Source organism: Tachyglossus aculeatus, chromosome X4 (assembly GCF_015852505.1).
Source record: "Tachyglossus aculeatus isolate mTacAcu1 chromosome X4, mTacAcu1.pri, whole genome shotgun sequence".
Classification (NCBI taxonomy): Eukaryota; Metazoa; Chordata; class Mammalia; order Monotremata; family Tachyglossidae; genus Tachyglossus; species Tachyglossus aculeatus.
In genome coordinates, this window is record NC_052098.1 from 59,420,634 (window position 1) to 59,481,379 (window position 60,746).

The following is a 60,746-nucleotide window of genomic DNA, read 5'->3' on the forward strand; positions in this document are numbered from 1 at the left end:
AGGTAACTGAGCCACAGAGAAGCGAAGTGGCTTGTCCAAGGACACACAGCAGACAAGCGGCGGAGCCGGGATTAGAACCCATGACCTTCTGACTCCTACACCTGTGCTCTATCTAGATGGGAATGGAGTAGAGTGAAAAGAGTTTGAAGTCCACTCTCTGTACCCCACTAGCCAGTAGCAGGGGAAATCCATAAGTTTCCAGAAAGCCCCCTTTCTGGATCCGGCCAGTGGAAGGGCAAATTAAAAAGAGATATGGCTTACTCTAATTTTACCCTCCTGCTGCCTGGGTAGTTTAGCTGCTGTCATTTAGGGCGACTCTCACTTCCACTGTTCAAATTATTGGCAGTTTAAAGGAGCTCATAATGGAGATGTTGGTTGCAGAGAGTGAAAAAATGGAACAGCCAAAGGCAATCAGCTAAAACAAATGTAGGATAGATGAACGTCACACTCTACTACGTTAACCATGCTTCTCGAGAAGCCTTCCCTTTTCCGGGTTAAGCCAGTGCAGGGACATGGGAGTTGGAAAAAAAAAAAAGGAGATATGGAGTAGTGGGGGTGAGGGAAGGGTGCTTACCTGCTTGCTGCCTTCTGGGTGCCTTATTCTGAGTCTGTCAGCAAGATAGCCCACCGTCCTAGGATCCACATATGGACTCCCTTAGACTAAGCCCTGTGTGGAACAGGTACTGTATTAGATCTGATTATCCTGATTCGATCGGAGTGCTTAGCACGGTGCTTGGTACATAGGAAGTACCTAACAAGCACCACATTTAGGACTCAAGCACGTGCTCTTCTTCCACTCCACCTCTGCTGCTAATTAGGTTATAAGTCAATTCCCATGAACTACAAAATTTCCAACAAGACTCCCGTCCTGCCTTCCCCAAACTGGAAGCCCACAGAGAATGATCTGGTGGCCCAAATATAGTCAAGTGCCAGTAATTAGGCAGAAATTTTGCAAAAACTCCCACAAAGCTGTCAAGAATTTTGGTGGCTTTTTTTTTTTTTGTCCAATTCACCATGTCATTGCACCTGAGTGGAAACAGCCATCAATCAATATCCACTATTACAAAGACATCATGGGGAATGAAGCAGAATTGCTTGTGGCAATCTCCTTGCTTCGGTCAGTGATTTGGCCAATGGATTCCACAGGGGCCGGCACACCAGTCCAGGCGTGACAGCATGAGATAATCAGACGTTTCTTGGCTGTTTGAATCCGATTTGTTTGTTCTGATGACCTCTCCATTTTCCCCAAGGATGCCTGGAGGTAGTGAAGAGTCCTGAGCAGTTACAATCCACTAGGTCGTAAGCTCCTTGTGGGCAAGACTCCTGTCTACCTCCTGGGTAGTTTGGTCACTCTCCCAAGTGCTTAGTACAGTGCTCTGCACACGGTACGTGCTCAATAAACACCACTGATTGATTGTCATTGATTTATTGATTGATTGAATGCTTTCTTGTTTCTAAAAAGTAATAGACTGTGCCTGAAACCTGTTTGGAACAGTGCAAATCAATCCTAAGACCCTCCCTAATGAAACAGAAGCAACAAAGTGAAAAAGGTACTAAGTGTTTTGACTGTACTTTCAGGCTGGCTCATTTAATTTCGTAGTTTCTCCACCGTGACACTTTTCCATTAACAATTTTAGCAGTCATCCCTGAACTTCGGAGCACTATATTTTTCTTTGCATTCTAAAGCCTCTTGAATTTTAACAGGATTCCAGCAAGAGGAGGCAAGCTGCATTCCCCTGTTGTGTGTGAATGTGCTATGAACGCTAAAATGAAATTCCCTGTGGGAAGGTATTACTGTTGGGCAGAACTGTTGATTTCCAACTGCAACTTTCCCCCGATAAATTTCTGCCTTTCTCACCTTCATTTAGTTAAAAAAAAAACAACAGCAACAACCAAAAACCTTCAAAACTGTCTTAGGGATGTTTAAAAGTGTAGAGATCTGGTTGCCTGGTTAACCTCCTATTCATCTTGATTTTTACCCTATGCACATATGTACACTTACAGGATTTCTATACTGCTGTCCTCTGACTTTGAGGATGTTGCTGATAGTATTACTCTATATTTAACAGGTGTAAACATATGAACAACCATCCTGGTGGCTCTGTTTGTCATCGAGTTAGTGACAGCAGTCACTACCTCGAGGGCTTGTGAGTGATTTGCAACTTTTATTCCTGTCAAATAATCGGGTATGAACAAAGCATTAGCCATCCAGTCTCTTGGCTGTCTGCTTTCTGTCTAGAGTAATAGGTCAGATCCCCCTTGCCCAATCCTCCCACTTTAAATGATTCCTAATGCTGGTTGCTAAGTGTGATATAGCTGCAACCAGGCCTAAGGTCGCCACATGACCATTAATGAGGTTCTGAAGAGTAGTAAGCATTGTATCACTGTCAACATCAGTCCTCCACAAAGTAAAGGGTCACTTTATCTGTCTCTCTGTTAATCATTCAGAGAGCTGCTTGTTACTTTCCTAGTCATTTCACCAAATGTATTTTTCCATCCTTATTAAGGGCAACAATAATAATAATAATAATAATAATAATAATGGCATATTTTGGGCCAAGCACTGGGGTAGATTCGAGATCATCACATCAAATGCAGTCCCTGCCCCTCACGGGGCTCACATTCTGAGGGAGAGGGAAGACAGTTATTTAATCCCCATTTTACAGATGAGGGAACTGAGGCATAGAAAAGTGAAGTGACTTGTCCAAGGTTGCACAGACAGCAGGAAAGTGGTGGAGCCAGGATTCGAACCCAGGTCTTCTGACTCGCAGGCCGGTGCTCTTTCCATTAGTGCACATTGCTTCTCATAATAAGATCCTTACAATCTTAATTGCAATAAAAAGCTATTAAATTCACCAGTCCTCAGTGTCAGCCCATGGCACATTTGCCAGCTCTTTCTCTCTCTCTTTTTTTGTGGTATTTGTTAAACATTTACTGTGTACCAGGCACTGTACTAAGCTCTGGGGAAGATGTGAGGTTGGACACAGTCCACGTCCCACATGGGGCTCACAGTCTTTATCCCCATTTTACAGATGAGATAATTGAGGCACAGAGAAGATAAATGGCTTGCCTGAGGTCACACAGCAGACAAGTGGCAGAGCAGGGATCAGAACCCAGTGACCTTTTGCCACACTTGCCACATTGCTTGGCACAGCTCTGCTAACAGGGTAAAGAAAGAGCTTTTGTGGATTCTCAATAAATATTTATCAGCTTCTCAAATATCATTTCTTAGCAGTCAAAGAGGAACGTAGAAAGAGGGCAAATCAGTGAAGCAGGCTGGAATCCATTCAAGGAGGATTTCGAAAATGAGGGTGTTTTTTTCAACTGGTAAATCTGAGGCTGTTTACATCTGTCAACATTGCTATCAAAGAAACTGTCTTTGTACTGCAGCTGGGGGCAGAGTAAGGTTCAGTGTTTTCTCTCTCTCATGAGTAATGGTTAATAGAAAAATGTCCCCTCTTGCCTCCAACCTACAGTCCACTCCTTTCCCCTTCTTGGAATATCCTTCTCCCTCAGCTTTGCCCAAATAAATCTCTACCCACCTCCCTTATTAAAAAGCCACCATCTCCATAATGAGCAGTCCCTTCAAATCTGGGAGACCTGTGGGGATTATGAACCAAAAAGTCCCTCATTCATTCAATCGTATTTATTGAGCACTTACTACATGCAGAGCGCTGTACTAAGGGCTTGGACAGTACAGTTCGGCAACAAATAGAGACAATCCCTACCCAACAATGGGCCTCATCCTTCTCCTCTCCTCCCCCGACCCTTCCAAAAGTTATTCATTTTCCATGCTATTCTCTTCCTTTACCAAGTTAATTCTTTAACTTTCAGTTCCCCTCCTCCTGCGAAGATGTTCAGAGGATTTTCCAGCATTTTTCCCTCTTGTGGAAAATCTCTTGTTTATGTGAAGCTGCAAGCGGGGGCTGTTAGTAAAATAAAGGTTTCTCTGGCTCCCCTAGACAGTGGAGGGACACCATCAGTGTGCAAAAGACCACTCTCTCCCCACCCCATGATGGGCATTTCTCAATGTACTGCTCCCCTTGCCACCTACTTGCTCATCGCACCCCATCCCCCAGTGGAAACACGACTGGTAGAATGGCCAAAGATGCAATATTACATGATGGTCTGACTTGAAGCCGACTGACTCCTAGTCAGATTTCAATATGGCCCTAGGTCCTTGGATGTCTATTTTAAAATTTTCCAGGCAGAGCCTCCTCCCTCCACCATAGCTCCTCCCACTGAGTTCTGTGGCTCAGGCACCATACCATGCTCCGTTTTGACCTGGGAGAGGAATGCAAACTCTGAGGAGCAAGTGGGAGGGTCAAGGAATGCTCCGGGCTCAGGCTGATTCGGGCCAAATGGGGTGGACGGGCACAAAATGGCAGCCACGTGACAGCATCGCATCAGACTGCGTGCTGGTAAAATGAGTGTGTGAGTTCACGAGTACCTTGGAGTCTGTTTGGTACCATTGCTGGCCTCCCTGATTACCGGCACAAGCCACCAGCTCCATAATTAATTCCACTATGTGGGTTCTCTGGCCTGAAGTCTCAGGACGGAGGCTCATTCATCATTCCTGACAGAAGACTCCGCAGTGACAATTTAGCCATGTTATTTACCTCACAGAATTTGTATTTTAACAGGATTTCTCATTCATTTCCATCACCTCTCCCAAAATGGAAAATGTGACGTCTTTGGTTATCCCCCCACGGGTGTGTATTTATCGAGCACCTCGCTTTCGGGGAAGGAAAACACTTCCTTGACTTGGCCTCCTCCGCCTTCCCAATATCCACTTTGAAGCTGGGAGAACCAAAGCAGAGAAGTTTCTAACTTGCCAAAGGGAAGTCAGCAAGCTGGGCCTAGAATTCTTATCCCATTTTGACTGCCCGCATCAACCTCCTCACTGACCTCCCTGCCTCCAGCCTCTTCCCCCCTCCAGTTCATGCTTCATTCACTGTGCTGCCTGGATCATTTTTTTTTCTACGTCATTCTGCCACACATCTCTCCATTTCTCAAAAACTTCCAATGGCTACCCATTTCTCTCCACATTGAGTGGAAATTTCAGACCGTTGACATTAAGGCACTCAACGAGCTCTCTTCGGACTACTTATCCTCTCTCCTTCCTCCACTACCCAGCACTGCTCACAAGCCTTGTTCCTCTCAAGCTAACAGATTCACCGTGACCCCGTCTCTTACAGACCACAGCTCTTCCCATCTCCTCTAGACTTACCGTTCATCAGGCACTTACTGGGGTAGTTGCCGAGGTAGTAGCCTCGGTAACATCGTGATCTTAACCACCCCCATTAGCCAGCTTTTTGGGGGGCACTGTGCTGGGGTCACTTGGGTCACTTGAGAGGAACAAAGAGTATTAATATATTCCCTGTGTTTGTGTTGTTTGCCACGCATTGAAATGAATCAAATTAATTTGACCTCCCTGTTTATTTTGGTGCTTTGGGCAAAACAATTATATCAGGACGTTAGTACTGCCACAGAATATTTAAAAAGAATTCTCCGCTGTGCAGAAAGAATTGCTTAAATAGACCCTGAAAGAAAGCATTGCTATTATCAGTAATGAGGAAAAACAGTCAAATGGTCAGGCCCTTTCTCTCCCTGCATAAGCACCAAGGTTGGCTGTCATCAAGGCATATGTAACTAAGGTTCATTCATCCTTTCAATTCAATCATATTTTTTGAGCACTTACTGTGTGCAGAGCACTGTACTAAGCACTTGGGAAAGTATAATACAACAATAAACAGGGCATTCCCTACCCACAACGAGCTTACAGTCTGGAGGGGGCGGGGCGGAGAGACAGACACCAATACAAATAAAAAATTACAGACATGCACATAAGTGCTGTGGGGCTGGGATGGGGGAAGAGCAAAGGGAGCAAGTCAGGGTGATGCAGAAGGGAGTGGGAGATGAGGAAAAGTGGGGCTTAGTCTGGGAAGGCCTCTCGGAAGAGACGTGCCTTCAATAAGGCTTTGAAGGGGGTGGGAGAGCAATTGTTGGATTTGAGGAGGGAGGACATTCCAGGCCAGAATCAGGATGTGGGCTAGGGGTCGGCCGGATTGAGGCAGAGTGAGAAGGTTAGCACGAGGTAAGCAGCCCTTACATTGGGGCAGAATTGTCCATCCCTCTGTGCAGTGTGGTGCCAGCTACTAAGAAGGGAGGATTGGCTTCTAGGTGCCCTTTGGGCTCTTGTGTATGGCTGTGACATGAGGGCCACAAGATGGTGGATCACTGAAGGTAACAGAACTGAATATTTATGACCTTATAAGCCCCTGCTCCCCAGCAGTTTATCCCAGTGATTTTTATGCCTTGCAACTAGGGCAGTCAGTCAATCGTACTTATCGAGTGCTTACTCTGTGCAGAGCACTGTACTAAGCACTCGGGAGAGTACGATATAACAATATAATGGACACATTCCCTGCCCACAATGAGATTATAGTCTAGAGGGGTCATATCAGGAGTCCTAGATAAAGAATGCCACCTCTCAGGGTCGCACCTGGAGAGTTTCCAGTACTCCACCAATCTCGGCTACGGGAGAGAGAGTCAAGCAGAGGCCTACCCATTCCATTCCTAGCTTGGGCAGTGGCTAGCGAGTGGAAGGCCATCTGCTACAAGTCAAAACTCACCCGGACTGGGCAGCAGCGGCAGGGGAGAGAGTCGAGGGCGGAGACTCGAGTTTACTGCACGGAAGGCAGCAATGGTAAACCACTTCCGAATTTTTACCAAGAAAACTCTATGGATACGCTACCGGAACGATTGCAGATGGAGAGCGGGACATTCTGGGAGAGATGTGTCCGTGGTGTCACTATGGGTCAGAAACGATTCGACGGCATAAGACGAGATGCAGAATGCAGCCTATAATCTTTACTTCTAAAGACTTAATCTGTCTAAAATCCAAACCCTTATATAAACAAAAAACTGTCCTTTCATCTTTTTCCAGAGTATCGATGGGATTCCCAGGAAAAGAAAATGCTGTAGATTCAAGAAACGTGAGTGTCTATAGAATCTTTGGATCTCAAAAGTTTTTGCACCAACTAACTCTCACAGCCCTTGCAAGATCCATTTTCTAAAAAAGGAGAATGAAAAACTAAAATATTTTCTCTAGGTAAAGTGCAATAGGAGTTAATTCTCTTAAATTTACTAGGGTATCTTCGGATTGAAACTGGAGCTAGCGCAAGTCATAGGTCATGGCATCTTAAACTTTCAGATTAGAGGTACTAGCTGTGTAAACTAGGATTAACATTTTAATCACAAATACAAATGTCCAGCCAAAGCCATTAAAGGAGACAGTCAGGATTAGAACAGATATTTCATCATTTTCAGTCAAATAGAACAATGGTGAAGCCAGAGCTCCCAATTCCCCAGGTAATATAGCAAACATGATTGCTACATATTCTACATTAGGTGACGGCACCTTTCCCAGTATAAATGACTAAACTGAGCAGAAAGCACTATGGAACTCTCCCGGTTGTCCGAATCTATTACTTACTGTGTGTGGATCTTACTTCACAAGGCTTAACTTTTTTATGGTATTTGTTAAGCACTTACTATGTGCTGGGCACTGTACAAAGCACCGGCGTAAATAAAATCTTATCTGGTTAGACACAGTCCCTGTCCCACATGGGGCTCACAGTCATTCCCCATTTTACAAATGAGGTAACTGAGGCACAGGGAAGTGAAGTGACTTGACCAAGGTCACACAGCAGGCAAGCGGCCAAGCCGAGATTAGAACCCAGGCCCGGGTTCTATCCACTAGACCATGCCGCTTCTCAACTTGGGACAATGGAACTGAATCCTTGCTTGCGGACTTTATTCAGGGTAACGTGCCCCACAGCTCCAAAACAAGTTCCAACAGCGAGATACATACATCCATAATATGCAAACACAAAGGATAATCTGTATCTTTGCATATATATAAGTATATATATATAATGCAAGCACTTAGTACAGTGCTCTACACACAGTAAGCACTCAATAAATACGATTGAATGAATAGAATGAATATATGTGTATATCACTGTCCATCATATTTGAAAAAGACACACAAAAAGCTTGTTCCTTGTGTTGCTTAAGGTTTGTGGTGCTTGGATGCAAGCCAGTAGTATTTATTGGACACCTATTGTGTGTAGGGCACTGTTCTAGACACCTGGGAGAGTATAATAGAGTTGGAAGAAAGAATCCCTGCCATCAAGGAGCTTATAATCTAGCTCGGGAGACAGACACGAAACATCTCCCCTTGTGGATGAGCAAATGCTTAAATAGTAGTGTATGTAAAGCGAAGTGTACAGATGTGTGCTTGCGAGGGCTTAATGTGCTGAAGTGGCAGTTGGGAGGATAGGACCTGGGGGAAAAAAACTAATCAGGGAAAGTCTCCTGGAGAAAGAGAGATTTCAGAAGAGCTGTAAAGGTGGGAAGAGCAGTTTGAATGGGGAGAGAGATGGAGGAGACAAAGTGCCAAACCTGAAACAGAAATAAAACGGTTTGATCCGTTTTGGTCATCGCCTTCCTCTGACCACTTGCTCATTCTATTCCCATGGCCTGGAATTCCCTCCCTCTCTCTATCCCACCCCAAATCTGTTGGACCTCAGCCCTCCCCATTTTGAAAGCCCTCCTAAAATAGCACCTCCTCCAGGAAGCCTTCCCCAATTATCTCCCAGTACCTGAGTCAAATCAACCCCTCCCCTAACACTCATGTATTTCTACATGCAAATATTTTCTATGCCCATCACCCTCTTTAGGTCGAAGCTCTTTTTGAGTAGGGAAGATGTGTTTTCCGCTTTATTTGCCTACGTCCTTCATTCCAAAGCGCCGAGTGGCATCCAGTGGGCATCCAGTAAATTCATTCAATCATATTTATTGAGCGTTTACTGTGTGCAAAGCACTGTTCACTACTCCAACTATTGCAGTGCTTGCACTCCTGCAGGATCTTGGATCTGGTCTTTGACCTAACTGCAGCGTATCTCTTCCATTCCTTCTCTCATGTGAGGTAAATGAACTCACCTGGGCAGCAGGCTTCTTTCCATCTGCTAAATTACCTCTTCTAGTGGACAAAAATGCCTACCAGAATTTGGGCTGCTATCTATCATTCTACCCAAAACACCAAAGGTGAGGCTTCAATAATCCCTGTTACTCTGGTAACAGTCATCGACTTCATGAGGATAGATATTTTTCTTTCCTTTTCACCTTATTTCCCCTGAATTGTCCTAGGACCAGGCCCCTATTCTGCCTACTCAGTGGAGGAATTCATCAAACAGCAGGATCGCCGTTCATAAATATAAAGCCGCGTTAGCTTCGCGGAACCCATGTTGCTAGTCTGAGAATGAAACTAAAATACTAGCCCGCCGAAAAACACTGACAATTATTTTGAAATAATTCTGAGTTCCAACCAGACCACTTACGGGCTATGTAGTGGTGGAAAAGAGACTTTTGAAAAATTCTTAAACAGAAACTAGAGTTTAATCATTGTAGAAAACTATACCTTAAGGGTATCAATTCCAAAATACAGCCAGAGATTAGAAGGGATTTGTGAGTTTGTGTTTATTCCCAGTTTAGGTGCTTTCCATAAATTAATTATAGAGGCAATGCCCAAACAAGTGAGAAATACGCTGGGCAATTCTCAAAGTGTTAGTCATTTTCCCGCACAGATATTAATGCCATCTGCTTTCTTTTCCCCCCTTTCTTTACATGTTCTTTTGCTAACAATACTTATTTTCTTCCTCAGCATATGTGTGTTCTCTGTTTTCCCATGAAGGAGGGGAGAGGTAGTTGTTAACATATGCTCATTCCTTCCTTCACCCGCTTCCTTCATCCTTCTCCCCTCCAAAATGTCCTTTTTAGGGAAAATGAAGTGTGAAATACAGAGCTGTCTCAGTAGCTGGCTCCATTCCGAGCTAAACTGAATTTCTCGGACAAAGGATGTTACTTGTCATCAAGAAAACAAATGGACTAATGTTTAGTTGCAACTAATCGAAACCAAAATTTAGGCAGGGTCAATGGTACTGATTGAGCACTTAACTATGGTCATGGGTTCTAATTCCGGCTCCGTCACTTGTCTGTTGTGTGACCTTGGGCAAGTCACTTCAGTTCACTGCACCTCAGTTACCTCATCTGTAAAATGGGAATTGAGACTGTGAGCCCCACATGGGACAGGGACTGTGTCCAACCTGATTTGCTCGTATCCCCCCCAGCGCTAAGTACAGTGCCTGGTACATTTACCTCATCTGTAAAATGGGGATTAAGATTGTGAGCCCCACGTGGGACAACCTGATCACCTTGTATCCCCCCAGCGCTTAGAACAGTGCTTTGCACATAGTAAGCGCTTAACAAATACCATTATTATTATTATTACATAGTCAGTGCTTAACAAACACCACAGTTATTATTATTACGATGCTGTGCAGAGCACTATGCTAAACTCTTGGGAGAACACCATATGACAGAATTATCAGGCACATTCCCTGCCCATAAAACGCTTACAGTCTAGAGGTTGGGCCACAGCACTCTGTTTAGAGATCTGAAAAGTGAACTTGCTCTTAGCTTTTGTGGTTATTATCCTATGAAGGATAGCTTCTGGGTGTCAAAAACAGAAAAATCATGCTATTGGAAATGTCAGAAAGAGAATGAATGTCAGAAAAAGAGTGATGATGGCATAGTCATAATAAGTCCATACAGTCACTGAGATCAAATTTTCATTTTGATTATGGGAGTGGACAACCAGTCCAGTTTAGGGAAGTGAGGTGTGGTTTCTCAGAGACAGAGCTTTCAGATAATGATCATATCCAAACTGCCATGGGTCCAGTGGGCGAACTAAAAGACCAGAAGAATCTAAAGGGGTTTTGGAAGAAGCACAAGAAGGGATGGTGTGGTGGTAGTGGTGATGGTGGAGGTAGAGGCATTGAGTGGGTACAGGGCTGCAACTGAGGGAAGACTCTCACCATTGCCCCCAAGAAATTGGCCCCCTTGCCCATATCTATAGAGTACCCATTTCAGAGAAGTTCAGAATACTGTAACGGGACATAACTGCTGCATTCCAGGATGTAGTTGTGGGGCATGGTTTCCCAAATTGGGGACCAAAACCCCCCAGGGAATCATGGGGGAGTTCAGAGGTGGAAGTTGAGAAACTTCAGGGAAACTGCAGAGTTTCAGATGGCTGCCCGTGGCGACAGTGGACTTTTTGAACATGATGAGCTGGCTTCCTCCAAATTTGGGGCCTTCCCCCTGCCCCTCCCCCCTCCCAGATGGGGCCCCTGGTAGAAATAGCGGGCAGAAGCAGCAGCAGTTCTAGCAACTGCATTGGAGTTACGTGTGAATGTGGAGTTCTGGCTGTGTTGGAAACTCCCATTACTGTGCAGTCCAAGATGATTCTTTTATTATGTTATTTATTAAGCACTTACTATGTGCCAGGCACTGTACTAAGCACCAGCTAATCAGGTTGGATACGGTCCATGTCCCATGTGGGGCTCACAGTCTTAATCCCCGTTTTGCAGTCGAGATAACTGAGGCTCAGAGAAGTGAAGTGACCTCCCCCAAGTCACACAGCAGACAAGCAGTGGAGCCGGGATTAGAGCCCAGATCCTTCTGACTCCCGGGCCCACTTGGCCACACTGCTTCTCCATCTAGAGGTTATCACGGTGGTGGCTGAGGAGGAGGAGGAAGAAGAGGCTGAAGATGGGGTTCTTTTGGTTGGCAGGACAGCACCCTATAATTTATTACTGTCCCACCTATTGCAGGATCTCTGGTTAGTCTTCCCTTTCAGAACCCTGTGATCTTTCCCAACTTTATGTTTCCCTGCTTAATCTGAGAAGAATCCTGCTAGTGAGCAAACAGCATGGCGTAGTGGAAAGAACACAAGCCTGGGAGTCAGGAGAGCTGGGTTCTAATCCGAACTCCGCCACATGACTGTTGTGTGATGTTGGACAAATCATTTAACTTCTCTGGGCCCCGGTTTCCTTGTCTGTAAAATGGGAATGGAATTCCTGTCCTTCCTCCCCCATAGACTGTGAGCCCCATATGGGGCAGGGACTTTGCTCTGATTATCTTATATCTTAGTACAGTGCCTGGCACATAGTAAGCACTGAATAAATATCACATTATTATTATTATGCTGCCTGGACAAACTCTGCCCCTAATAATGACTGACTGGCTCAAGTTGGATGTTGTCCTGACTAGTAGAAAGGAAAGAAAGGTGAAGGCCACACCAATCCTGGATATTTTACTAGATTCATTTCTCGTTATGGATTTCCCAAACACCCTTTTATTATTCTCAAAAGCAAGGGTGTGACCTCCATGATAGAGAAGCTGGTCATTTTCATCCTATGCTGTTGCGAAGATGATCGTATTTTGAAAAGCATGAGGCGGGACAGGGATTGGGGCTTCAATTTTGTCAGGGCCTGTGGTCTGAAGTTAGCAGGGAGAAAAAGCTAGGAAAGGGAGGCAGACTGCAAGATGGGAAAAGAGGCAGGCAGGCGTGATTGGGAGTCAGAGGTCATGGGTTCTAATCCCAGCTCTGCCACTTGTCAACTGCTTGACTTGGGGCAAGTCACTTAATTTCTCTGTGCCTGTTACCTCATCTGTAAAATGGGGATTAAGACTGTAAGCCCCACGTGGGACAACCTGACAAACTTGTATCTATGCCAGTGCTTAGAACAGTGCTTGGCACATAGTAAGCGCTTAACAAATACCATAATTATTGTTGTTATTATTATTATTATTATTTCCCCTTGGTTTCCCAGTCAGGTTGAGTTCTGGATTTTCTTCGGTAGAAAAGAGAGCTTCTTAAAACTGCTGCAGCGAATGTGAACCCGTTGTTGAGTAGGGATTGCCTCTATCTGAACTGTACTTTCCAAGTGCTTAGTACAGTGCTCTGCACACAGTAATCACTCAATAAATATGATTGAATAAATAAATATGATTGAATAAATAAATACGATTGAATGAATGACTGCGGCCACCACGTTTCCAGTGGTCTTCCCAAATGTCCTTGAGCCTCCTACATTCAGCACCCTTTTCCTCCACAAGCCATTTAGGAGCATTATGGGCCTTCTCGCCCAATTCAGTGAAGAGTCAGTCTCATCCTAGTTATCTTGAGGGAGGAACTCTATTGACCATTCATTTTACTCCCTCCCCCGAAGCCCCCCACCCCCAACATCAAAGTCCTTGAGCTATACAAACTGTCTGGTTGAAAGAGCTAAGGGGATGAGGACAAAATCTCCTGGTGGAAAAAAAAGAAGGCCTGGCCTTGCTGTCCATTGGTCAGAGAGACCTTATCATAGATCCTCCCTCTGACTGTTTGTTCAGGCCCAGTGAGGGAGTTCCCCCCAAATCCCATTCAATCCAAAGTCCTCTCTTCCAGCTTTTTAATACGGTTGGTTGGCGATGAATCCTCTCTGTTTCCCCAGGGTATTGACAAGGATCCTGGTGCCAGATTTTCACCTCCGGCAAGTAGCGAGGACCATGAAGGAGACCGGGAAGCAGTTACCCCGAGTGTACGTGACCAGAAGGATCCCGCCAGATGGGATGGCAATACTGAAGCGTTCAGGACTGTAAGTGCCTCTCTGTAGTGTGTGACAAAGTGAAAAGGAGGGCTAACCTGCGGGAGGCATGTTAATGTTTGTTCGTCAGGTCAGACTGTTGGGTTAGCTACCGTGACACCGCAAGAGCCAGAGTTACGGAGGTCAATAGTTCACTGGAAAGAATTCCTCAAGGTTCCAGGTTTTCAAGCCTTGTTCTTCAGCTATTCCCCCTTCTGGGTGTATTGGGGGGCGGGGGGGGGGGGGGGGGGGGGGGGGTCTCTGCTGAATAGTTTCTGTGATGGGATCTGTGTAGCAAAGTGAAGTGGAGAATGGAGGCATCTATGGGAAATTGGGCTGGAGGGGTGAAACACAGCCACGAGTGAGGAAAATGGGGAGCCGAGGGAGCTATGTTGTTTATTTAGCCTAAATGCATGAGCTAATTGATCAGTTCATCCCTGCACCTTTGCCTGAGATCCCAGCAAAGTCCAAAGTCTTCCGATTTTCTCCACTTCTCCTGGAGAAGGAATTAAAAACTACAGCTGGCTAGAGTCACTTGCAGGTGAACTGAGAGTTCTGATGCTGCCTCTTCACACAGAGAAACCACTTTTGCCAGGCAGAATGAAATGGATTAGCTTAGAACTAAATACCAACTCTATCATACTGTACTCTCCCAAGCACTTAGTACAGTGCTCTGCACCCAGTAACCGCTCAACAAATACAACTGATTGATTGATTGACTGATAAAGAGCTACAAACCAAACTCATGAAGTGAAGTTCCACTTGCGTGCTTCATCAAAGAACCAGGATGTGAAGAACTGGCAAACACAGAGGGAAACATTTAAATAGCATCTGCTGAGAAGCAGCGTGTCTTGGTGGAAAGAGCCCGGGCTTGGGAGTCAGGGGTCATGGGTTCTAATCCCAACTCCGCCACTTACCAGCTATGTGACTTTGGGCAAGTCACTTCCCTTCTCTGGGCCTCAGTTACCTCATCTGTAAAATGGGGATTCAAAGGGTGAGCCCCACCTGGGACGACCCGATTACCTTGTGTCTACCACAGCACTTAGAACAGTGCTCGGCACATAGTGAGTGCTTGGGCAAGTCACTTAACCTCTCTGTGCCTCAGTTACGTCATCTGTAAAATGGGGATTAAGACTGTGAGCCCCCTGTGGGACAACCTGGCCACCTTGTTACCTCCCCAGCGCTTAGAACAGTGCTTTGCACATAGTAAGCGCTTAATAAATGCCATTATTATTATTAGTATTAACAAACACCATCATTATTATTATTATTATTATTGTCATCTGTTCTGGCCCTCTTCTAGACAGAAGCAAAGCTAGTGTAGAACCCAAGGAAGGAGGAGGAACTGAGCAAAAGCAGTGCAGAAGTGCTGCCGGAGTAAATGCTAGCTACAGGACTCTAGAACACCCTCTTCCGTGAGACGTCTCTTCCCCCAGAAACACTGGCCACACAAATATGCAGGAGGAGGGGCGTATTTAGCTACTGAAGTGATGCTGCCTCATGTCTGAACCTGCTCTCCCTACCACTTAAACTGTGAGCTTGGTATGGGACAGGACAGCCTTTCGATAATCTTGTATCAATCTCAGTGCTTGGCATGGGGCTTGACGTAGAGTAAGCTCTTAGCAAATAGCATAGGTAACTAGGAGAATTTCTCTCACCGTGCTCAGAAAGGGTGTCAGGCTAGTACCCTCCTGGTATTTATTGAGCGCCTACTATGTGCAGAGTACTGTTTGAGAGGGTACAATACAACAGAATAAGCAGACATGTTCCCTGCCCCTAATAAGCTCACAGTCTAGACACGACACGACAAGAAAGATTTGATCTGATCAATCCCGCAGTCATTCTCCACCAGTCTAACTGGCAATAATGCAGATTGTTCACCCCTCTCCTCCCTTAAGCAGCAAACAGATGGTCTTAAAGTCACCTAAAGATGCCTTAGACGCCCTTTGATTAATAATAAAGATGGCACTTAGTATATTTCTTAGGTGCTGATTGCTGGGGTAAATTCAGGATAATCAAGAGAAGCAGTGCGGTCTAGTGAAAAGATCCCAGGCCTGGGTTCTAATCCCAGCTCTGCCACTTGTCTGCTGTATGACCTTGGGCAAGTCATTAACTTTTCCGTGCCTCAGTTCCCTCATCTGCAAAATGGGGATTGACTCCTACGCCCTCCTACTTAGGCTGTGAGTCCCATGTGGGACAGAGACTGTTTCCAACCTGATTATCTTTTCTCTGCCCCAGCCCCAGTTGAGTATAGTGCTTGGTGCATACAAAGTGCTTGACGAGTACCATTAAAAAAACAAAACAACTCAGATCATTCAATTGTATTTATTGTGTGCAGAGCACTGTACTAAACACTAAGATCAGATACAAGAAGGGACTCTCTTCCCCTCACCCATCTTTCCCCGCTTACCACCCCATTCTCAGACCACATGGTTCCTTCCCACACCCTATGGGGCTGAGTTTGGCCAAGACTGTGTACAAGCAGTGTCCACAGGCAGAAATTCATGAGCATGAGGTTCGGAAGTCGAGACATCATTTGTTCTCTCTCTCTCCTTTCTCCCTCTCCCTCTTCCTCCTCCACTCAGGGGAAAAGTTTTGGCTTATGCAGGAGACAGTCCTATAGTGGGAGGATTCAGAGAGCCCCAGTCTTTCCTGGATGTCAGAGCTGCCAGAGCTGGGCTCGGTGGAAGGAGAGGAGTGTTAAGGAATGGACAACTGGTTATTTAATAATTACGGTACTTGTTAAGTGCTTATTATGTGCCAAGCACTGTTCTAAGTGCTGGAGTAGATACAAGTCAATCAGGTTGGACACAATCCCTGTCCCACATGGGGCTCACACTCTTAATCCCCATTTTTACAGATGAGGTAACTGAGGTCCAGAGAAGTGAAATGACTTGCCCAAGGAGACATGTGGCAGAGCTGGGATTAGAACCCAGGTCCTTCTGTCTCCCAGGCCCATGCCCTATCCACTAAGCCACACTGCTTCTCTGCCTTTGGGAAGCAGCATGCAGCATGACCTCTGGACCGTAAGCTCTTTGTGGGCAGGGGATGTGTCTGCCAACTCTATTGTGTTGTACTCTCCCACGCGCATAGCACAGTGCTCTTCCCAGATTAAACATTCAATAAATACCATTGATTGACTGATTGATCGATTGACCGAATGGATTGAACATGTGACTGGAAGTCAGGACACCCAGTTTTGAGTCCCTACTCTACCACTGACCCGCTGGATGATCTTGGGCCTGTCACTTAACCTCTCTAGACCTCAGTTTCCTCATCAGTAAAATAGGGATATGATACCAGCTTTCCCTTCCTCAGACCGTGAGCCCTCTGTGAGAGAGGGACTGGGTCTGATCTGATTATCCTACATATACCCCAGCACTTGGCTTACGGTAAATGCTTGGTCAACACCATTTGGAAAATTATCATTGTTATTATTAATAAAACTGCCTCCCCACCCCAGGCCGAGCCCAGGACACACTAAATCACCCTATCCAGTACTGGTAGCCCCTCGAAATTGGTGGCCCAATTCACCTTCTCTTAAAATTGACACTGACTAGTGCCCTCTTGATTCCAGAGGAACATTGAGACCAAGATCCAATTCTCCTCCAAAAGAAGTGCTTGTTTTTGCTTTAACTGGTCTAAAAGAGCCAGAGTGTGAAGTAATTTTTAAGTGGTGGGAAGCAGCATGGCCTAGTGGATAAAGCATGGGCCTAGGAGCCGAAGGACCTGGGTTCTAATTCTTGCTCCACCATTATCTGCTATGTGACTTTGGGCAATTCACTTCACTTCTCTGTGCCTCAGTTACTTCATCTGTAAAATGGGGACTAAGCCTGTGAGGCCCATGAGGGACATGGACTGTGTCCAACCTGATTATCTGTGTCTACCCCAGCAGTTAGTAATTGTAGCTGGCACATAGTTACGCGCTTAACAAATACCATTAAAAAAAGTGGTAAGCATCCAATTCTGGAGAATCATTTAATCAGTCAGGGCTATTTACTGAGCTCTTACTGAGTGTAGAACATTGTACTAAGTACTTGGGAGAGTATGCCAGAAGCAAAACATATATTCCATGCCCAGAAAAGTTTTACAATGTAATGAGCAAGAGAGGCAGACAAAAAATTATTTACAAATAGTGAGAGCAGGAGGAAGAATCCAGATACAACAGCTAGGAGCTCAAATGTGTCAGAACATATCCCTCATTAAATAATTGATTGAGCCATTGAATATATCTATATATGCCATTTCTGAGAGTGGGTTATAGATATATAAGTGCAAAGGGTGGCTGTTTTGCTGACATGACTTGGGGTGTTGGCAATTAATGAGAAAAGATGTCTCGGTAGAGGTGGGATTTTAAGTGGGCTCTGAAGTTGTAGAAAGCTGTAGCCAGATGGATTTAGTGTGGGGGGAGAGGGCAGACAGAGCAGGGAGAAGTGGTCTGAGGCCAGAGAAACAGTGTCAGCGAGGGGTCAGAGGTGGGAGAGTCCATTAGAAAGTGAGCTTGGGAGGAGAAGTGTAGGAAAAACAAAGATTAAAAATGCAGAGGCTATCACATGATTTCTGCTCTTCCAGAATGATGCTTCTCCTGAGAGTGACTGATGGTGTAAGATGACGAGGTGGTTTTCTGGTGTGGCTAATAATAATAATAATATAATGATGGCATTTGTTTAGCGCTTACTATGTGCCAAGCACTGTTCTAAGCCCTGGGGGGGGGGGGGGATACAAGGTGATCAGGTTGTCCACGTGGGGCTCACAGTCTTAATCCCCATTTTACAGATGAGGTAACTGAGGCTCAGAGAAGTTAATGACTTGCCCAAGGTCACACAGCAGACATGTGGTGGAGCCGGGACTAGAACCTCTGACTGCCAAGCCTAAGTGAAGCTTTGATTGAGGTGGCCCAGATCATTTTAACTGTGGACTACTTAAAACTGGGAGCCAGGACTCCTTGAGTTCGATAGGGGAATTAATACAGTTACAGTAAACTGTCTCTTCTTGTAGATTTATTACTAAGAGTTCCTTCTTGCTAACTTTGGTAGGAAAGTTTGCATAATTCATTCCATTTCCAAGTTTCACTGATACTTGGAGTTGAAAAGTTGTATCTGTGTTTCGTGTGCTACCCATGCAACTCTGAGCCAAAGGTGCGCCATGGTTTCTGCCTCAGCAGCTCAGCCTTTGGTTTTGCTAACTGGCTGGTGGGAAATCTAAACCCTACAGAATCATCATCACCACCAAATCATTTTTACCAAGCACCTTCATTACCAAGTACAGGCTAGAGAGGAGAGGCACCGTCTACTGCTTAGAAACTGATAAACTAATCCCCAGGGACACACTACTCTAAAGATAGGAATAACGCAGCTGTTGAATGCTAAGGCAAGATGGACAGCCACTTGCAGTTCTTTTCTTTATTTACTGTAGTTGTTGAGAGTTTACTATGTGCCAGGAAGTGTACTAAGCGCTAGGGTAGATACAAGCTAATCAGGTTGGACACAGTCCATGTCCTACATGGGGCTCACAGCCTTAATCCCTACTTTACAGGTGAGGGAACTGAGGCACAGAGAAGTGAAGCGACTTGCCCTAGTTCACACAGCAGACCAGTGGCAGAGCTGGGATTAGAACCCAAGTTCTTTGACTCCTAGGCTCATACTCTTTCCACTAGGCCATGCTTGCTTCTCTTCCTCTGAAAGCATTTTTTTATGGGGGCTTTTCCCCTCAGACAACTTACTTGAAAGCACATAAGTCATCTACTGGTCTTTGGCTTGCCACACACCTGGTTCATCTACATATTCTCCTGCCATCACTTACATTAATTGGAAACACCACCCCCAAAAGAGAGAATCTTCCTTCTGACTTGAAGGGGTGGGGGAAGAACATGGAGGGGCGGAGTCACCCTGTGTTCCCAGATGGCGAAAAACCGTCCCCACTCTACTCTTGCATTGTTGCCCCTTGGAACATAATTGTGTAACAATTTTGGCTGCTCCCAACTGAATTACAAAAACCCCAGTTATGCCTTGAGAGGGATTAAACTAAAATGCTATGCTAAAGATTCCCAATGGAAGCAATGCGTTTTTCTTTCCCTCTCTCTCCCCCTCCCCCCAACTCATGGAAGGAGACTTTAGCAGTCTGACTAAAATAATCTTATAGTAATAGTCTACCAGCCTAAACACATACTGTATGTTTGCACTCCAGTGAGCACAGGCTTTCATCTGGCTAATAGACTTCTGAATGCCACAAAATCTGAAACAATGGTGCCAACTTTCCGATCCATATGCAAAATCTCTTGCAGGGCAAGAGGAAAAAAAAATGTGCTGCTGTGTATTAAAAACGGGTACGGATGCCAGGATAATGCAAAAATGAGATTGACACTGGGCCTAAGAGTTAGCTCACAGTTGAAAGATCCCAAGAGGCTGGGCGATTTAGTTGGCCAAGCAACACAATAGCTCTTAAACCTGAAATGTCCGAGAACTGATCCCAACTCAGAACCACCACTCGGGATGGCGTTGGATAAATCAGTCCCTTCCTGCATGGCCCGGATTCCCCATTTGGAGATCGAGATGGCAGGACAGCAACAATATAAAAAGAAACCATGCATTTACGTTCAAGCACTCTGCAGACATAAAGATGTGGATAATAATAAACAGGTTATGGTAGCATCCTCTATTATAATATAGTGGTCAACCCTGGGTCTTGCTTTCTTGTCAGCTATTGCTGTGGCTCAGGAATCTGGGATCCTAGAAGAAGTAAGTGTCTATTTGATACTGCTGGGGTTCCAGAGACATGGAACCTAGAAAAGCTGCACCGGTAGAGAATTTGGATGCTCAGTACAGGGAAGTCCTTGAGTTACAACGAGCCGCACTTCCGACGTCTCTGAACTTACACCCTATTTCAGGTTTACGGCATCGGGCTCGACTAAACGACTCCGGGCTCGTAAGGTAAGTATTGTGGAATCCCACCCCCTTCTTCCAACCAATTTTCTTCTTCGCCCGCCCTCTACTTCCCTCCCTGGCTCCCCATCACCTACCACCCCACCCTGCTTCTGCTCAGTGTCACCCCTGAGGGCAGCAGTTGGATCTGGGCTCCCTTTTTTCTCTCCTCCCCACCTCTCCCCCTCTCTTTCCCAAGGCAGCAGCCGGTGGGGGTTGCTCTACAGCCCTCTCCTCCCTCCACCACTGCCGGTCCCCTCCACAACCCCAGAGTCCAGCCCCAGAGGATGGGGCTCGCAGCGTGAGGAAGGAGCTGGTGGGTAGTAACAATAACTGGAGTTGTCAGATATAGACAAGACTCCAGTCATGAGCCCTTCAGAAAGCACCTCAAAAGCCCCTGGAAACCTCACCCAACGAGACCCACCCCTGAGCCTATTTTTGGTAAACCAAAATGAGAATGTGCTTTAGATCCTTTGTAGGTAGGGCTAACGCCCATTATGTGGTGTAGTTTTGTCTTATGCCGTCGAGTAGTTTCCGACCCATAGTGACCCCACAGACACATCTCTCCCAGAATCCCCGCTCTCCATCTGCAATCGTTCTGATAGTGCATCCGTAGAGTTTTCTTGGTAGAATTATGGAAGTGGTTTACCATTGCCACCTTCCGTAATGTAAACTCAAGTCTCCACCCTCGACTCTCTCCCATGCTGCTGCTGCCCAGCATGGGTGAGTTTTGACTTGTAGCAGATCGCCTTCCACTCGCTAGCCACTGCCCAAGCTAGGAATGGAATGGGTAGGCCTCTGCTTGACTCTCCCTCCCGCAGCTAATACTGGTAGAGGACTGGAAACTCTCCAGGTGCGACCCCGAGAGGGGTGTGAGGTGCAGTATTGTAATGTATTTCTTTTTGTACTGTATTTTTTATGATATTTAGGTCAATAAGGTTACAACTTCCAATAATAAAGGTAGCTATATTTCTCATCTAAAATTGGCTGAGTCCACAACTCTGGGTAATATGGCTAAGAATAGCATATTCAACATTGCTTCAGGAATCAAACGCCCCTATAGAGCATTGTACCGATGGGAAAATTTGTTTGGACTTCTGGTGCTTCAACTTACGACACAATTTCCAAAACCAATTGGGTTGTAAGTCTGAGAACTCGTCTGTACTGACATGTGACTAGTGAGACAAAAATCTAAGCCAGGGAATGGGAGCAAGTTTCCCCCTGATGGACTCCGAGCCAGAGGGTGAAGGGAGCCCTGAGAGGGGAGACAAGAGAGTTTCCATCCTTCGGACCCATCCTCACCACTGCTAGAGATCAGCTCAGACTATATTTGAAAAATCCTCATAATCTGACAGATGGAAGGGCTCACTCTGTAAAGAAAGGCTACCAAGAGACACTAGTTTCTTGAAGCAGTGTGGCTTAGTGGAAAGAGCACGGTCTCGGGAGTCAGAAGTCGTGGGTTCTAATCCCGGCTCCACCGCTTGTCAGCTGTGTGACTTTGGGCAAGTCACTTAACTTCTCTGTGCCTCAGTTCCCTCATATGTAAAATGGGGATTAAGGCTGTGAGCCCCATGTGGGACAACCTGATTACCTTGTATCCCCCCCAGCGCTTAGAACAGTGCTTGGCACATAGTAAGTGCTTAACAAATACCATCATTATTAGTAGTAGTAGTAGTAATAAGAAGAAGAAGAATTAATGAGAAGCAGTGTGGCTCAGTGGAAAGATCCCGGGCTTTGGAGTCAGAGGTCATGGGTTCAAATCCCGGCTCTGCCAATTGTCAGCTGTGTGACTTTGGGCATGTCACTTAACTTCTCTGTGCCTCAGTTTCTTCATCTGTAAAATGGGGATTATGACTGTGAGCCCCACGTGGGACAACCTGATCACCTTGTAACCTCCCCAGCGCTTAGAACAGTGCTCTGCACATAGTAAGCGCTTAACAAATACCATCATTAATTAAGAATTGCGATATTTGTTGTTGTTGTTATTATTATTATTATAATTGTTATATGCCAAGCACTGTACTAAGCACTGGGGTAGATGCAAGATAATTTATCTTCCACCCCCTTCACTCCACAGAAACTGCCCTCTCTAAGGTAATGACCTTCTTCTCACCAAATCCAACAGCCTCTACTCCATCTTAATTCTCCTAGATCTCTCAGCCACCTTTGACACTGTAGACCACTCCCTTCTCCTACCAACAGTTCTTAATTAACTGGACTGTCTGCCCTTGTACAAGATGTGTTTGGGGTACAATTTAGCATTTATCAGTTTAGGTGGGTTAACGCTGAGAAATCTGCAGATTATAAACCTCTTAAGTGGGCTGGTCCTTTTTTTTTGTCATAAGTCAAATGCCATACCAGGAACATCTTCTTGTAAAATCCAATAATGAATACCTGCAATGGATCTCGCGTCCTGTGCTTTGTAACTGCTGGCTGAACTGGGCTCCATTCATTAACATAGTGTCTGTCTTCAAACAACAAGGGAGAAAAATGATCTAAAGGACAAAACCCAAGTGGAAGGTCTATTTTAAAAGAAATAAAAAGGGACGCTTAGCATGTCAGAGAAGAATTTAGGGGGTAACCTGTGTCCAGGCTGGAAGTTGCTGACACAGAGGAATAAGAAATGGTGAGTGTTCAAATATTACATGAATCAGTGGCTGTTATATTGGTTGACTCCTTGTCGGTATAATAATGATAAAAGGTTGAATTAAGAAAGTGTCTTCATCCCTAGATGGTCAAAAATGCCTCACACACACAGGCATACCCCATGACACAACTGGTTTATAGTCTTAAAAAATGTGGCTAGTGGTGAATGGCTATTCCGTGGGGTACATTGACCCCAAGATTTATATGATTCAGAACCAGCCCCATTGTTACAGTCGATCCTTACAGGTAAGTACAAATTAGACTGTAAAAATCTCTCCTCCCCACCTCATCCTGTTCCCTTCCTCGTTCCTGGTAGTTTTCCAGTCTCTCTTCCAAGCCCCTAATTCAGGGACCCCACCCTCTGTTTCCCCATTCCTACTCCATGGCCCAGTATTTTTGAAACCGCTTTGAATTTTGAATCAGAGGAACAGCTGTTGCTACTGAAATGCCTATCTCTATGGCTCCCCACTCCACCCACCTTTTCTCTTGTTGGTGGGTTAGCTCCTCCTCCCTGCCAAAGTCAAATGGGCAGGATTGAGGACAGGATGGACTGAAACAAGATGGAATTAGGGGGGAAGGGGTGGCAGTGGCAGCAGCAGCATCTTGGGAATTGACTGCCGCCACCTCCTGCATCCCATCCCATGAGAAGCAGTGTGGCTCAATGGAAAGAGCACGGGCTTGGGAGTCAGAGGTCTCAGAGGTCATGGGTTCCAATCCCGGCTATGCCACTGGTCAGCTGTATGACTTTGGGCAAGTCACTTCACTTCTCTATGCCTCAGTTCCCTCATCTGGAAAATGGGGATTAAGACTGTGAGCCCCACATGGGACAACCTGATTACCTTGTATCCCCCCCACCCCAGCGCTTAGAACAGTGCTTGACACATAGTAAGCACTTAACAAATACCACCATTATTATTATTAATATTATTATTATCTTGGTCTGGCCCTGGCCCTGTGATTTTGGTCAGGGCAGGGAGGTGGGCTACAAACTGGGAAGTGGGGGCAACAGCTCTTGCTATGAAGTTCAAACAAAAGAAAATAATCATCCTGGGTTGGGTATCTAGGAGGGCAAGTTTCAGGGTGCTGGAGTGGGAGGGCGGAAAAGCCTCCGGGACTGAGGAAGATGGGTGAGTGGAAGAGGCGCGGGGAGGAAATTGTTTAACTGCAGTGATGAGGCACAGTGTTAGGGTGGGATGTGCCTGTGTTGAGGTAAATCAGCAAATAGAGCAGGACATATCCCCCAGGTTGCACGTGGCGTGGTTGAAGACTGAAAGCTTGTTGTGGGCAGGGAATGTTCTGTTGATTGCTATATTAATAATAATAATGATAACGGCATTTGTCAAGCACTTACTATGTACTGGGAACTGTACTAAGCACTGGGGTGGATACGAGCAAATGGGGTTGGACACAGTTCCTATCCCACGTGGGGCTCACAGCCTCAATCCCCATTTTACAGATGAGGGGACTAAGTCTTCTAGACTATGAGCCCACTGTTGGGCAGGGACCGTCTCTATATGTTGCTGACTTGTACTTCCCAAACGCTTAGTTCAGTGCTCTGCACACAGTAAGCGCTCAAGAAATACGATTGATTGATTGATTGACCCAGAGAAGTGAAGTGACTTGCGCAAGGTCACACAGCAGACAGGTGGCGGAGCCGGGATTAGAACTCATGACCTTCTGATTCCCAGGCCAGTGCTCCATCCACTATGGCATGCTAATACAGTGCTCTGCACACAGTAAGCACTCGATAAATATGATTAGCTGACCGCCTGACACCCAAGACATAGCTGTATGCTGATATTCACTATCAATCCATCATTTGAACTTGCTGAGCACTCTGCTAAGCACCTGGGGAAAGGAAAAGACATGGTCTCTGCCCTCGGAAGTTTGCATTCTAATGGGGGAGTCGGGAGGCAGACGTCATTTACGAACAGAGGGAACAGAAGCGTTAATGAGGAAGAACAAGAAAAGGCAGGAGCGCAGGTATCTCAGGATGGAATAGCTGAAAAAATAATTAAATGTGCAATTGATCATAAACAGGTGTAAAAGTAATGAAGAAGGATTTTTAAGTACATAAGTGCTAAGGTAGGATTTTGGTTTGATATGATTTAGGATGTGAGGAATTGGTTTTGGAGGAGGTGTGACTCCCCACACTCAGAGGAAGGGAGGAGAGAAACTCGGCACACAATCAATAAATATGATTGATTAATTGATTGATAGAAGAGGAAGAAAATCATGCTAGGAAACTCCTTCCCTGAGGGAAAGGTAATTGGATTAAGTATCAGGGATTTATAAGGTATCTGTAGCTGAAACCCAGGCAATCATGGGAATGGGGGTGGGGGAGAGAAGAGAAAGAGTCGGGGTGGAACTCCTCAGTCCTTTTGTGTCAGAAGGTTTGAGGGCTGTGATCCTGGAGGGTCAGCATACTCAGTGGGTCGCGGGACGTGACCCTGGAGGGACGAAGAGAGACACATTTTTCATGTAGGTGTCCAGAGGTTAGGATATGTTAGGAGTGAGGTTCCTAAAGGAGGTGGAGAGAAACAATGGTGAATATCAGCAGCTGATCTACCCTGGCATCTAAAGGCCCATGGGAAGGACTCAGAGGAGGTGAAAGCTGGAATCTGGGAAACCCCAAGAGAAGCGGGGAAAGAACCAGGAGAAGGTTTGCCCCAGGACAACCACGGGAAAGTAGAAAAGTGTCCTAGGGAAAGGGGGAAAGTGCTAGAGGAGCTCCTATGAATCGATGCCTTCTCATGGCAGGAGAGTTTGCATGTGCCGATGAAGCTTAGAGCCATGCCATCAGTCTAAGCTGAAGCAGCAAAGTCGATTCACCAATGCAGGTGAAAGTCAAAGGTGATTGGTCAAGTGATCAATGTTCTGGTCAAAGACAATGGCAGAGACTCAAGTTTTTACTGCATCGAAGAAGGCAATGGTAAACATCTTCTGTATCTTCACCAAGAAAACTCTATGGATACACATACCAGAACAACTCTATGAGAGAAAATGGGACTTTTTGAAGAGGGCGTGTCCATGGAGACGCTACGATTCAGAAACAACTCGAAGTCAGAAAGGGAAAGGTGTTTTGGATAGGAATTTGATTGTATTTGTTACCTGACTCATTAATAATACTTTCAATTCAGCTGTTAGAGACCCAAGTGAGAACTCTAACCTTTGCGTCTGAGTGCTGGAGGGACTTGTTTGTCTGGGAGGGAATCCTTTCTTCCCCAAGCTACCTGCAGCCAAATTTAGGTGGGAGAATGGCTGGCTAGACTCCAATCAAATGCTCCCCTTGCAGGGTTAGTGCCTAGTGAACAGTTAAGCCTCAATTCTGCCCGTCCCTGAAAGGGAAAAAGTGGAGGACTTTAGGACAGAATCCCACCCCTTGGGGATGCTAATTTCTATTTTTAAAACACCCTGATTTACAGGAACTGCCACGGGGCTGAAGTGGCTTAAACCAGGCCCAGGAAAGTTTTCACAGCAGGTGGTAGTGTTCTAAATGAGGCAATGGAGAGTGGAAAGATAAAAACAGTATGACCGGTGTTCCTCTCCCACCCAAAATTGTAATCTCTAAATTTCAGTTTACTTGAACTATGAACAGTTCTCACTACCCAACTTTTCATCTAGATAGTTACAAAAGCGAAGGATCTAAGAAACAAAGAAAATTCATCTAAATGATATTATTCTGGAATTTCCGATCTGATTTCTCATCCCCTTTCTGCTTTTGAGACTTCGTTGCCTTGCAGTTTGATTAGAGAGGCCGCGTGGCTTACAGGAAAGGGCCCGGGCTTGGGAATCAGAGGACGTGGGTTCTAATCCCGGCTTCTCCGCTTGTCTGCTGTGTGACCTTGGGCAAGCCACCTAACTTCTCTGTGGCTCAGTTACCTCATCTGTAAAATGGGGATTCAGACTGTGAGCCCCACGTGGGACACCTGATTACTTTGTATCTACCCCAGCGCATAGAACAGTGCTTGGCACATAGTAAGGGCTTAACAAATACCATAGTTAGTATCATTATTACTCGATAGGTATCGAAGGCACTTTGGCAGTCTGAGAGAAAAAAAGGAACAAAATATCAATGCACAATGTAAATAGAGATCAGCTAGTCAATAAACCAGCATTCATTCGGAACCCATAGCCCCAGAAGAGATGGTTGAGGTATGTCACGGAGAATAGGTGCAATCCCTGTTCTCTATCTTGTCAGGGAAATAAAATAGACAAGCATGCAATCAACCTAAAAATGTACTAATCAAAACAGTAATTGCAAAACTACATTGAAAGGGAAGGAATGGGTCATGGGTTGAAGCCGGCAGGCTGAAGACTAGATGGGGTTAATCTGGAAATGTTTCCTGGTGAAGGCGAACCTTGAGCTGTGATTAAAGGAGAAGGAGACAGTACGGTGGCCAGAATAATAATAATAATGGCATTTATTAAGTGCTTACTATGTCCAAAGCACTGTTCTAAGCGCTGGGGAGGTTACAAGGTGATCAGATTTTCCCACGGTGGGCTCACAGTCTTAATCCCTATTTTACAGATGAGGTAACTGAGGCCCAGAGAAGTTAAGTGACTTGCCCAAAGTCACACAGCTGACAAGTGGCAGAGCCGGGCTTTGAACCCGTGACCTGTGACTCCAAAGCCCGTGCTCTTTCCACTGAGCCACGCTGCTTCTACGCTGCAGAAAACACCAAGGTCCCTCGACGGCAGGAACGCTTATTCTCTGAAAGACAGCTGATGTGCTGAGAACCGTCCTTCACGTTACCCTCTCCCTCTTAAAGGCCCTCAATGATGTATTCCCATTCTTTCCCACTGCAGCTGTGCCATTGAGCAGTGGGATTCTGACGAGCCGGTGCCACGCTCTGAGCTTCTTAAGAAAGTTGTTGGCGTCCAAGCGCTCTACTGCCTCTTGACTGAGAAGATAGATGAAGAAATTCTGAAAGCAGCAGGTACGGGTGGCAGTCTAAATTCAGGCAGGGTTTGAAAGGGTTCTTTTCACTTTTAGGCCTTTCAGTGGGCTACTGTACAAGATGGAAAAGGGAGATGGGTGCCTCTGATTAAATCTGCAGAAAGACTAGGCTGAACCCCAGGTTGGCTAGTCATTTTTGCCACAGACCCGGGCCACCTACCTTCCCTGGAGTGGGCCGGTGTTGCTAGGGTTACAACCACTCAGGAAGCCCCTGTAGCCCTTTGGAAGCTCCCCTGCAACTTGCTGACACCCCTCAGTTTGCCTATGGGGGAGACCCGCTTTGTCCCAGGCTTCTCTTTCCACATTTTGCCATAGCAACAGGAGAGTTTAAGACTTTCTCCCACACCATCACCAATAGAGCTGAAGAAGAGCTAGTCACCATCCTCTCTCAGTATGATAAGCCTTTTTTTTCATGTTTTTTGTTACGTGCTTACTAAGTGTCAGGCACTGTATTAAGCACTGGGGTGGGTACAAGATAAATAGATTGGACACGATCCATGTCCCACATGGGGCTCACAGTCTTAATCCCCGTTTTACAAATGAGGGAATTGAGACACAGAAAAGTGAAGTGATTTACCCGAGGTCACACAGCAGACAAGTGGCGGAGCCGGGATAAGACCCGTGTCCCACCCCTGCCCCGAAGGCCGTGCTCTTTTCACACTGCTTTCTCTCTATATCACAACCCTTCATAACAATAGGACTGTATCAATAGGACATATCTCTACACTGTAAGCCCATGGCGGGCAAGAAATGTGTCTGGTTATTGTTATATTATACTCTTCCAAGCGCTTAGTACAGTGCTCTGCGCACAGTAAGCGCTCAATAAATACGACTGAATGAATGGACAGGGCAGAGACTTTTCTCGAGTCTACGAAAATTAGGCCTGGCTGGCTGAAATGGTTGCTTTCACACCCGAAATGGTTTCTTCTGAGATCAGAAGCCATCGGGAGCTGGATCCACATGGCCAGACAGCCACTGCAGTAATTGGACTTCACTGCTCTGCTTGCCACTGCTTAAATACGGAGATGATGGTGAGGGTAGGTGGAATGAATAGCTACGTTGTCTAAACACATGCCATCTTTTGCAGTGGGTTTGACTTCGGGAAAGAAGGAATGACAGTGCAATAAACACGACCTTCTCCTACAATCACCACACCTGAAGATCATTCATTTCCCACCCCCTTCCAGGCAAAGCCTGGCTAGCATCTTTGGTCTGCGGCCCAGACAGCCCTTCTGACAATGACCCACGATTGAGTTGGGGGGGCCATCCATCTGTCCTACCACCCACTGGGCAAGGAGCTAGGTTCGGAAACTCATTTAAGCCAGCCAGGGCCGGCAGGAGCTGGAATGGCCCCAAGTCGTCTGCTACAGTTGTGTTAAGAGGAATCGCTTCTTTTGTTTCTTCTGGGTACCGAACCAGGACCGAGCCTGAAAGTGGTCAGCACCATGTCTGTCGGCTACGATCATCTTTCTCTGGACGAATTAAAGAAAAGGTAAAGTGAGATGTCCTTTCACATTAGGCTGTTAATTCAGGGCTCAGCCCCTGGACCGAGGCTGGTTTCGAGCTACTTAAGATGTCTGTGGTCCACAAAGCACGCCCTTCAACCTAGGCTGTAAGCTCACTGTGGGCAGGGAACGTATCTGCCGACTCTGTTATAATGTACTCTCCCAAGCGCTTAGTACGGTGCTCTGCACGTAGTAAGTGCTCAGTAAATATCATCGACGATGATGACTTTGCTGCTCTGTTGACAAAATCAGGATTGAGTGGCCCTCTTTGACACCTCGCACAAAGAGCGTTTGGCCTTTCTCAGCATTGAGGAAAAGCAGAGATTTGCTCAAATGTTCAACAGTTAGAAATGAGTACCCTGTCAGGGGGAATGGAATGGATCTTCTGAGTATTTTTCCTTACTACTACTACTAATGATGGCATTATTAAGTGCTTACTATGTGCAAAGCACTGTTCTAAGCTCTGGGGAGGTTACAAGGTGATCAGGTTGTCCCACGGGGGGCTTGCGGTCTTAATCCCCATTTTCCAGATGAGGTAACTGAGGCCCAGAGAAGTGAAGTGACTTGCCCAAAGTCACACAGCTGACAATTGGCGGAGCCGGGATTTGAACCCATGACCTCTGACTCCACAGCCTGTGCTCTTTCCACTGAGCCACACTGCTTCTAAGATTTCCCCTGACACGCCTCAGAGGGGGGTCTAGGCTGAGTGCCGCCTCTGAGAGTCAAAAGATCAATCAATCGATCTCATTTATTGAGCGCTCAGCATGTGCAGAGCACTGTACCAAGCGCGTGGCTCAGTGGAAAGATCACGGGCTGAGGAGTCAAAGGTTATGGGTTCAAATCCCGGCTCCGCCAATTGTCAGCTGTGTGACTTTGGGCAAGTCAGTTAACTTCTCTGTGCCTCAGTTACCTCATCTGTAAAATGGAGATTAAGACTGTGAGCCCCCCGTGGGACAATCTGATCACCTTGTAACTTCCCCAGCGCTTGAAACAATGCCTTGCACATAGTAAGCGCTTAATAAATGCCATTATTATTATCATTATTATTATTATTACATTTTAACAATATAACATGGCGCTTGAAGCCCAGAATTCAAAGTGGGATGGACAGAGGACCCTTTGGGAAGGGGGGTGAGGGTGGGAGGAAGGCGGGGTAGCAGCAGCAGCAGCATTTCCTCCAGCTGCTGTGGAACCCGAGCCCTATGGGCGAGTCTCCCCCCTGAGCAATAACTCACAGCAGCTCCCTCCCTTCACTGTATGACCTCCACCAGAGAAAGTAATAGATGATTTTGTAACACTTATTTAATTGAACTGAAAAATACACCAGGAGCCATTTCAGAATCGAGCACGGTGCCATTCCTAGGGATGGCTTGCTAGATGGGATACAGGAAGGAAAGGCTGCCATCTCCCCTATGCTTAGTGAAAAATGACAGGGTCTATTTTGGGGAAAACTAAGAAAAGTATTCCATAAGCTTCGGAGGTTCCGCGACGGGCTCTTGGAAATCAGAAGAAGGGAAGTGTGCCTCTTTAATGGGGCTGAGCAATGATCTATTTGGCTTTTCCAACATCACTCCGGGGCAGTCTGCCTCAGAGGGTGACGCCCCCAAAATGGGAACCGTTTTCTTCTACAGAGGCATCAGAGTGGGTTACACCCCAGATGTGCTCACCGAGGCAGTGGCTGAGCTGACGGTGGCCCTGTTGCTGGCAACATCCCGCCGCCTGATCGAAGCTGTGGATGAAGCTAAGAAGTAAGTGTGTTTCCCACCTCCAGTCAACTGTCTCCTCCTCTAAGCTGCGTTCGCCCCTTTGGCATGGTGCAGCTAAGCCCCAGAGCATGCCACAGCAAAGGGCCATCGTGCTTTGCATTGTTATTTTCGGTGCATTTGCCTTTGCGGATGGTACAGCAAAAATCAGGAATGCTTTGCCAAGTCACAGTCGGCTTCAGTCCAAATCCCCAATATTAGATTACTTTTCCCCAAATAAATCCTTAACATATGTACTATAAACCCATACACGAGCCCGCCCTGCCCTGAAATTCTAACCTGCCATCTTAGGTTCCTTTTCTTCCTTGGTAAAATGGCCTCAAAATGTCAGATTTCCTACTTCTTCCCTTGGCCCAGGAAGAGGCCCCCAAATCCTTGAATAATACCTTTTCTAGATTTTACTAGGAAGGTAAAATGGGAATGGTTGACTTTCATGGCCGTTTGTAATCAGAGTGACTAATTAAGTTGCAGATGGGGAGAGTAAAAATAATAATAATAATAATAATAATAATAATTGTGGTATTAAGCGCATACTGGGTGCCAGGCACTGTACTAAGCGCTGCAGTGGATACAAGCAAATCAGGTTAGACACAGTCCCTGTCCCCCGTGGGGCTCACGGTCTCGATCCCCATTTTACAGATGAGGGAACTGAGGCCCAGCGAAGTGAAGTGACTTGCCCAAGATCACGCAGCAGATAAATGGTGGAGCGGACTGTCGGAATTGGAAGGGGGGGGAGTTCCAAGCAGGGGAATGGGTGTGAGAGATTCTCTCTCACTTTCACAGGTGAATGTGAATGGTAACTTGTGATTGGAGAAATCACTTCCCACAGATAGTGATCGATGAGGAGTGGAGCTTGATCACATTCACAGCTGGTTTGTAGTCCTCAGCAAGGGTAGGAATGGCTTTTCACAGACCTACCATTCACTGCTTCTCTCAATCAATGGGAACAGTCACTAATGAATGTTAGCAATCAGGGCTCCTACTTTCCCGGTGGCGCGCGATAATGATTCTAGGCCTCAGGAGACCGAACTCTTCCCTAGCCTCTATATTGTCTCTGAGAAGCTGGGGAAATTAATGTCTGTAAGAGGCAAAGAGCTTTTTCAAATTAAGTTGCTTTGAGCATTCAAAAGGTTTTTGACTCTTGAAACTGTAGAGGGAAATTTGACATTGTGGAAATGCAGTTAGTGCATTAGCGTAGTGCTCTGTAATAATAATAATAATAACGATGGTATTTTGTTAAGCACTTACTATGTGCGAAGCACTGTTCTAAGCGCTGGGGTAGATACAAGATTATCAGGTTGTCCCACGTGGGGTTCACAATCATAGTCCCCATTTTACAGATGAGGTAACTAAGGCACAGAGAGGTTAAGTGACTTGCCCAGAGTCACACAGCTAACAATTGGTGGAGCCGGGATTTGAACCCACAACCTCTGACTCCAAAGCCCGGGCTCTTTCCACTGAGCCTCGCTGCTTCTCTGGACCAAGTAAGCACTCAGTACTGTGAAATGATAGAGCTCAATCACTCTGCCCCTTCCTAACTTACCTTACCTTACCGCTCTGATTTCCTCCGACAGCCCACCCGGCACACTTCGCTCCTCTAATGCCAACCTACTCACTGTACCTCAATCTCATCTCTCTCGCCTCCAACTCCTCACCCACGTCCTCCCGGAGTGCCCTCCCCCTTCACATCTGATAGATGATCTCTCTGTGCATCTTCAAATAATAATAATAATAATGCTGGTATTTGTTAAGCGCTTACTATGTGCAAAGCACTGTTCTATGTGCTGGGGAGGTTACGAGGTTATCAGGTTGTCCCACTGGGGCCTCACAGTTTTAATCCCCATTTTACAGATGAGGGAACTGAGGCACAGAGAAGTTAAGTGACTTGCCCAAAGTCACACAGCTGACAGTCGACGGAGCCAGGATTTGAACCCATGACCTCTGATTCCAAAACCCGGGCTCTTTCCACTGAGCCATGCTGCTTTATTTTTTTTTTAATGGCATTTGTTAAGCACTTATGATGTGCCAGCCACTGTACTAAGGCCTGGGGTAGATTCAAGCTAATCAGTTTGGGCAAACTCCATGTCCTACATGAGGACACAGCCTTAATTCCCGTTTTACAGATGTGGGTACAGAGTCACAGAAAAGCTAAGTGACTTGCCCAAGGTCACGCATCTCCTCCAAGAGGTCTTCCCTGACTAATCCCTCATTTCTTCTTCTCCCGCTCCCTTCCGTATCACCCTCGTACTTGGATTTGTGCCCCTTATTCACCTCTCCTTTGGCCCCATAGCATTTAGGCACATACCCAAAATTTATTGATTGATATTAATGTCTGTCTCCCCCTCTAGACTGTAAGGTCATTGTGGGCAGGAAACATGTCTTCCAACTAATCACTTGTCTCCCACCATTAATCTCATGCTCTCATCATCATCATCAATCGTATTTATTGAGCGCTTACTGTGTGCAGAGCACTGTACTAAGCGCTTGGGAAGTACTCTCCCTCTGACCTGGTGCCCCCTCCCACTACACACCTGTCATTCCACACCTTTCCCTATCTTCAAGGCTCTACTAAAATCACGTCTCCTCCAGGAGGTCTTCCTGATTAATCTCTAATCTCTTTAAATTATATCACCCCTACTGCCACGTCGGCACTTCTGTCACTGCCACTTCTGTAATAGACGTTACATAAACACCAGCTCATCCACGCATCGCCTCTTCCCATTTCTCCCTAGCCATAAATTTCTTTAGTGTGTATCTTCCCTGCTTGATCTTAAACTCAACTGGGAAGCAGGGTGGCCTAGTGAAAGAACACAAGCCTGGAAGTCAAAGGACCTGGATTCTACTCCCAGCTCCGCCCATTTGTCTGCTACATGACCTTGGGCAATTCCCTTGACTTCTCCGTGCCTCAGTTGCCTCATCTATAAAATGGAGATTAAATTCTACACCCTCCTATTTAGGCTGCGAGCCTCATGAGGGACAGGGACTGTGTCCAAGCCGATTATCTTGTATCTACTCCAGAGCTTAATACAGTGCTTGACACGTAGTAAGCACTTAATAAGTATTATAATTATTATTACCCCTTTGAAGCCAGGGATCATGTCTACTTGTCTATAGCATACGCTCCCAAGTGTTTAGTACAGTGCTCTGTATGCAGCACATGTTCAATAAATGCTTACTGATTGATAGATTGATTAATTGATTGTTTCTGTCCTTGTTTGCAAGTGGTGGTTGGGGCACCTGGAAGCCACTCTGGATGTGCGGATATGGTCTTACGCAGAGCACTGTGGGAATCCTAGGACTTGGACGAATAGGTAAGAGAGGAAATCTCCGAGAAATGTTTCTATCCATCCATTCTGAGCATCTCTTGTGCAGGCCTGGTACTTGGAATGGGTGGTCGCGACCAAAATCAACAGTGCGTTTGAGCCTTTTTTACTGTACTGCAAGGATTTCTGTTTTTTATTTTAAAAAAGTGTGCTTAGTTTGGGTAAATGCCTATTTGCAGATGTTTCCCAAAAATCAAACCGTGTGCCTGTGTTGAGTAAAAACCTAACGGGGACAGCTGCGGGATGAGCAAGTGGAAAGTGCACAGACCTGGGAATCAGAGGACCTGGTTTCTAATCCTGGCTCTGCCACTTGTCTCCTGTGTAACCTTGGGCAAGTCAATAAACTTCTCTGTGCTTGAGTTGCCTCAGCTGTACAATGGGGATTAAGGCAGTGAGCCCCATGTGGGACATGGATTGTGTCCAACCTGATCATCTTTTATTTACCCAAGCGCTTTTTTAATGGTATTAGTTAAGCGCTTACTATGTGCCAGACACTGTACTAAGCTCTGGGGTAGAAACTAGCTGATCAGGTTGGACACGATCCATGTTCCACAGTGGGGCTCACAATCTTAATCCCCATTTTTCAGGTGAGGTAACCAAGGCCCGGGGAAGTTAAGTGACTTGCTCAACTTCACACAGCAGACACACGGCAGAGCTGGGATTAGAACCCAGATCTTTCTGCTTCCCAGATCAGTGCTCTATCCACTAGGCCATGCTGCTTCTCTGGTACATAGTAAGCACTTAATAAATACCACAAAAAGGTGTACATGATGCTCACATATGCTATCTTTACCACCCCGCACCAAGGACAGTGTGAAGTTTGCATAGGCTCAGCTCTTCTCTTCCCCGTATTTTTACCTCACCAAAACAACTGGAGAAGCAGCATGGTGTAGTGGATAGCGCCCGGGCTTGGGAGTCAGAAGGTGATGGGTTCTAATTCCAGCTCTGCCACTTGTCTGCTGTGTGACCTTGGGCAAGTCACTCCACCTCTCTGTGCCTCAGTTCCCTCATCTGTAAAATGGGGATTGAGACTGTGAGCCCCATGTGGGACAACCTGATTACCTTGTATCTACCCCAGTGCTTAGAGCAGTGTTTGGCACATAGTAAGCGCTTAACAAATACCATCATTATTATGATGATGATGATGATTTCCATAGTTTATTTATATTAATGCCTGTCCCCCCTTCTAGACTTTAAGTTTCTTGTGGGCACGAAAGGTGTCTACTGTCTCTATGGTACTGTATTCTTCCAAGTGCTTAATACAGTGCTCTGCACATGTTAAGCTCTCAATAAATAATAATAATAATGGCATTTGTTAAGAGCTTACTATGTGCCAAGCACTGTTCTAAGGGCTGGACACTGATTGATCAATATGTTGCACTTGGGAGAGTACAATACAACAATAAACAGTCACATTCTCTGCCCACAATGAGCTCAGAGTCTAGAGAGGGGGAGACAGACACCAACGCAAATAAATAAAATTACAGATAAATACGTAAGTGCTGTGGGCCTGGAAGCCGGGGGAAGAGCAGAGGGAGCAAGTCATGGCGATGCAGAAGAGAGTGGGAGATGGGGGAAAATGCAGCTTTGTCTGGGAAAGCTTCTTGGAGGAGATGGGCCCTTCATAAGGCTTTGAAGAGCGGGAGAGTAATTGTCTGTCGGATTTGAGCAGGGAGGGCATTCAAGGCCAGAGGCAGGATGTGGGCGAGGGGTCGGCAGCGAGACAGGAGAAATCGAGGCACAGTGAGAAGGTTAGCACTAGAGGAAAGAATTGTGCGGGATGGGTTGTAGAGGAGAGAAGTGAGGTAGGAGGGGGCAATGGTGAGGAGTTTTTGCTTCATGTGGAGGTAAATGGGCAACCACTAGAGTTTTCTGAGGAGCAGGGTGACATGTCCTGATCATTTTTTGTAAAGAAATGATCTGGGCAGCAGAGAGAAGTATGGATGGGAGTGGGGAGAGACAGGAAGCTGGGAGGTCAGCAAGGAGGCTGATGCAGTAATCCAGGCGGGATGAGTTAATAAATATAATATTAATAATAATATTATTAATGTTAATATGATAGGAGTTTGGATGGAGAGGAAAGGGCAGATTTTAGCGATGTTGTGAAGGTGGAACCAGTGATTTGCCCAAGGTCACACAGTAGATAAGTATCAGAGCCAGGATTAGAACCCACATTCTTCTGACTCCTAGGCCAGCACTCTATCCTCTAGGCCACGCTGCTTCTCGAGTTAAGTATAGTCTGTGTCTGTGAAGACTAACATTTATTTCATACTTCTGATTCTTGGACAAAAGTGCTTTAAAGGAAGTCAAAGCCTTCTCTTCAACTATCAGTGGAGATATAGCTCTGAATTGGAAAGGAAAAAGAAGTTAGACGACATCCTCGTATCTTTGATCAGTCAGTAAGTCGTATTTATTGAGTGCTTACTGTGCGCAGAGCACTGTAGTAAACGCTTGGGAGAGTACAATACAATAACAATATAATAACAGAGAAGCAGCGCGGCTCAGTGGAAACAGCACGGGCTTTGGAGTCAGAGGTCATGGGTTTGAATCCCGACTCTGCCAGTTGTCAGCTGTGTGACTTTGGGTGAGTCACTTAACTTCTCTGTGCCTCAGTTCCTTCTTCTGTAAAATGGGGATGAAGACTGTGAGCCCCCCGTGGGACAACCTGATCACCTTGTAACCTCCCCAGTGCTTAGAACAGTGCTTTGCACGTAGTAAGAGCTTAACAAATGCCATCATCATTATTATTATTATTATAACAAAGACACTTTCCCTGCCCACAAGGAGTGAACGGTCTAGACGAAGAAGAGTGTCTATTTGATGCCTTTATTACTGAAGGACCTACCTTAGTTATTTTAATTTCTTACCCACAACACACCGGACAGGTAGGGTTCAGGTATTATTATTATTATCCCCAGTTTACACCTGGGGAAACTGAGGCATGGGGAAGTGAAGTGGCTTGCCCAAGGCCACACAGGGGACAGGTAGCAGAGCCAGGACTAGAATCCAGGACCTTCGATTTCTGGAACCACAGCTGTCTGCCTATGCCACACTGCCTCCCCACTGGCATGTACCGAGCACTTACCGTGAGCAGAGCACTGTACTCAGCTCTTGGGAGAGTAGAATAGAGTTGGTAGACCCAACCCCTGCCCCCAGGGAGCCTACAGACCTGGGGGATATAGACATTAAAGTAAATTACAGAAAAGGGAAATGGCGGATTATAAGGATATGCACATAAGTGTTGTGGGACTGAGGGTGGGGTGAAAATCAAGTGCTTTAAGGGGTACAGATCCTCAGGGTACAGACAAGGCCGAGGGAAGGGCTAAGTCAGGGAAGGCCTCTTGGAGGTGTGATTTTAGGAAGGTTTTGTAGGTGGGGAGAGTGGGGGTCTGTCTGACACTGTGTCTCAATGGTACCCATTTCCCGCAGCTACACACATTTGCTTTTGTTGAAATGGCAAAAGTTGTTTTAGAATGGTTTTCGTTTTCATCTAGCTTTTACTGAATGTCAGGAATGCACAAGATTCTGTATGGGACGTTCGTTGTCTTACGAACTCACTATCTTTACCCAACAGACAAGTCACCAACTTGATTGACAGTGAGGAAGAAGAAGCAGTTCTATTCACGTTTATATGTCATATTCATATCCAAAATGTATATTCATTAACCTGCTAGGGCTTAGCTTCATCAACAGCGAAGATAGAGCATTCTATTACAAAATGGCTTTAGAATCCTGTCTTCCTCCCTTCTTCCAGATGTTTGGAACAGCTGCAGTGTGTTTTGTGTCTTCACTGACAATCAAACCAGTTCACGTTTTGTGAAACAACACATACCTTGTTTGTTTGTAAGATTTACCTATGTCTCTCTTGCCTTGCATTTCTGCTACTTATGCCAACTCTCCTTAGCTCTTGCACCTGGAACCTTCTCTCTATTATAGGAATATTAACAATAACCAAAGTCCCACCCAAACGGGATGCGTAGGCAAACCCAGATAGGCGCAAACGCACACCCACAAACACTCGCGTAGGCACAGAAAGACAGAGACGGGAACAAACACAGAGACAAGGGAGAGCACGGTAGAAAGGATGGAGGGACATGGAGTGGATTGTATGTGGAGATCGTAAGGGGAAGCAGCACGGCCTGGGAGTCAGAGGACCTGGGTTCTAATCCTGCCTCTGCCACTTGTCTGCTGTGTGACCTTGGGTAACTTACCCAAGGTCACGTTACTTATCTTCTCTGTGTCTGCTTCCTCATCTGTAAATTGAGGATTAAATCCTACTCCCTTTTACTTGGACTGTGAGCCCCATGTGGGGTAGAGACTGTGTCCAACCTGATTTTCTTGTATCCACCCCAGTTCAGTGCTTGGCACATAGTCAGCACCTAACAAATACCATCATTATTACTCCTTACGGGGAAGCTGAAGTGAAGAGGGAGTCGGTCGTCGAGGGGCCCCATGGAATGAGGTGTGTCCTGAAGTGGAAAGGAAAGGAGAGGGCCAAAGTGGGGAGAGAGAAAGGCGTACCGGGTGGAATAGAAAAAGGAATCATGGTGCAGGAAGGATGGTAGGAACAAAAGGAGGGAATTATGGTGGGCAGATGCAGTCCTGCTTCTGCACGAAGAAAAGCCAAGAATGCTGCAGAGGTGGCCTGAGGTAAAATGTTTGTCACGGAACCAAAACAACAGGGTGACCAACAGAAATGCAGCCTAGACATCAGGCAGAGTACAAGAGATGATAAAGGTCATCTCAAAAATGAAAACACTCACCTGTGTGAGGAGAACATGAAAGTCCATAAGAGTGGCAGATCAGGTGCAAAAAGAAGGTAAGTGGGCCAAAGAGGAGTTTGAATAGCACCTTACAGTGGATGCCAAAGCCATTGGCATCTCTAAATATACCAACGGCCAGAAGTCAGCTAGGGAATCAGTGGGAACGTTTGACAGACGTGGGGTAAAAGGTGTGCTTGAGGTGAAAATTAGATCACTGAGAGGCTCAGGGAATTCTTTAGTTTGCTCTAAACTAAATTGGGTTATGGTAGCAGACACGTCAAAGGAACTGGATCAAATTGTGGTGGCCACACAGAGTGTTTTAGACTAGATTGGTTGCATCGGGGATTAAATTCCTGTTCTCCCTCTACCTTAGACTGTGAGCCCCAATGTGTGACAGGGACTGTGTCTGGCCTGATTATCTTGTATCTACCTCAGAGCTTAGTGTAGTGCACATATTAGTGCACATATTAAGTATTTAACAAATACCATAAGTATCATTATTATTATCAGGACCAGATGACAGTCACCCAAGATTTCTGAAGGAACTTGAAGGGGAAGTTGTACTAATCCTGGCAGGAGAATGTGCTACAAACAGCCACCATATCAGAAGGCTGGCAGATTGTCAATCCAACGCCCGTCAATAAAAGAGGTTTCTGGAAGTGACCCTGGGAATTATTGACTAGCAAATCTCACTTCTATGCCTAGCAAACTAATAGAATAGATAATTAAGTGTAGGGTCAGTGAGCACTTAGAAGAAGAACCTGTTTGAGGAAAGTCAGCATGATTTGGTAAGGGGAACTCACATCGTTGATATGCTGGGGTTCTTTGAAGGGTCAACAAGCGCAAGGCTAGAGGGGAACTAGTACCCGTTATATATTTAAAATTTCAAAGGCTCTTGGCAAAATGCCACACCAAAGGCTTTGTTTTAAAAAATGGAATAATCAGGGGCTTAGGGGGATGTTCTGATAGAAAGAGACTAAAATAGGAATCGGTGCTGATGATTATGATGATACTGGTGGTATTTGTAAAGCACTTTTTCCATGCCAAGCAGTGTTCTATGTGCTGGGGTAGATTCAAGTTAACCAGGTCAGACACAGTCCCTTCCCACTTGTCTGTCTCCCTTTTTAAGTAAATAGAACAGCCATAGGGCCAATGGTATTTATTGAGCACTTTACTGGGTACAGAACACTGTACTAAGCGCTTGAGAAAGTACAAGACAATAGAGTTGGTAGTCACAATCCCTGCCCACAAGGAGTTTACGGTCGAGGGGGAGATACAGGAATTAAAATAAATTGCACATCGGGGAAATGGGAGAGTATAAAGATAGGGCACACAAGTGCTGTGGGGTTGGGAGTTTTCGTGAGTGATCTGGAAGGGGGAGCATGCAGTGAAATCTCCGAGTTTGCAGATGACAGGTAACTCTTCTCAGTAGTGAAGAGCCGCGAGAAACTGAGGGAGGGGACTGAATAATCATGGATGAGCTTCCGTGTGAGCAAATGCAAGGTACGCACCCAGGGAAAGTCAGTCAAATTACAGCTACAGGAAGACTCGCTGGGAGTTGAGTCACAACTCAGTAATAGTAGTAATAATAGTATTTACGCCTGCCCGCTGGGTGCCATGAACTCTATGAAGGTAATCGAATGAACAGTTGAATAACCTCTCTGTAGAAGTGCTCAGGCTGAGTAAAAATAAGAGCCGAGGTATGTTCGTTCAATTCATTCAATCATGTTTATTAAGCATTTACTGTGTGCAAAGCACTGTACTAAGCTCTTGGGAGAGTACGATATAACAATAAAGAGACACATTCTCTGCCCACCTTGAGCTTACAGTCTAGAGGGGGAGACAGACATTAAAATCAATCAATCAATAAAATGAATATGTTTAAAGCAATCGTACCTAGTGCTGGATGTGTTTGGGGAGCTGGGAGCTAATCAGGAAAAACTTGTGGGAGAATGGGGGATTTTAGGAGGACTTTTCATGTGGGGAGCACTCTGGTCTGGCAGATTTGGGGAGGGAGGGAATTCCAAAGTCAGGGGAACAGCATGGGGAGAGGGGGATGAAGCTGGGAAAAGTGAGAGAGATAGAGGGTTAGCTTGAAAAAAGTGAAAGATGCTAACTGGGGAATAGCAGGTGACAACGGCAGGTATTCAAGATGGAAAAAGACCTCGGGGGTCTTTGTTAGCTGTTCTTTGAAACTGTCTATCCAATCTGCTTACCACACACTGGATGACCAGATGGAAGCAGGGCATCATTCATTCATTCAATCGTCTTTATTGAGTGCTTACTGTGTGCAGAGCACTGTACTAAACACTTGGAAGAGTATGATACAACAATAAATGTCACATTCCCTGCCCACAACGAGATATGGTTTAGAGGTGGGGAAGACAGACATGCATACAAATAAATAAAATTACAGATGTTTATATAAGTGGTGTGGGGCTGGGAGGGGGGAAGAGCAAAGGAAGCAAGTTGGAGACACAGGAGTGGGAGATGTGAAAAAGTGGGGCTGAGTCTGGGAAGGCCTCTTGGAGGAGACGTGCCTTCCATAAGGCTTTGAAGAGGGGGAGAGTAATTGTCTTTCGGATTTGAGGAGGGAGGACATATCATCAGAAGGGGATAGAAACAAAACAGAAGGCCCAAGCGCTTAGTACAGTGCTCTGCACACAGTAAGTGCCACTCTTTCAAACCACGGGATCTCTGTACCTGGGATACTGTGTGAAGACACATCTGAGGAAGGACAGAATCGAGCTGCAGAAGGAGGAGAAGGGCAGGCAAGACAGTCAGAGGGATGGAGAAGCTTCCATGTGAGAAGAACAGGTCAGGACTCTTCAGTCTGGTTAGACAAAAAAATGAGAGGGGAGAGGATTGAAAGTTATAAAACCACGAAGGGTGTATGAAGGGCCAACATGGAATTGTTGTTCACCAAACCCTCAGGGGTTGTAGGTTCAAAATGAACAAAGGCAGCATTTCTTCACACAGTGGATCTGTACCCTTTGATTTTCACCCCCCACCCCAGCCCCACCGCACTTATGTTAATATCTGCAATGTATTTATTTATATTAATGTCTCTCTCTCCCTCTAGACTGTAAGCTCTTTGTGGGCAGGGAATGTTTCTGCCAACACTGTTGTATTGTACTCTCCCAAGTGCTTCTCCCAAGAGAAGCAGTGTGGCTTGGTGAATACAGCCCGGGCCTGGGAATCAGAAGGACCTGGGTTCTAAAACTGGCTCTGCCACTTTGCTGTGTGACCTTGGGCCAGTCCCTTAACTTCTCTGTGCCTCAGTTACCTCATCTGGAAAATGGGGATTAAGACTGTGAGCCCCATTGTTATATCATACTCTCCCAAGTGCTTAGTACAGTGCTCTGTACACAGTAAGTGCTCAATAAATACAGTTGAATGAATGAATGAATGAATGTGAGACAGGGACTTTTACAACCTGATTATCTTGTATCTACCCCAGTACTTCATTCATTCATTCAATAGTATTTATTGAGCACTCACTGTGTGCAGAGCTCTGTACTAATCAATCATATTTATTGAGCGCTTACTGTGTGCAGAGCTCTGTACTAAGCATTTGGGAAGTACAAGTTGGCAACATATAGAGACAGTCCTTACCCAACAATGGGCTCCCAGTCTAGAAGTGCTTAGTACAGTGCCTGGCACCTAAGAAATGCTTAACAAATACCATAAAAGTGCTTAGTACAGTGCTCTGCACACAGTAAGTGCTCAGTAAATAAGCGCTTAGTACAGTGCTCTGCACACAATAAGCGCTTAATAAGTATGATTGAATGAATGAATGAATTGATTGATTCAAGAGGGAGTTGGATAAATTTGTGGATTGGCAGCCCGTGATGGGTTCCCAGAGGGAAAGTTAGGACTATAGGAAAAGATGGAGATAATAGTTCAGCCCTAAATAGGGTGAGTTTGGTCAAGAATGACAATTATTCATTCATTCATTCAATCATATTTATTGAGCGCTTACTGTGTGCAGAGCACTGTACTAAGCGCTTGGGAAGTACAAGTTGGCAACATATAGAGACGGTCCCTACCCAACAACGGGCTCACAGTCTAGAAGGGGGAGACAAACAATAAAACAAAACATGTGAACAGGTGTCAAGTCATCAGAATAAATAGAAGTAAAGCTAGATGCACATCATTAACAAAATAAAATAAATAGAATGGTAAATATGTACAAGTAAAATAGAGTAATAAATCTGTACAAACATATATATACAGGTGCTGTGGGGAGGGGAAGGAGGTAGGGCCAGGGGGATGGGGATGGGGAGAGGAAGGAGGGGGTTCAAACTGTTCTTCCTAGCCTCTTGCTGCTCTTGTTGGAAAGGGAATTCTGGGCTAAATAATTATCATAGTAATAATGATGATTGTAATGCTTATTAAGTGCTTACTATGTATCAAGCATTGTGGTAGATACAAAATAATCAGGTCAGACATAGTCTGTGTCCCACATGAGGCTCCCAGTTTAAGTAAGAGGGAAAACTGGTGTCGATTCCCCAATTTATAGAAGAGGAAACTGAGGCAGGGACCAGTTAAGTTATACAGAAGGCAAGTGGCAGAGTCAGGACTAGAGCCGGGTTCTCTGACTCCCAAACTTGTGTTGTCTCCACTATGCCACAATTTCTTATGTTCTCCTGTGTATCCCTGTAGTGGCTGGGCGGGAGTCCTTCCAGGGCTACTGACACTGCAGCCCAGCTTGCCCACGAGACAGGATTATGGCAGGTGGGAATGGAAAGGCACAAGTTTCAGAATGGGTCGGTGAATCTCGACAGTTCTCACCCTACAGCATAAAACCCTGCCAGTCTCTCCATGGGGATGGGAGAAGCTCATTGTTGGCAGAGAATGTGTCAGTTTATTGTTCTAGTGTACTCTCCCAAGCGCTTAGTACAGTATTTTGCACACAGTATGTGCTCAATAAATATGATTGAATGACTGAATGAATGAATGAGGGGAGTGGTGGCTCAAATAAGAGCTGTGTTGGGCAAAAAATTGCAAAGAAGACGCATGGGTTCAAATCCCGGCTCCACCAATTGTCAGCTGTGTGACTTTGGGCAAGTCACTTCACTTCTCTGGGCCTCAGTTCCCTCATCTGTAAAATGGGGATTAAGACTGTGAGCCCCACGTGGGACAACCTGATCACCTTGTAACCTCCCCAGCGCTTAGAACAGTGTTTTGCACATAGTAAGCACTTAATAAATGTCATTCTTCTTATTATTATTATTATTGTTATTATTTCCATAAAAATGATTTGGAGATTTTCTTTGAGGGTTTTTTTCTCCTCAGAAAAGTTGTCTCCTCAGAGTCGTTACCCCTTTATATTCTTGAGCTAAGGAGCTCATATCAGAAACATCCTGACCTTTTGAAAACTGGTTAGAGGATGATGGACAGGCGTTCGGTAGAGCACAGAGTTAGAACGGAGTTCACTGGTAGTTTTTGGGTTTTTTTGCTTTTCAGGGACAGCTATAGCTGAACGTCTGAAGCCGTTTGGAGTAAAAAAATTCCTGTACACCGATGTTGCCCCCAGAGCAGAGTTGGCTGCCAAGATCCCAGCAGAATTTGGTGAGTCACAATTTACCGGGGCAGTGAGTCTTATGAAGAGCCAGCAAGAAAGGCCACCGAGAGAAATATCCACCACTCCAACAATGCCTATTTTTCCATCTAATCTTTAAAAATAATTTTAATCTGTAAATACTTAAGTGATGAATCCAGAAACAAAGGCCATCATTCCTAAGGAACTGCAGCCACATGTGAATTCCACTCCTCTAGGGCTTTGAGTTACAGCTACCCCATCTAAAGTTACTCTTCCTTACAAACAACTAGATTGAGGATCTGATTGGTAGAGGAATGCTGCTCTTGATAGAGGTAGAGGAGTTGGTGTGATATTCAGTCATATAGCAAGCACTTATTGAACACCCATGGGGGCTCCCTTTGTTGCCAAGATAGGAGTTTTTCTTGGATCCTATCCTGTGTTCAGGCCTTGGTGTGAGCTAGTTCACCCTGTTACTCAAGATTTGAAAAGAGCGTGTACTGACTGCTGCCAGTTGATTCCTAAGAGACAAAGGGGTTGTGGCCATCTTTGAGTCCAGGTGTTCAGCTTGGGTAGCTGGGGTCAGTGCTGGATTAATGCAAGGGCTTTAGGGGACCCTCCAGCCAAAGCCCAGAGCCATGTGACTCGACCTCCACTGCTGCAGAGGGGCATCACGAAGTTCCTCAACCTTCCAAGACGAAGGAGGCCATACCAGACCTTACTAAGATGACTGCCACGCTCGCGCAACATCAGAGCGGCAGGGCGATGCTGAAGCTCAAATGCAGTCCTTTCTGTTTTCCCCCTCCCTCTGATGCTGTGTGGGCTAGGTAGCCTTTTTCGTTTCTCCATCAATTCTCTCATCTGCAAGGGGGAAGGGTGGATCAAATGTAGAGATAAGGGACTGGGGGTGAGGAGGAATAGTGGAAAGGGGAAGAGGGAAGAACGGGGAGGGAGATCACTGGTTCATCCCCAATGGACTAGGGGCAGCTGATGGAGTGTGAGAGCCTAACTCCTTGGTTGCTGCTAAGCTTGGCATCCCAGTTGATTTGACTTGCGACAAGGGGATCACCACCCAAACCCAGCCCTCCATCTGTATAGTTTTCTCTTGCTTGAGCTCTTTTGTGCTCAGGCTCTCTCTCCTGCCCCGTCCTCATGGCTTAGTAGTGTTTCCTAGCTGGGGTCAGCCACGGATCCCCAGCTGCTTCCCCTGTTCTGCCACAGAGAGAGCCAGTGCAACCGTGCCTTCTCTACGTGGAAAAAGGAAAGGGGAGTGGATCTGGGGAAGCATCAGGGGATTCTGCTCTGCTCTGAGCCCTGCTGGGAAATGTTGCTTGACTGCCGGGAACAGAGCAGTGCCCAAGCCTTCCCTTCTTCCCTCAGGGTAGGGCCAAAAAAAAAAAAAGAGACCTGTGACCTTGGGTTTCTGTGCATACGCAACTGAGCGGCCATTATCTACCTGAAATGGGACACCACAGTGGAGAGGCATGGCATGGTCTGAAGATAATAATAATAATAATAATAATGATGGCATTTGTTAAGCGCTTACTATGTGCAAAGCACTGTTCTAAGCGCTGAAGATGCCATATATCACGTGACATCAGGACATCAGTGTGATGATGTACCAGCATCCCGTGTCACGTAGGTCCTCCCACGAAACTGATTAGCCCTAGGCCCACAAGAGGATGAATCAGGCCGTAGCTGGGCTCTGCTATTTCCATTTCACTTCAAACTGATACACTCAGTTCTGCCCTAACTTGGGTTTTTACAACCTGTTTCGACTAGAACTCTGTTGGGAAATTAGGGGACCGCCATTCAACAACACAAGACTGTTTGGACACGGCACGATACAATGTCAGAAGAAACAACCGTGCACATATGTATGCACGTGACATTGGACCCCATGAACACTACGGTGTGAATTTTCCTTGTTGTGGGATTCTGCAAGAAGGCTACCCTGTACTGTAGAGAACTGAATGCACTTGAATTTGCTGAGCAGGTGTGCAAGGGAGAAACAAAGGGGCCCTACACCTTCCACCAAGTCAGGTTTGGGGAGGGAAGGCTCTGGAAAAGGGTGAATAGTCTCAAATGCTTCATCTCTCTAGCATTTGGTACATTGGTAGTTTTCCCACAGGAAATCCTCCATCCTGTTGGGGAAGCATTATCTTGCATGCTGCTTTGGAAATGGAAACACTTTTGTTTCAAGTTGCAGGGAGGCCAGGCAATGCTTAACAAACCACTACGTGAAGCCGCTGGCACTCATGGGTCACACGGGAGGGCAATGCAAAAGTTCCCAGAGGTGACTGGGCCATGAACTGCCATTGCCAAAGATTCCGGGACTAAGTCTTAGCAAGGACTGGCACAAATCAAGAACTAAGGTCAGGGGAAAATCAGCAAGGCTTTAGTAGATCCAGAGATGGTCTCATCTAGTGAATAAGCTGTTCTGCTTTAGAAGGTACCAAAGAATAACTGGGCCGGGACACAGTCAGTTGTGATATGAAAATGACACTCCTGTCGAATATAACTTTGTGTCTGAAGGATGGCAAATCCCAGCACACTGAATGGTGTCTGATTCAATCACACACCAGATGTATCTTGAAATCTGTGTGACTGTTTCAGAATGAAAGCGCGAGTTTCACCCTAGTCTGTGGTTTCGCGATTGGCCCTACAAGCGGCACCATTCACAAGGCCAGATGTCAAAGAAACCTTAGCTCAAAGGGCAGGGCATAAATGAGAGATCAACCCTGCCCTTGGAATTGGATTCTGATTCCAGTAGCGGGGCAGTGATCTGATCTACTTCTGCAGCCCTGCTGTTGAAATCGGGAGACTTGAGTTCTAATCCAGGTTCTGCCTTTAGGAGGCTAATGTGGGCAAAGACCATTCATTCAGTCAGTCACATTTATTGAGTGCTTATTGTGTGCAAAGCACTGTACTAACCGCTTGTGTACAATAACCGCGTGTACATTACAATACAATAACCATGTGTACAGTAACCACGTGTGTACAATATACACACGCTCTTCTCCATGTGCTGGATCTCTGCCCGTCCCTTGCACCCATTGCCCCTCCAGAAACCGGACTGTCAGGTGTGAGACAGTGCGAGCAACACTCTGCAAGCCGTTAGCACTAGAATCCGTTCCTCTGGGCAGCTGTTCTGTCTCAAGACCGAGGCTCATCCGTCGCTGCCGATGGAAGGCTTCGACCCGTCCCGTTTTAGTCTGCAATTCACTTTGTGTGCCCTAGTCACTTGAATCCAACCCGAAAAGCAAGGCCCAGTGGCTTTGAATCTGCGTGCATGAAACGAAAGTAGATGAGGTTTTCGTCCAAATCCCATGCAGATGGAGACAGTCCAGGAAGGGGGTCTGGTGAGTGAATGGTCTAATAATAATGATGGTATTTGTTAAGTGCTTACTATGTGTCAAGCACTGTTCTAAACGCTGGATTCCCTCTGTTGCTAAATTTGGGGAACTTACATGTTCCAGTGAACCAAGGTGGATGAAGATTTTCGTGGGCAAGGAATGTGTCTGTTTATTGTTATCTCACATTCTCCCAAGCAGTTCATTCATTCATTCAATCGTATTTATTGAGCACTTACTGTGTGCAGAGCACTCTACTAAGCGCTTGGGAAGTACAAGTTGGCAACAGTTAGTACAGTGCTCCACGCACAGCGCTCAATAAATACAAGTGAATGAATGAATGTAGACTCTTGAGACGCGTAAACAAAATATTGGGTTGCGTTGGCCCAGTCCTGATTCCCATTATAAGCAGTACATCGGAATCGGAGTTGATAGTTGAAGAACAGATATTCAGATGCTATCCCTAGGATAAATGATCCTATATGTTGATTGACTCACGTAGCTGTGTGGAGTTACTTTTCTGGCTAAGGCTCCGGCCTTTTAATCGTATCCCTTAAGCCCAAGTCACGATCAACACATTTCTTTAGGAAGTTTCTTTCTTCTTAGGTATGCTTCCGAGTGTTTATAAGGCTGATCTTTCATCTCCCTTTTCTGGGGCGATGTAACTGAGCATGCCAGATCCCCTTAAAGGCCACATTGCAATCCCAAAATTCCAAACCCACCATTTTACCAGCAGAAGCGATGGCTGCCTAATGTACGGCCATCGTTCAGCTCTTTCGTTTTCAAAAGACTGCCTTCCCCTTTTCTTGTTCTGTTTTCACCCTTTTCAAAACATTTTCCCCCTGTGACTCAACTTGATGTGTGGGCAAGAGCTCCTCTCCAAGATCCCACACTCATTAGGGGTGCTCATTAAAACTTGCTGAGGCGAAACTGGGCATTCCCACTCTGACTGGCTGAGCAGCAACCGCAATTCTTGAGTCCCTCAGTTTAAGTGTCATACAGTAAGTACAGAGAACTTGGAGGGGCTCCAGAAGGGAGCAATGAAAATGAATTAAATTCTACTGAAGCTATGATTTACATTATATCCCCTCGCACTGGCCATCAATCAGTCAATCAATCCTTCAGTCAATTGTATTTATTGGTGTGCAGAGCACTGTACTAAACCACTTCAGAGAGTACAATATAACAAAGTTGATAGGACCGTTCCCAGCCTCCAATAATAATAACAATGATGGCATTTATTCAGCGCTTACTATGTGCAAAGCACTGTTCTAAATGCTGAATGAGCTCATTCATGAGCTCAATGAGTTCCAATGAGCTCACCATCCCAAAGGGCATACATGAATATAAGTAAATAACAGATATGTACCTAAATGCTGGGGGGTAGAGGGAGGGGTGAATAAAGGATGCAAATCCAAGTGCGAGGGTGAGGCAGAAGGGAGTGGGAGAAGAGGAAGTGAGGGCCTAGTTGGGAAGGCCTTTTGGAGGAGATGTGCCTTCAATAAGCCTTCGAAGATGGGGAGAGTGATCGTCGGTCGGATATGAAGAGGGACGGCGATCCAGGCCAGAGGCGGGATGTGGGCGAGAGGTCGGCGGCGAGATAGATGAGGTCGAGCTGCAGTGGCATTAGAGGAGCGAAGCATGCGGGCTGGGTCGTAGTAGGAAAGCAGACCGTGGCAGAACGGGCCACTCTGTGTCCATGTCTTGCCCACCTCATCGTCATGATTGTAGTTGTCATCCTCATCATCACCACATCCATTGAGTTCCCAGAACTAGGCCCTGAAAAGATCCTGTAGAGGGTATGGTCCCTGTCCATTTTCTAACAAGACAAGGTGGATGAATCAGTCAGTCTTTGTACTTCCCAAGCGCTTAGTACAGTGCTGTGCACATAGTAAGCGCTCAATAAATATGATTGATGATGATGATGATGGTATTGACTAAGCGCTTACTGTGTGCAGAGCACTGTACGAAGCCCTTAGGAGAGTACAATATAACAGAGTTGGTAGGCACGCTCCCTGCCCACAGTGATGAATATTCATCCATCCCACTTTATTTCCCACTCTCTTTTTTCCTTGCCCTCCCTTCCCCTATACAATACCTTGTTTTTCAGTGGATGGGGGAAGGCAGTGGGAAAAAGGGTAAGACTAAAGCATCTGCAGCATTTCATCAAGCCATGAGAAGCAGCGTGGCTTAGTGGCAAAAGCACGGGCTTGAGAGTCAGAAGTCGTGGGTTCTAATCCCGGCACCACCACTTGTCTGCTGTGTGACCTTGGGCAAGCCACTTAACGTCCCTGTGCCTCGGTTACCTCATCTGTCAAGTGAGGATTAGGACCGTGAGCCCCATGAGGGACAACCTGATTACCTTGTATCTACCCCAGAACTTAGACCAGTGCTTGGCACATAGTAAGTGCTTAACAAATACCATTATTATTATTATTATTATTATTATCGAGGACACGGAGAAGCAGCAGCATGGTGTAGTGGATAAAGTACCGGCCTGGGAATCAGAAGGTCATGGGTTCTAATCCCGGCTCCCCCACTTGTCTGCTGTGTGACCTTAGGCAAGTCACTTCACTTCTCTGTGCCTCAGTTACCTCATCTGTACAATGGGGATTTAGACTATGAGCCCCACATGGGACAAGGACCGTGTCCAGTCCAATTTGCTTGTCTCCGCCCTAGTGCTTAGTACAATGCCTGGTATATAGCAAGCATTTAACAAATACCACAGTTATTATTATTATTAGGTATGGAGTGTCAGCAGCATTTTCCTCTTCCTCCTGCTACCTCTTATTCTTCTCTCTCCCCATCTTGCCCTCACTCCAACCTTCACCTTGCCAGAGAGAAAGCATGGTGGCCTGGAGGGGGGCAGTGACAGTGGCCACCATACATGCTTTGCTGCCCATCCATAATAATAATAATAATGATGGTATTTGTTAAGCGCTTACTATGTGCAAAGCACTATTCTAATCCATCCTTGCCCTTTACTCGGCATTGACCATATGGGCAGATTGATGAAGAGCTCTGTTCATGAGGGGCTCATAAAGGTAGTGTGTTTTCCCTTTAGAATGACTGTACTCAAGATACAAGCTTCACTGATGACCTTCCCTCAGTAATACTTAATACATTACAGAATCTGTGAGAAAACGTCTGACCCTCTTAATAAACCTAAAATCAAACTCTGGTAAAAGTAAGTCCCAGACCCCTGCAGATCTTCACAGATTCGATAATATTCCTGTGAAAAATTGATCAGGATGTTGAGTTGATGGCGATTGCAACATGGAACTATAATTCACATCCTGATTGAAAAGGAAATCATCTAATCCACTTGATGTGTGTTAAGATTCCCCTGGTTTGAATCTGGAAATAATAGATGGAGGAATGGGAGGTCAGAATGGGTTACCAAACTCAATTCCTGGGCTGCACTTTTGAATGAATGGATATTTGGCATGAACATACTATAGCTAGTGTACTGCTCTCACCAAGCAAAGAAACGTTTTTTGAAGTGCCATCTGCTTGATTGCTTGTGAAAGTAGATGAAGTTTCGAGAGTAAAATGTCCCAATGTAAACACAGAGCTAGGGTAGTAATACCGATCCTGTGCGGATTGGGTGTACACTTTCAGCTCAGATTTTTAGTTCAACCGGCCCCTCTCAAATTGTCTGCAGACAAGTAGCCCAGAAAGTTAGCGGAAGAGAGTGAGAGATGATTCTCCACCAGTGAAATCATTGCAAGTATCCCAGCAAGAAGGAAGGAAGGTTATAAGGTACCCTTTCAGAATTGGAAATGTTGCATTAAGTACAGAAGAAGGCTTCATTCAGCTCTATTCTCCCCTATTTGGGATGGCTTGTAAATTCGGGTGAAGGGACTTGTTTGGGCTAAAGGGTTCAGTAGGAAGGAAAGAAATGTTGATTTCTCTTTGTTTTTATTCCGTGCAATCCCAAAGAGACAAATGTACACCCTTTATATTACAGGAGAATCAAGCTACTAGGATTTCCACCTTGTAAGCGGAATTATGCAGACGTATGAAACAGATTATGCTAGTGACGTGTTTAGTATAAAATGCAAATAGCACAACAAAGAGATGGGTATCCAGGTTTTTCCTTGAACTCATTACTGGACAAGGTTAAAATGCAAGTATAAGTCTTTCTCAAAGGTGACAGGTTATTCTTACTTCCTCTCGGTAATGTCGGTTTGGCCACTCCAATTTTAACCTTGGAAGGAGAACAGACAGGAAATGAGGAGAACAATGGGGAATGGGAAGAGGTAGGGAAGCAAGGCCCTTCTCAGGGCCGCACCTAGAGAGTTTCCAGTCTTCTACCAGTCTCGGCCATGGGAGGGAGAGTCAAGCAGAGGCCTATCCACTCCATTCCTAGCTTGGGCAGTGGCTAGCGAGTGGAAGGCAATCCGCTACAAGTCAAAAGTCTCCTGTGCCGGGCAGCAGCGGCACAGGAGAGAGTCGAGGGCAGAGACTCAAGTTTACTGTGAGGAAGGAGGCAATGGTAAATCACTTCTGTATTTTTACCAAGAAAATTCTATGGATACGCCACCAGAACAATTGCAGATGGAGGTGGGGCATTCTAGGAGAGATGTGTCCACATTGTCGCTATGGGTCGGAGATGAAGCGACAGCGTAAGACAAGACGAGAGGGAAGCAAGGAGGAAGCACACCCTAACTCTCCCCCTCTCCTAACTGATTTTAACAGTGTCTTTGGACGAGTTGGCTAAGCAGTCAGATTTCATCGCCGTCTGCTGCGCCTTAACTCCCGAAACCCAGGGGATCTGCGGCAAGAACCTCTTTTCCAAAATGAAAAACAGCGCAGTGTTTATCAATACGAGCAGGTGAGTCCAAGAAAGGGAACGTGAGAGGGAGCAGGAAGCCAGCTTGGCAGCTTGTGTTGGCCGAGACAAATGCCGTGATGCCAAGTTACTTTGGAGAACCTGTCCTCATGCGTGAACCCTTTTACCATTCATTCATTCAGTCGTATTCATCGAGCGCTTACTGTGTGCAGAGCACTGTACTAAGCGCTTGGAAGGTACAATTCGGCAACAGGAGTCAATCCCTATCACATAGGCAGATAGGGTTTACATTTCCTCAGTGAAAGGCAACTTGAAAATAGTGATTAAAAATAAAAAGCTTCCATTTGTGTAATCTGACCGTATGTGGGTGATGGAATTCAAAGACTTTGTGTGATAAAGGAAAACCCCATCATCCAGATACAGATTTACTAGATAAGCTGATCCCACATAATCACACAATATGTTTCACACCCAGGAACAGGACTGTGAGCTCTTGACTTCAGAGTTTATTATAAAGCTGCCTCTTGAAGGTCATTCTCCTCTACGCTCCATCATCATCCAACTCTGCGGTTCAGTTCAGGCCCCAGGTAGGCTTTCGGGTCCTATTACAGTGCCTATGATTGAATGAACCCTGTGATTTTTTTTTTTCCAATAGAGGCGGGGTGGTGAACCAGGATGACCTGTACCAGGCTTTGGTCAAGGGCCAGATTGCTGCTGCTGGTCTAGATGTCACAGTGCCTGAACCCCTACCTACGAACCATCCTCTTTTTACACTCAAGAACTGCGGTAAGTCAACATCTCACAGGGGCGCTCTCAATTCTCGGAATACAAATCGAGATTTCCAAATGAAGCTCGTTGTTTGCTGTCGGCTTGCTAATACGTTAGCAGTGAAAGAGACTTCTTTCTGTAGAGAGCCACAAGAGCAGAATTCCGGCACATCTGTTAATGGGAGAAGTGACGGGATATGCAACAGGCGATACCTATTTGGGGAGAGGATTTGTCCAGCGGAAAACTCCTCATGTGACCCACTGGCCCCAAAGCAATGCTTGTGAGCAGTGCGCCTTGCGGCCAAAGGAACGTTTCTGGAGCCGTGGTCCGCTAGTCAGTCAATCACTGCTATGTATTGAGTGCTCACAGGGTGCAGAGCAGTGTACTAAGCCCTTGGGAGAATCCGATACAACCGAGTTGACAGACACGCTCTCTGCCCACCGAGAGTTTACAGTGTAGAAGGGGAGACAGAGAGACAATAACATAAATAAATAAATTACAGATATTTACATGGGTGCCTTAGTCCCGGCCCAGAAACTCTGACTTGAGGCCGCTGACAGAGTTGAGTGCTTTTCCAGCCCCCCAGTTCAGTTTCATCACCCCACTGCCATCCCGAGGGGTTTCATAACAGTCCCTAGAGCCACTGGTAGGCTGATAGATGGCTGAAAAAAGCTGCACTCAACCCACCGCACTCCGTGACAGCAAGAGCTACATAAAGACACAATCTCAAAGCAAATCTCCATGTGTCCATGGAGCAGCTTTGACCCAGTCCTGAAATATTATGATTTTTGACCCTTCAATTGATCGATTGAAATCCCTGTAAAACCCTGCAGCGATCAATCAGTTCATCACTGATATTTATTGAGTGTCTACTGAATGCAAAGCCCTGGAGAAACAACAGAAGTGAGGTACACGTTCTGTGCCCTATAGGCATTTACCACCTATTAGGGGAGACAGACAGAAAAGAATCATTTACAAATAGTGAGTGCCAGAGGAAGAATAAGGATATAACTGGTACTAGGACAAAGATGTTAGGAAGAAATAGCCGAATAAGTACGTGAATATACAAATAAAATATTTTGAGATTGTGTGTATATATATATATATATATATACACTATATTTGTATGATGATGATGGTATTTGTTAAGCGCTTCCAAAGCACTGTTCTAAGCACTAAGACTAGAAATAAATGATGGCAGATTGGCGTCCGTTGGGTTGAAGTGACTAGGGTGTTGTGAATGAATCAGAGAAAACTTCTTGGATCAAGGTGGGTTTTAGGAGGGTTTTGAAGATGAGAGGAGCCTGAGGCAATAGAGAGAAAGCGATATCCCAACCCCAATTTCTGAGTTTGTCATTCGATCCTGGGGAAACGATCCCATTCTGTGACCCAAACTGTGGAGCCGCAGATTTCTCACACTCCCTCAACCCTTGAACTGGCCAATAGCTCCTGCTGCTTCTTGCCCCGCTAACAGGGGCTAACGTAGAACAGTGACGCCGAACAAAAGAACAGCCCGGGTTCCTATTTAATGGATACTTTCTCCCTTCTGTGCCAAGGAATGTCAGGAATGCTGCCTCCTCAATCCTCCTTGGTAGGGCTGCCTGTTGGGAATGAACTTTGGTCCTCAGGGCCACTTAAAAATAATAATAATATTTTTGTTATTATCGTACTTACCGTGTTCCAGGCACTATATTAAGCGCTGGAATAGATACGAGATAATCGGGTCAGACACAGTCCCTGCCCCACATAGGGCTCACAGTCTTAATCCCCATTTTCCAGATGAGGTAACTGAGGCACAGAGAAGTGAAGTGGCCCGTCCAAAGTCTCACAGCAGACAAGTGGAGGAGGGGGAATTAGAACCCAAGTCCTCTGACTTCAAAGCCCGTGGTCTTTCCACAAATCCTGGCCTGTGACCGGCCCCCTGAGATGTCATTCCAGGGCCAACAGGAAAGTAGAGAGCTGTGGGCAGTCAGGGCCAGGAAGCCTTTTGTCTCGGGAGGCTTCGCCCTGCGGTTTGTTCTTCCCAATAGGACGGCGGTTGTGGAGGAGGAAGTAGAGGAGGAGGGGAGTCCCCCCCCGTTTTCTCAGTCATAGTGATACCTGCAGCTGGGCAGCAGCAGATGAGTAACCACGCACCGCCAAGCAAACCCACAAAGGCACTTGTCACCTCTACACAGCTTAAACAACCAATGCATTTTTCCCCTTTCCATCAGCTCGATCGCCTCTCCCAACCGTGGAATCAACTAGCTCATTGTGGGCAGGGAATGTCACCGTTTATTGTCGTGGTGTACTTTCCCAGGTGCTTAGTGCAGTGCTCTGCACACAGTAAGCGCTCAAGAAATACGACTGAATGAAGTAGATTCCTCCCAGATGAAAAGCTTGGGTCGGACTGTGATTACGCGCTTATTTGTGTTCCTGGAATGTGCAGGCTCCTCTCCCCACGTGCTGCCCCATTCCCCACAATTTAAAGGACAACATCCCCTTTAAAAAACAGGCAGGACCGTGTCTACCAACTCTGTTGTAGTCTCCCAAGTGCTTAGTACAGCGCTCTGCACACAGTAAGCACTCAATAAATATCATTGATTGATTGATGGCAGCACAGGCTGTTTGTTCGTTTGCTTGATGGTACTTGTTAAGTGCTTATTATGTGTCTAACACTGTTCTAAGAGCCGGGGTAAGGTCAAGTGGGGGCACGGTTTGGAGCATCTGATGTGGGCCCTGGAAACACGGGACCCTGATCTTAAGCCCCTGCATTAATCCATCCTTGTCGGTCCTGAGGCTTTGGCCCTGAGGGAAAAAATTGACTATAGAGCTGGTGGCTTCTGAGTCACAGAGTGCTACAAGCGAATAAGCAGGCTGGATGGCAATGCAGTGTAAAATGCGCATGAAGGTTAGGGTTTTTTGTTGTCTTTTATAGTCAAAATGTCTATAGCATAGTGCCGATGTGCTGTAGGGCCATGACCAGGCAGGTGTGGTAGCCATCGTGGTCTTCGCTGCGCATGTTAGCCAGCTGTTTCAATGTAGAGAAAGACCTACTCACACCTAGGCATGAGCAAGGTGGAACACGTGACACAGCTACAGCGCTCTACTTCCCCGTCTCCATCCCTCCTCTAACTATGCCCTCTTCTTGTCTGGCAAACCTAGGGTGGTAAGCTTCAGAGCGGGGGCTGAGAGAGGAGATTTTTCTCTTCATTTTTTACCCCCCTCCCTGCCACACACAGACTGCATGAAAAGATGCCTCGGCCAAGGCCAGGCTTTTCAGCAAGTCCATTCCCAAGGGAGAGAAATGGAGCCCATTTGGAGAGAATAACAATACTAGGTTTACAGCACCTCTTTTCTGAGGGGCTCGAACGCACAGTGGAAGATGACACCCTGAGGAAATGTTCTGTGTTGTTTTTCTCTTTCAGTCATCCTTCCCCACATTGCCAGCGCCACCATGGAAACTCGCAATGCCATGGCTGCCTTGGCCGCAAACAATTTGCTGGCTGGTCTAAAGGGAGAGGCCATGCCCAAGGAGGTGCCACTCTGAGGAAAAGGAACACCACAGGCCAGCTTGCCCCTCTCTCCTTCCCCATCCCTCAGAGTAGACCCATTCGGGATCTGGGCTCATGTGGTTTGAATCGTGCGTAGTTGGCACGGGGGACGGAATGTGGGGTTAGGAATCGGGATAGGTCTCGCCCTGTCTGTTTTTATTACAAGAAGACGCCCAAGGCCTTATCTCTTCAGCTTCAGGGCTGACTAGCATTCACTAGTATTATGGTCAGTAGATTTGTGATTCTATGTAATCCTTTGCATCACTGTAATTCAGCAGCCAGTCCTTCGAGCACTCAGCAAACGAGCATGTGACTTCTAACGGCTCGTAGAGATGCTACGCGGCCCAGATCTCCATGCCCTGAAATGCACCAGAACAGTGCAGCTCCAGTTCCGAGCACTGTCAAGCTTTAATGTCACCGGAAGAGAAACTCTCTCCATAGCAGGTGACCTTTTTGTTTAAGCCAGGTTGGCATCTGCTCAGGGGAGAGAGTTCGTTAAAATGATCTGTATGCTTCTGCACTATCTCCAATCTGCAAGCAGGATCTCTAATGAATCTGTAAAGGTGGACCCGTTCCAGCCAATAAAACTCATAACACCCTCTTCAACCTGGCTGCTCAATTATTATCCTTTCCTTCAGCCTAGGGAAGAAGACTCGGGCTGTGTCCTTCACCTGACGGAACCCTGAGCGGTTAAATGCTAAAAATATAACAAGATCTAGGGGTGGGGAGAATGGATTCTGCAACTATTAACAAAATGTGGCAAAACTCTAAAGGTCCCCCACAGTCTTAGTCACACTTGACCTTCTATCTCTCCATTCTGGCAATGAATTTCCCCATGGCTTTATTCTATCGCTCCCCATGGGAACGTTTGCATCCCATCCAGCCCAGTACACCGGTGAGTCACAAGGGGGCCTCTCAGTTTACCATATTCTTACCCGCCGATTACAATTTCCAGTTAGAAGTGCAAAATAACCCGAAAGGTGTCATTTAGGGAAGAAAAAAAAAAACATCCCTTTTTGTCATCGTTCTGCTTAGTTATGGTTTTCTTCCCTGGAATAACCCGAAGGTGCAGAAATCACATTTTCCTGCCCAGTTTCTGAGGATAATCTCCATAGCACATTACTGCAGAGAGCGTCATGCCACAGAGATAGTATCATTCAAACATCTCAGTTGTCTCCTGAAGAGATTGGTGGCCTTTCATGGACGCCGGCTTTTCACTTTGAGGTCAGAAGTGACCGGCGCTCAGAGCAGGAAAGGGTAAGCTCTTAGAGGGCAGTGATAATATCAAACTAGGGATACCCTTTGAGGAGCAACACAATGAATGAGAAAGGCAGAAAGCAATTGGTAAGATAATAAAAGAGAGGATTAGGTCATGATCGTATGGAGTTACATCATTTTGCTTATGGATTCCATAGAACTCCATATCACAAGAGAACATTAGCGATGCCATTCTCAATCAGTCAACCAATCGACGGCATTTACTAGTCACTGAACTAAGCGTGTGGGAGAGTACAACAGTAGCAAGACGGAAAGCGGTAGAAATACATCAAGATGAAAAAGCTCAACAAATAATGGATAGTATATAAAAACAGGTAAATGTAGCAATACAATTAAATTATCCGTGCGTCCATTAGACGTGCATACAAAATCAGGGCAGTGGTTCATTCAGCCCAGTTTTCCGTCTCCTCAGTGGCACCCGAGACCCTTCAGGGTTGCTTTCCTAGATCAGATGATTAGAGCTGCTGTTGCCCTTGAATATTCTGTCCTGGACCTATCATCCATGACTCTTTAAATCAGGGGCGGGCAACCTTCTGCTCAGGCTTGGTTCTGAGCCAACTGCTTCAACCTATGGTCATGCCCTCCTGTCTTCAAACCAGTTGTGGATGCAGATAGTTAGCAGCCCCCACTGGGGACTGTATCCTCAGCTGGCTGGAGCCAGGTCGAAGACTCCATGGGTGTGGAAGTCCCTGCACCTCCAAATGCCATCATTAAATAATAATAATAATAATAATGGCATTTGTTAAGCACTTACTATGTGCAAAGCACTGTTCTAAGCGCTGGGGAGGGTACAAGGTGATCAGGCTGTCCCACTTGGGGCTCACAGTCTTAATCCCCATTTATATTATATATATATATTATCTATTATATACCCTCTCAGCCTTCATCTTCCAAGATTGAGGATTCCTAATCTTTTCTATTTATTCTCATAGAGTAACTTTGCCATCCTCTTCCCCCCACAATCATCATGGTTGCCTTTCTCCATCCCTTCTCCAGCTATGAGTGGAAAGAGCACGAGCTTTGGAGTCAGAGGTCATGGGTTCAAGTCCCGGCTCCACCAATTGTCAGCTGTGTGACTTTGGGCAAGTCACTTCACTTCTCTGTGCCTCAGTTACCTCATCTGTAAAATGGGGATTAAGACTGTGAGCCCCCCATGGGACAACCTGATCACCTTGTAACCTCCCCAGTGCTTAGAACAGTGCTTTGCACATAGTAAGCGCTTAATAAACGCCATTATTATTATTATTATTATATCCTTCCAAAGATGTGGCAACCAGAGCTATACCCATAATATTTCAGGTACAGAAGCAGCGCGGCCTAGTGGATTGAGCCCGGGCCCGGAAGTCCAAAGGACCTGGGTTCTAATTCCGGCTCTGCCACTTCTCTGCTGTGTGACCTTGGGCAAGTTACTTAACTTCCCTGTGCTTGTTACCTCATCTGTAAAATCGGGATTAAGATTGTGAGCCCCATGTGGGACAGAAACTGTGTCCAACCTGATTATCTTATATCTACACCAGCAACTTAGAACAGTGCTTGACATATAATAAGTGCTTAACAAATGCCATCATCATCATCATTATTATTATTATTATTGTAAGGCACAGTATTATAGGCTGATTAAGTTCTGCTGTCATTTTTTCTATGCCTTTCCGGAAGATACCCGGAATTATAATGACTTTCGGGGGCTGCTGCTGCCCACTGGACTACTAAAACATTTTACTAACCCAAAAAGATTGAATCGGTTGTAATTCCCTGGATACGAACATCCTGTTGTTCAATTTTCCGAGTCACTTTGCCCAGATCCCACCCTTCGTGGGTAAATGCCCATCCAGAAGCAGCATGGCTCAGTGGAAGGAGCGCGGGCTTGGGAGTCAGAGGTCATGGGTTCGAATCCTGGCTCCACCACTTAGCTGTGTGACTCTGGGCAAGTCACTTCACTTCTCTGGGCCTCAGTTACCTCATCGGGAAAATGGGGATTAAGACTGTGAGCCCCATGTGGGACAACCTGATGACCTTGTATCTCCTCCAGCACTTAGAACAGTGCTTGGCACATAGTAAG

The 60,746-nt window shown here is 45.9% G+C and overlaps 1 protein-coding gene and 3 non-coding genes across 4 annotated transcripts; 3 read left to right on the plus strand and 1 right to left on the minus strand.

Moving 5' to 3' along the window:
• Nucleotides 1–6,487: 6,487 nt before the first annotated feature.
• LOC119948329 lies at nucleotides 6,488–6,625 on the plus strand. The gene has a single exon (XR_005456733.1). It is a non-coding gene; the product is annotated as a small nucleolar RNA SNORA7 (small nucleolar RNA).
• A 6,734-nt stretch (nucleotides 6,626–13,359) lies between these two features.
• Nucleotides 13,360–58,015, plus strand: LOC119948055 (glyoxylate reductase/hydroxypyruvate reductase-like). Its single transcript, XM_038769894.1, has 9 exons — nucleotides 13,360–13,550; nucleotides 27,914–28,044; nucleotides 29,484–29,556; nucleotides 31,201–31,317; nucleotides 34,555–34,643; nucleotides 44,888–44,992; nucleotides 53,015–53,150; nucleotides 53,764–53,894; nucleotides 57,284–58,015. Exons 1-9 carry the CDS (start codon nucleotides 13,384–13,386, stop codon nucleotides 57,403–57,405), a joined length of 1,071 nt encoding a protein of 356 aa, XP_038625822.1. The 5' UTR covers nucleotides 13,360–13,383; the 3' UTR covers nucleotides 57,406–58,015.
• LOC119948289 lies at nucleotides 21,192–21,329 on the minus strand. The gene has a single exon (XR_005456696.1). It is a non-coding gene; the product is annotated as a small nucleolar RNA SNORA7 (small nucleolar RNA).
• On the plus strand, nucleotides 52,590–52,727 carry LOC119948565. Its single transcript, XR_005456953.1, has one exon. It is a non-coding gene; the product is annotated as a small nucleolar RNA SNORA7 (small nucleolar RNA).
• Nucleotides 58,016–60,746: the final 2,731 nt, after the last annotated feature.

Bases quoted from the DNA above. Each gene is read 5' to 3' on its own strand.
- LOC119948055 (XM_038769894.1), top strand. From the start codon at position 13,384: ATGAATCCTCTCTGTTTCCCCAGGGTATTGACAAGGATCCTGGTGCCA. The intron at 28,045-29,483 runs GTACGGGTGGCA...GTACCGAACCAG, and splicing joins AGAAATTCTGAAAGCAGCAG to GACCGAGCCTGAAAGTGGTC. The intron at 34,644-44,887 runs GTAAGAGAGGAA...TTTGCTTTTCAG, and splicing joins CCTAGGACTTGGACGAATAG to GGACAGCTATAGCTGAACGT.